This window comes from Dipodomys spectabilis, unplaced genomic scaffold (assembly GCF_019054845.1).
Source record: "Dipodomys spectabilis isolate Male_0828 unplaced genomic scaffold, ASM1905484v1 ptg000228l, whole genome shotgun sequence".
NCBI lineage: Eukaryota > Metazoa > Chordata > Mammalia > Rodentia > Heteromyidae > Dipodomys > Dipodomys spectabilis.
The window spans coordinates 8,349,429-8,421,517 of record NW_024870905.1 but is presented as its reverse complement, the minus strand read 5'-3'; the positions used below and the strand labels follow the sequence as shown (position 1 = coordinate 8,421,517).

General features: G+C 41.7%; 1 pseudogene; it reads left to right on the top strand.

Moving 5' to 3' along the window:
• The first annotated feature begins 32,229 nt into the window (after nucleotides 1-32,229).
• On the top strand, nucleotides 32,230-33,199 carry LOC122123401 (annotated as a pseudogene).
• Nucleotides 33,200-72,089: the final 38,890 nt, after the last annotated feature.

Here is a 72,089-nt window from a genome sequence, read left to right as displayed (position 1 = left end):
GGGTCAATAGACCATGACTAAGGGAGGAAATTAGAGCTGTCATTAAAGGATCAAAAAGAACAAGCCCTGGATATGTCTGGAAACCTATAAAGCATCTGAAGCCTTAAACACTTAGGCCTTTCAGAGAGAAAGCCAAGATGTGCTCTGAGGTCTGTAGATTCCCTTACTCAGAGAACACACAGACCTCCCAATGACAGAATCATCCCTGCCAACAATAGAACTTCCTAGTAATGCTCGGGGAATAAAAGACACATTAAACTTTTCTCACTGCCAGAAGCCAGCACACACTCAGAGGGCACCAGGACAATACGGGAGGGAGGGCTCAGTCCTATTGCAAACAATGGATGAAACTCAGAGGCCCACACCTAATCTCATGATGTACTCAGACCTCCAAAATTTCCAACAGCTTCCAGATGGTGTCCGCAGCCCTTCAAAAATATCCATCTGTGATGCCCAGCTCTAAAGGCCACACTGTGTTTAGGGGCCCCATGAGCTCAGCTTCTGCTCCTAAACCTGCCCATGTATTCTGTAAAGAGCTCAGAGAAACACTTGGCATTTGTTGTGAACCAGAAGTCAGGCCACAGTGAGGGATCTGCAGCACCCACCCTTGCTCCAAGCATAGCCACCAACAAGGGAACACCCCCAGGTTCCACCGCAGACCCCTGATGTGTAATAAAAAGAGGCTGTGCTTGTGCTGGCACAGTCACCAGTCAGTAGTCCAGGCAAAGGGGCATCTGTTAAGGCCACCCCCAAGTAGCTGTGGGGCTCTGACATCAAGACAGAGGCAGGCAGGTGCACCCATACAGGCTGCCTTTGAGAAGCTCCTATTCCAAGTGCAAGCCTGCCTGGTGGCCTTTGAAGCAGAATGACACTGAAAAATTTCACAGCACACTAGAAGAACCCGACAAGCAATGGACCTGTGCTCAGAGACCTAACCAAGGCAGGAAATGAGAGAGAGAGAGAGAGGCTATCTGTTCTTAATATCTATTTCAATATCCTTGGCGAGTAATGCATATTTTTATCAAGAAATAAAGAGGAAAACTTCAAACTGTAAATCTGATGGAGTAGCTAGGATCAATCTAAAGTTCCTACCATAAACAATCACAAAAGTGGAAGCTATGTGAAACCATATATGTATATAAATGTATATGTAATATAAACATGTAGTCATATATATATGTATATTCACATATACAATGTGAATATATAATGTATAATATATATATATGTATAGAGGGAAAAATAGAAATACATAGTATTTGAAGGAATAAAAATCAATACCTTCCCAATTTTGATTGAAAGCTTGAACCTTCCATGCAGGAATCTATCAGCTCAAAAAAGTCAATTAACATAATTACACAGGTCCACATTAAGACACATTCTAATTAAGCAAAAACAGAAAACCTCCCAAAGCACAAAGGCACAATTCATCATACACAAATAATCTTCAATGATATTAAGACTAATTTCTCATCAGAAACTAGAAACATTATTAGACAGCAAGGGCAACAAATTTAAAGTGTTAAAAGTACACATCTAAAACCCACCTTTCTAACAAATATACTTCCTCCAAATGTAAGAGATGAGCTAAGTACCTACCGATGGCTCAGGCATGTAATCCTAACTACTCAGGAAGGTGAATTGTGAGGGTGGTGGCTCAAAGCCACCCTGGAACTTGTCCCCTCAGGAGAAAGTTGTAAGACACAGCTGTCCTTGAGAAGGACGGAGGCCTTTGTGCAGTGATATTGCTGGAAAAAGACATTGGATAAGGTGGCCATCAAGAATGGAGGCTATTAGCTAGTGTCTACAGAGAAGCAATTTATAAGATTCAGTAGTCCTCTAGAAAATCAGAGGATTTTGACCACTGTCCTAGTAGTTTCAGAAATGCCACGAGAATGACCAGAGCAACCTCAAGCAACATGGATTCCTTAGCAAAAGTCTTTGAGGTCTAAGAGCTAGAGTGTCAATGCTGGAAGGCTGTGATTGGTCCGATATTTCTCTGACCTCATTGGCCCAGACTCTGATTGGTCCATTTCTTCTATGACATCACTATGCCAGGATGTGATTGCTCCATTGTGTGACATAATGAAGGATATATAGGAAACCACTGTGCTCAAACCTATGTTAGTTAACAGAGCTTGGAGCTCTTGCTTAATGAACCACTGGACTGAAGCAAAGTTAAATGATTTTTTTGGTAGTGGGGACGGGCTGTTATTTGGGTTTTGGTATTTCTTTTTACTCTTTCTGGGTTTTCATTTATTTTATTTAATTTATTTAGGTAGACTTGCTACCTGCTATTGTAGCAGAAGGATGGAAGCACAGAAACAATCAATCTCAAGCTCCTTGAAGGAGGAGATCATCAAACAATACCAGAAGAAAGAGCTCTTCCACACAGGTACCATGGAAAAGTGAAGCTGGCCCATTCCCTCCTCACAGACAAGGACGTGGCATTTAAAATACTCTGGAAGTGAGAGTCCTCATCATTGGATAAAGAATGAGGTGGACATTTTTAAGAAGATATGGAACAAGCACATCATCAGGTTGTACCAGGTAATGGAGAAGGAAGAGTATGTGTATCTCATCATGGAACTGGCCACTAGGGGATACCTCCTGCGGTGGATCTGAAAATTCGGCCGCCTATATGAGGATGAAGCCAGGAGGCTTGTCACACATGTTGTAAGTGCAGTTCACTACTTACACCAAACAAAATCATACACGAAGACATTAAGTCCAACACTATCCTTTTGCACACCAAAGACAGTATCAAGGTCAGTGGATTTGCTCTGAGCATCTGGCTCACCCTGGGGTAGTTGCTAATGAATGTATGTGGTACAGTGCTATTCCATCCCCCTGAAATGTTCTTGGAAGAAATGATGGCCTGGTGCAGGTGTCTCACACCTGTAATCCTAGCTATTTAGGAGACTGAGATCTGAGGATCATGGTTCAAAGCCAGCCCGTATGACTCTACACTCTGAGCAGACTCAAACTGATACCAAAGACTAATTTGATTAGGAAACGGCAGAGGATAGAGGTGGCTAGCAAAATACCTACCATTCTTCTAAGAACAAGCTGCTTAATGTGGGCCCAGATGAATTGGTTTATAAAATGTGAGGTGTGCATAAATTATGACTCATCCACAAAAGGCTGCAATTAATATATGTCTGTCATGGATGGACACAAAATAATCTATTTATGTGTAATATATTGACTAAAGTTTATAAGGGAAAAAGGGAAGATTAAAAGTTTCTGGGGCTGGTGGACAATGGCTGACACCTGTAAACATAACTACTCAGGAGGCTGAGATCTGAGGATCACAGTTGAAAGCCAGCCTGGGCAGGAAAGTATGTGAGACTATTATCTCCAATAAAACACTAGAAAACCGGAAGTGGCACTGTAGCTCAAGCGGTGGAGAACTCGCCTTGAGCTGAAGAACACAGAGACAGTGCCCAACCCAGAGGTCAAGCCTCATGACAGACCAAAAACAAAACAAAAGAAAACAAAAGTTTCTGGTGCAGGTCATTGTGTGGATTCCATCAGTATTGAAAAGAAAGTTCACAAGCAGAGGTGATGGTTAAAAAGCAGTGTGGATATAATTAATGTCACTGAATTTTATACCTAGCAAGCATGAGGCCCTGTGTTCAAACCCCTGCACTTCCAAAAAAATGCTAAATCTTCCTTCTGTTACCTACCTTAAGTGGTAGGTGCTCTTCTACTGTTATGATTGTATTGCTCAGAGCTTCTCTGGTGGATGTTTATTCATGCTTTTACACATAATCCATTATTTGAATATTGATGTTGAGTTTCAAATACAGGCAAAGCCTGTATTTCTAACTCAAGAGGCTAAAGCAGGAAGATACCTATTCAGTCAAGGCTGCATAGAGAAGTCCTTCCTAAATCCCAATGCTAGTGCTGAAACTGGACGGACAATTGTTTGTAAGCAATTACAAGTGAGAGATAAGTTTCTGATCATATTAGGTTTTGGTCATGTCAGTTTGGATTTAATATTTACATGAATTTTAAAAATTTTCCTTTTCCCCTTACTCTCAGTATGTCACTTTGAAACTTTGTAGTACGTTTTTGTTTGCTGCACTTAAAAAAAAAACAGTTTTCTTTTGTATCATATTAAACATGATTTTTTTCTGTATTAAAATTTATTATTTATTTTTGAAATTTTTTATGTTTTTTTTTCTCCACCTAGGGACTGGCCAATGTCTCAGAGATTTTGCTCAGTTCTGCCAATTGAGCCACAGCTCAACTTCCAGCTTCTTTCTTTTTGAATAGTCTCATGCGAACCCCAGCACTACTAAGGAGGCTGAAATCTGAGGATCTTGGTTTGAAGCCAGTCTGAGCAGCAAAGTCTGAGGGTTTTTTTTTAATATTATTTTGCCATTGGTTATGGGCCTGAAAACTAGGCTTTGGCACTGTCCATCAGCATTCCAGCTTAAGGTTCGTGCTCTATCAACGGAGCTGCAGCAACATTTTCGGCTTTTCCTGCTTATGTGGTTCTGAGGAATCAAACCCAGGTCCTCATGCATGCAAAGCTAGCACCCTACCACTGAGCCAACTTCCCAGATGAAGTCTGAGATTCTTATTTCCAACTAATCACCAAAAAGCTGGGGGTTGTAGTACTCTAGACTTGAGTAAAACAGGGCAAGTTCAACCCCTAGTACTGGTAATTACATACACAAATCTCATGGACTTTCTTGCTAGTGCTGGCTTTGAACTGCGGCCTGGGTAGCTAGAATCTACAGGCATGAGCAACCAGACTCTGACATTTTACTATTTTTACTCAGCTCTTTCTTTCTACAACATCAATGCTTTTTAATTGCGGTCAGTAGACCTGACCTCTGGGCCTCATTGCTGTTTCTTACCTATTTTTAAAGAGGATGGAGTTGAACCCTCTGCCTGAGTTCTGTCTTTGAGCTCTTCAGCTTAAGGCAAATGCTCTACCATTTCAGCCACAGAGCCACTTCAGGTTTTCTGATGGTTAATTGGAGATAAGTTCTCATTAACTTTCCTTCGCAGGTTGGTTTTGAACCATGATTTTCATATCTCAAACCCATGAATATCTAAGATTACAGGCTAGAGTCTCAGCGCCCTTATGTTTATTAATTTTTTGACTCAAGGATTATGTTTTACAACTCAACCATAGCTCCACTCCTAGCTTTTTGCTGGCTTATTGAACATAAGATTTTAATGTGCTTTTCTGGATAGTCTGGCTTCAAACCATGGTCCTCAGATTTCAGCTTCCTGAAGTAATCTGATTATACACAGGAGCCACAAACCGATTGTTCATTTTAAAACGTTAATATGTTATTTTTTCCAATTTTTCTTTCTAAAATTTTCCTTGTTTGTTATTTTTGTTTATGTGCTAGTCCTGGGGCTACAAATCAGGGCCTGGATACAATACCAGAGCTTTTTCTTCAAGACTAGTGGCTTACCACATGAGCCAAAATATAACTTGTGGCTATACTTGTTTTGTCTTGGTGCTTGAAATAAGGCCCTGAGTGCTGTCTTAGAAAGTGATTGCCCAGTGTGCCACTTTAGTCACAGCTCAACTCCAGTTTTTTTTTTTTTAATTCTTGGTAGTTAATAGGAGATGAGAGTCTTATACAAAGCCCAGCATGGATCCGTTTCCTAAAATCTGAGGATCATGGTTCAAAACCAACCAAGGCAGGAAAGTCCATGAGAATCTTAGGTCTCATTAATCAAAGAAAAGATGAGAGTGGTGGAGCTCTATCCTTGAACAAAACAGCACAAGCTCAAGCCATAGGACAGCACACTGATGCACACACAGAGAAAGCCTCCTGGACTTTCTTGCATGGGCTAGCTTTGAACCATGATCCTCAGATTTCAGCCTCTCTTCATCTTCTCTTCTTTGAAAATTTTAATTGTCTTGTGGCTTGGCCTTTAACTCTGGGGCCTATATCTTACCTTTTACACTCAAGGCTGATTCTTTTACAACCTCAGCCACAGCTCAAGGTTTTGTGCTCTGTAGATGAAGATGAGTCTCAAGCACATTCCTGCCCAGGCTGATTTGACATTGCAATCCTCAGAAGTCAGCCTCTTGTATAGTAAGGATGACACACATGACCAGCAACTTTTGGGTCATTTTAAAACTTTAATATGTGCTTGCTTCCACCTTCTTATTTTCTTTATTTTTGCTTTTCCTAGGAGTAGAAATTGTAGCTCAGATGCTGTCTCAGTGCATATATGGGACTAACCATAACATTTGGCTCTTGGGGGAAGTTAATTCGAGACAGGAGACTCACGTAGAAGTAGGCCAGATTCGGGAAGGTGAAAATTGAGGAAAGTCCTTAACACTCTTTTCTCCAATTAATCACTAAAAATCTGAAAGTAAGTAGGTCATTGAAGAAAAGAGTGCAAGTTCAAACACAAGGATTGGCACAGAGAGAGAGAGACAGACACACAAAGAGAGAGATACAGAGAGAGAGATCTTATGAACTCATATAACTGAGCTGAGCTTTAAACAGTATCCTCAAATTTCAGCCTGAGTAGCTAGAATCACAGATATGAGCCACCAATGATTGGTTCATTGAAACCTCTGGTATTGCCTCTTTCTTCTCTTCTTATACCCTTCTTTTCATTTATTTCTTTATTTTTGTGTTTGTTGGTCCTGGAGCTTGAACTCATGCAAGGCCTGGCCTGATACACGAGGCTGAAATATGCCCATCATAGTTTGAAAGCAGCCTGAGCAAAAAAGTCCATGAAACTCTTATTTCCATTCAATCAAAAAAATCCTATCTCCAGTGTGGCTACCACACACAAAACAGTCTCCTGGAATTTCTTTTTTTTCTTTTTTTTATTGTGAAAATACCGTACATAGGGGTTACAATTACATGGGCAAGATAATGTGTATATTTCTTATCAAGAATTGTAGCCTCCTCCTTTGTTTCCTCTTTCCATCGCTTCCCATACTCCCCCTGCTCCCCCACCCAATCGTCCCTCTCCTCCCCCACCAAAGTTGGAAAGTTCGTTTTCGACATAACGACTTGTACATCTCATGGTTGCAATGGGTCCACGTGTATCCCTGTTTAAACAATTTGTTTTTCCCCTTCCCCTCCATAAATTATACCGACATCAAATACAGTGAAAGCAGGGGTTATACTGTGGGGGACGGACATATAAAGCAACAAAGAAAAAAATCTTATAAATGTGTTAGAAACAATTGCATGAAAGAAAAAAAAAACATTTGAATACATATCTTAGGGTTCATTTCCCTAACATCACCTTATCTGACTTTTTCTGCTTGACTCAGTACACAATGGAATTCTATGCCTCCATCAGAAAGAATGACATTGCCCCATTTGCTAGGAAATCGAAAGACAGAAAAAAATATATTCAGTGAAGTAAGCCAGGCCCAAAGAAACATAGGTCCCATGGTTTCCTGGAATTTCTTGACTGGGTTTGCCTTTACATTGGATCTTATATTTCAGCCTCCTGCTTTTCTAGAATTACAGACATGAGCCAACAATCCAAGGTTCTCTACTTCAATCATTTAATTTTCTTATTGTGATCCTGAGGCTGGATCTCTGAGCTAGCGCACTGTTTCATAGGTTTTTCCTCAGGGCTGGTGCTTTCCAACTGCAAGAATATCCTCATTTCTGGCTTTTTTTGATTAGTTGGAGACTTAGGCACTTACCTGTCCAGGTTGGCTATGAACAACAACCTTTAGATTTCAGCCTTCTGAATCACTAGGATTAAACGCACCAACCAAAAATTCATGGATAATTTTGAAACTTTAATTGGATTTTCTCACATCTTTTTTTCCCTAGCCTTGAGGCTTGAAATCAGGGCTTGGGCACTGTTCCTGAGCTTCTGTTACTGAAGATGAGGACTCTATTACTTGAGCCACAATGCCACTTCCAGCCTTTTCTATTCATGAGGTACTGAGGAAACAGACCCAGGAATTCAAACATGCTAGGCAAGCACTCTATCACTAAGCCATATTTCCTGCCATTCTTACACCTTTTTTTGTATTTTTATTTCCTTGTGTATGCTGGTCCTGGGTCTACAAATCAGCGCAGGTGCTATCCCCGAGGGGTTTGCTCAAGACTAGCAAATTAAGACATGAGCCACCGCACAACTTGTGGCTATTTTTTGATGTTGTTTGGTTTAAGTAGCTACTTAGAGTTGAGTATATGAATTCTCTTATCTGGGCTGGCTTTCAGCTGTGAGCCTCAGATTTGAGCCTCCTGAGTAGCTACCATCACAGGTGTTTGCCACCTATGCTTGGCTCATTTTAAACTCTGAAAGTGGCTCTTTCTTCGCCCACCCTCCTCCACATTTATTTTATTCTTTGTTTGTGTGTTGGGTCTGAAGTTAATATCAAGGTCTGGGTGCTGTTTCAGAAATTATTTTCTCATTTCTGCCACTAGAGCCACAGCTCAATCGCCAGGTTTTATTTTTCTTCCTTTTGGAGATGAGTCTCATGTAAAGCCCAGAAAGACTAAGGAAGCTGAAATCTGAGTATCACAGTTTGGAGCCAGCCTGAACAGGAAAGTTCATGAGATTCTTTTCATCAACTACCAAGATGCTGGGAATGGTAGAGCTCCTACACAAATTCAAACACTAGGTTGGCACGAAGAAAAAAAGCCCCATGGCCTTTCCTGTTTGGACTGGCCTTTAAATACTGTCTTCAAACTTCAGCTTCCTGAAAGCTAAAATTATAAGCATAAACCACCAGCACCAGGCTTATTTTTAAATCTCAAATGGTCATTTCTTCTTTTCTTTCATTTTTGTTTTTGGTCTACTTTGGGCTGAATTATTTACCAGGAATCCGTTTCCCAGATTTTTGCCATATTTCAGTACTTTACAACTACTATCACGCCTTCATTTCCAGCTTTTGCTGGGTAGTTGAAGATAAGAATTTCAAACATTGGAAAGGGATGTGAAGGGTAAACAAAGGAGGAGGCTGCAATGCTTGGTAAGAAATGTATGCATTATCCTGCCCATGTAATTGTAAACCCTCTGTACAGTATGTTCACAAATAAAATAAAATTAAATTAAAAAAAAGAATTTCAAACACTTTCCTACCCAGGCTGGCTTTGAGTTGTGATCCTCATATTTCAACTTCCACAGTAGCTAGGAATACACAAATAAACCAACAACCCATGGCTCATTTTGAAATGATAATTTTCTCTTTCTCTCATCTTTCATAATTTGTGCTCTTTTTTCTTTGTTTTTGTATACCACATGAACCAGAGCACAGCTAGTGTCATATTTTTGGTGACGAAGGACACATAAGGGTCTCATGGATTCTCCTACCTGGGCTGGCTTCAATGGTGATCCTCAGATTTCATCCTCCTGAGTAGCTGATAGAACATCGGTGAGCTACCAATGCTTGATTTATTTAAACCTCTGTCATTGGATCTTCCTTCTGCACTTCTAGCCTCTCTTTCTTTAATCCTTCTGTGATTGTCATGGGGCTTGAACTCAGGGCCTGGTTGCTGTCCCAGAAACTGATTGCCCAATCCTGCCACTTGAGCCATAACTCAATTCCCAGGCTTTTTTTTTCTTTTTGACAATTAATTGGAGATAAGAGTCTGAGGAAAGCCTACCATGAATAAAGCCAGGCTGAGAAGGAAAGTCCCTGAGACCATGACCTCCAATTAATCACTGAAAATCTTGGAGTGGTAGAGCTCTGTCCTTGAACAAACCATCACAAGTTCAAGGAGACACACACAAGCTGCAAGATGGCACACAGATGCACATATACCAGAATGTCTCATGGATTTTCTTCCATGCATTAACTTTGAATTGTGCACCCTCAGATTTCAGTCTCTCTTCTTCCGCTCTCCTTTGTATTCATTGTTTGTTATTTGTAATTTTTAGTGGCCCTCCAGGTTGACCTCTGGCTCTGGGGACTGTTTCTTAGCTTTTTAACTGAAGGCTGTTGCTTTTCCACCTCAGCTCCAGCTCAGGGCTTTGTGCTAGGTAGCTGGGATAAGCATCTCAAGCACGTTCCTACCCAGGCTGACTTGATACCACAATCCTCAGATGTCAGGCTCTTGTGTAGTTAGGGTTATCCACACGACCAATAACCCTTGTGTCATTTCAAAACTTTAATATGTGCTTGCCACTTCCTTCTTTTGTTTACTTTTTATTTTTGCATGTCTGTGCTGTTTCTGGGTCTACAAATTGGGGCTCATATTCTGTCCTAAAAGTTTTTATTCAAGGATATCATCTATTACATGAGAAACATCATAACTTTTTGGCACTTTTTTGGGGGGGTTGATTAATTAGAGACAAGAGTCATGGACTCTCCTCCATAGGCTGGCCATGAACCATCATCCTCAGATTTCAGGCTCTTGAATAGATAGTAAAACATGTATGAGTCACTGATGCTTGATTGATTTAAGCCTTTGTCACTCGCTCTTCCTTGGTTACTTGTACTCTTCTTTCTTTCTTCTGTGCATGTGCTGGGGCTTGAACTCAGGGTCTATGTGCAGTTCCAGAAAATATTTGCCCAGTTTGCCACTTAAGCCACAGCTCAACTTCTAGCTAAATAAGGTAGCTGAAATCTGAGGACCATGTTTCAAAGCCAGCCTGGGCAGGAAAGTCCATGACACTCTTATCTCCAATTCACCACCCAAAAGCTGGGAATTCTAGGGCACTAGGCAAAGGATACTACAGAAACACACACACACACACACACACACACACACACAAACATTCACACATACACACACATGCACACACAAAGTCTCTTGGACTTTGCTTTTTGGGTTGGCCTTGAAACTTGATCCCAAGATTTTTGTAGCCAGGAATCAACTACAGCCATGATCAACAAACACCAGGCTTATATTTGAATTTACAATGGCCTTTTTTCACTTCTCCTACAATTTTTAGCACTAAGAATTGAACTCTGGGTCAGCAGTTTTTTTAAATTAGCTTTTGCACCAAATACAGTGCTTTACATCTACAGTCATATCTGCACTTCCAGCTTTTGGCTGGGTAGTTGGGGTTAACAGTTTCATGTACTTTCCTGCCCAGTCTAGCTTTGAACCTAGAATGGATAGGAATGTACACATGAACCAACTTAAACCTTAGTTTTCCTTTTCCCATCATTTTTTAAGTCGTGGGGGTATTGTTTTGTTTGTTTGTTTTGAAATGTATGTCTAGGACTTCAACTCAGGGCCTAAGTTTTGTCCCAAAGTTTCTATTTGAGGCTACCACTCAACCGAATGAGCCAAAATACAAATTGTAGCTTATTTTTGGTGGCAAATTAGATATATGAGTCTCATGGACTCTCCTGCCTGGGCTGACCATGAACAGTGAATCTTAGATTTAATTCTCCTGAGTACCTTGTACAACATGTGTGAGAAACCAATGTTTGATTCATTTCAACCTCTGTCACTGACTCTTTCTTTTGTACCTCTATCCTCTTTTTATTTCTTCTGTGTTTGTCCTCCAGCTTGAACTCAGGGTCTGGGTGTTGTCCCAGAAATTTTCCCAGTTCTGACAGTTGAACCACAGCTAAACTACAGGATTTTTTTCTGTTTTGGTGTTTAATTAGAAATGAATATAATGTAGAGCCAGACCAGATTTATGAGGCTGAAATATGAGAATCAAATTTGGTGCCAGCCTGGGCAGGAAAGTACATGATATCTCCAATTATAACCACTAAAAAGCTGAGATTAGTAGAGCTTTGAGCAAAACAGTACAAGGTCAAGCAACAGGACTCACACAGACATATTTGCACAAACACAAGTCTTATGGACTTTCCTACTTGGTATGGCCTTTAAATATTATCCACGCATTTTAGCCTCTTGAGTAAACAGAATTACAATTATGAGCCACCAGTGATGGGCTGATTGGCTCATTGCAGCCTCAGTTATTGGTTCTTCTTTCTCTTCTAGTCTTCTTTACATTCATTCATTTCATTTTTTGTGAATGTGCTAGTGCTGGAGCCAGAACTCATGCAAGGCCTGGCCTGTTTCAGGATGCTGAAATCTGACCATCATGGTTCAAAGCCAGGCTGAGCAGGAAAGTCCCAGATCCTTACCTCCAATTAACTGCCAAAAATCTGGGAGTACTACAGTTCTAGCCCCAGGATGGCCCACAAGCAACTGTCTTCTGGACTTTCTTGCTAGAATTGGCCTTTACACTGGATACCCATATTTCTGCCTCCTGGAGAATTACACGCATATGTCACCAGCCCCAGGTTCTCTTCTTATTTACATTTTTGTGATCCTGAGGCTGGATCTCTGAGCAAGGGCACTATTTCATAGCTTTCTTACTCAAGCCTGGTGCTTTACAACTCCATCACAGATTCACTACTGTTTTCTTGTTTACTTGTTTTGCTGGTGATTTGAAGATTAGAGACCATAGCCCTCAGATTTAATCTATTTTAGTATTTAGGATTATACACAAAAGGAAGTGGCACTGTAGCTCAAGTGGTAGAGCACTAGCCTTGAATTGAAGAGCTGAGGGACAGCGCTCAGGCCCAGAGTTCAAGCCTTACAACCGACCAAAAAAAAGAGGATTATACACAAAAACCAAAATCTCATGACTCATTTAAAAAAATTAATTGGATTTTCTTATACATTTTTTAATTTCTACTTTTTATTTCCATATGTATGCTGGGCTTGGAGCTATAAATCAGAGCCTAGGTATTGTCCCAGTTCCTTTTTTTTTTTTTTTTGCCTGTCATGGAGCCTGAACTCTGGTCCTGGGCACTGTCCCTCAGCTCTTCAGCTTGAGGCTAGAGCCATACCACTTGTGCTACTGTGCCACTTCTGGTTTTTCCTGCTTATGTGTTGGTGAGGAATTTAACCCAGGGCCTCATGCATGCAAGGCAAGCACTTTCCCACTGAGTCACTTCCAGTCCCCTCCCAGTACATTTTTAATACTAGCCCTCTAATATGTGAGCCACAGCACAATTCGGAGCTTCTAAAAAAAACCTGTTATTGGCTAATTAGAGTAGAGTTCATGGACTTCCCTGCCTCAGCTGGCCTTGAGTACTGATCCTCAGATGTGAGACCCTTGAGTAAGTACAGTAACAAGTGTAAGCTAACACAATTTTGTTCATTTTAACCTCTGAAATCGGCTCTCCCTTTTCTTCTTCCAATTTTCTTTTCATTTTTTTATTTTATTCTTGTGTGTTCTGGTCCAGGAGCTTGATCTCAAGTTGTGGGTACTGTCCCAGAAATCATTGTCTCATTTCTGCCATTGGAGCCACATCTCAACCCCAGGTGATTTTTGTTTTTCTGTTTTTCTTCTTTTTGGTGGCTCATTGGAGATAAGTGTCTCATACAAAGCCCAGAATGTCTCAGGAAGCAGAAATCTGATTATCAGTTTGAAGTCAGCCTGCACAGAGAATTCCATGAGACTCTTTACCTCTAATTAGCTGGTAGTCATCCCACTGATTAGCTGAGATTAATAGAACACCAGCCTTGAATAAAGTAGAACAAATTCAACCCCCATGACTGGCACACACAGACAATAATGTCCCATGTACTTTCCTGCATGGAATTGCCTTTAAATGTTATTTTCTGATGAGTTCTGGGAAGATGGCGGAGGAGAAGCTGGAGGCTAAACAAGCTCTTGCATAGAAAGCAATTTTAGTGTTCCAATAAACAGTCCTAAGCAAGAGAATCACACCAAGTGTGCCATCACAGGACAGAGAGTTAGGCCAGAGAGGGAAAATCCAGGCAAAGATACAGATATGAGCACTTGCCAGTGTCCACGGATGTGGTGGCAGCAGCGGCAGCCATAGCCGCCATACCTGCAACAAAGAGAATCTGGGACTTAAGTGCCAGACGCGGCAAGTGAACTGTTTCTACTCAACACCAGCAAGAACTGACAAGGGGCACACATCGTCATCCTGAAGTTGGCAGACCAGAGATGAGTCAGAAACCAAGACTCTGGCGTGAGTAGAAGCCTGACATCTTCACTCCTTCTCAGGGAGCAGAAGAGGGAAGGCCAACCCTCCCCCACCCCATTACCATAGATCTCCATCTTGGATACTGAAAAAGCCTGGCTGTGCAGCTAGCTCCAACTCAGGCCTTGGAAGAAAACAAGAGTCATTTAGCAGGTCACAGGAACCTGACCTGACCTGCCAGGCTCAGCTCCTCCCTGGGAAAAGTCATCCAGCTTGGGCAGCCAGCCCCAGGAGTGGCTTTCTTAACTGGGTAAACAGAGCCAGAGGCTGCCCCTCCCTACAGGAGCCTTGACAATCAATTGAAATTCAGTAAACATAAACCCTGAGAATGGCTCTAGGCTGGGCTCTGTGAGTTTCTCAGAAGCTAACTACTCAGGGAAAAGCTGCTGTTTGCTGAAAGGCCTCAACTTTACCCAGAATCTAGCCTCATCACAGCATCTCCAAACTAGATGAAACAGCCATCTCCATCTTTTGTGAAACTCAAAGTTGATCTCTGTCCCATTGAACTAGCCTGGGAGTAGGATCACAAAATCCTTGGTAAAGCAGAGCATTTTTCTGCCTGCTCAAACAAATTGACTAAAGAAACCATCCAAACCACAAGAAAATCAAACACCACAAGCAGACCAGATAATCCAACAAGAGACTGGTTATGGACACAAGGGAGATACATGAACGTTCCATCCCCCCAAAAAATCAAAGATCTCTTTTTTTGTACCTTTTATAAATTTTTTTTCTAAACCTTTTTTTAGATTTTTAACTTTAAAAATTTTTGTTTTCTGTTAACCTTTTTTTCTTCCTCTTATAATTTTTATTTTGGGGTTATATGTCTGTGTGTTTTTTTCTTTTTTAACATTATTTTCTTTTGTTCTTTTGTTCTTTTTTTATTCTGAACATACTGTACAGAGGGGTTACAATTACATGGGAAGATAGAGTACATTTACTATCAAGCATAGTAGCCTCCTCCTTTGTTTACCCTTCACATCCCTTCCCAGCCTCCCAATGCCTTCCCACCCAATCCTCCCCCCCACCAAAGTTGTAAAGTTCGTTTTCCACATGACAACTTGCACTTCTCATTGCTTCAATGGGTCCACCTGTATCCTTATTTAAACGACTTATTTTGCCCCTTCCCCTCCACAAATTATACTGACATCAAATAGAATGAAAGCAGGGGTTATACTGTGGGGGAGGGACATACAAAGCAACAAAGAAATAATCTCATAAATGCGTTAGAAACAAATGCATGAAAGAAAATAAAACATTTAAATACATAACTTAGGGTTCCTTTTCTGCTTGACTCATACATGTACTAGATATTCAAATAAGGGCAACCATGGGACCTATGTTTCTTTGGGCTTGGCTTACTAAACTTAATATAATTTTTTCCAAGTATTTGTTGGTTTCAGATCTCTCCAATATGTTGATGTAGGAACTAAGAGCTATAAACTTGCCTGTGCGGACTGCCTTTGCTGTGTCCTAGAGGTGCTGGTAATTTATGTGCTCATTTTTGTTGAATAACATGAATATTTGAATTTCCTTTCTAATCTCTTCCATGACCCACTCGTGATTCAGCAGAGTGTTGTTCAACCTCCATGTGTTACCGGACTTTCTTTGGTGGCTTTTGGTGTTGAGTTCTAATTTTATTCCCTTGTGGTCTGAAAGAATGCAAAGTATAACTTCAATGTTTCTGAATTTGGACAAGTTTGCTTTGTGGCCTAAAATGTGGTTTATTTTAGAAAATGTTCCATATGCTGCTGAGAAAAATGAGTATTCTGATGCTGCTGGGTGAAATGTTCGATAGATGTCTGTTAAATCTAGTTGATCTATGCAGCTGTTTAGATCTGCGGTTTCTCTGTTGAGTTTTTGCCGAGTTGATCTATCTAGTGGGGAGAGTGGTGTGTTAAAATCCCCAACAATGAATGTCTTTGGATCTATGTGGGATTTGAGGGAAAGTAGTGTTTCTTGGAAAAATTTGGGAGCTCCGTTGTTTGGCGAATAATATCTAGAATTGTAATATCCTCCTAAAGGAGAGATCCGTTAATTATATGTAGCGACCTTCTTTATCTCTTCTAACTAATTTTAATTTGAAGTATACTTTATCTGATATTAAGATTGCAACTCCAGCTTGTATATGGAGGCCATTTGCTTAGTAGATTTTGTTTTAATCTTTCATATTGAAAATGTGTTTGTTTTTATGGGCAAAATTCCTCAAGGCAGCAGAAAGTAGGATCGTGGTTTTTAATCCAGCTAGACAGTCTATGTCTCTTAATTGAAGAGCTAAGTCCGTTAATGTTAAGAAATAGGAGAGAGAGCTATTTGGGAGTTCCTGCCATATTATCCACATTCTTGGGGGCTGTGGCAACTGTGTTCTTCCTATGGTTCTTGGATTCTCAGTTTGGGTGCAGTTTCTTGGCCTCTATTCTGGTCTTCTTGGTTTTCTATGTGTAGGCCATCTTTAAGAACCTTCTGTAGGGCTGGTTTGGTGGAGATGTATTGTTTCAATTTTTCTTTGCTATGGAAGGGTTTTATTTGGCTTTCAGTTATGAAGGAGAGTTTAGCTGGGTACAGTATTCTTGGTTGATATTTGTTTGTTTTTAGGGCATGGCATGCGTCATTCCAGGCTCTTCTTGCTTTGATTGAATCTGCTGAAGAATTTGAGGAGATACTAATTGGTTTCCTTTTATAGGTGATTAATCTTTTCTCCTTGACAGCTTTAAGGATCTTTTCTTTGGTCTGAATTGATCCTGTGTGGATTATAATGTGACAGTGAGATGTCCTATTCTGGTCTGGTCTATTTGGAGTTCTAAAAGCTTCTCCTATCTGAATAGGCCTATCTTTTTACATGTTTGGGAAGTTCTCTGCTAGGATCCTGTTAAACAAATTTCCTAGACCATTAACTTCTATTTCTAGGTGCTCCTGTTCACCCATTATCCTTAGATTAGAGCTTCTGATCATGTCTTCCGAGTGTTGGATAGATCTATCATATTTCTTGGACTTGGATAGTTGTATGTACTTCATCTATAATATCTAGGCTGTCTTCAATTCCCAAGATTCGATCTTCTACATGGTCTAACTTGCTGTCAAGACATTCTACTTTGGTTTTTATTTCTTTTCCTTCTAATTGGTCAGCTTTGATGGCTTCAAATTCTTTGTTGAATTTTGTTTTAGATCTTGTATGGACTTCTTTACTTCCTTAATTTGGTGTTCAGTGTTTATTCTCAAATCACTTAGTTGATTGGTTATGGTTTCCTTGGACTCCCATTCCTTCTGTTGGGTTCCATTCAGCATTCCCTTTGTGGTCTCTGTGACTTCCTTCAGCTCTTTGTTAATGGATCCCATGAATGCCTTTGTGTATTCTCATCCTGCTCTCTCAATTCCTGTATTACTTTTTGCTTAGCTTCCTCCCGTTCGTGGGATTCCTGTAGTTCTCTTTGAGTGTTGTCAGTCTGTTCACGCCATTCCTGCCTTTCTCTTTGAGTATTCTCAAGCTGCTCATGCAAATCCTGTATCAGTTTTTGAGTAGCTTCCTCACGCTCATGATATTCCTGTATAAACCTTTGGATTGCCTCGTCTCTCTCCCTCTCACGCTCATACAGAGTCCTTTGTAGGTTTTCAATCTTTTCCTGCCTTAACCTATTGTTTGCCTCCTCTCTCTCCCTATCATGCTCATACAGAGACCTTTGTATGCTTTCAATCTTTTGATTTATCATGTTTGCCAGCAGTGTTTGTAGAGCTATTTGGGAATTCTCCTCTGGATTATTCATTATCTGTTCTGTCCCCTGATTATCGGGATTGGGAATTGAGATACCCGGATTTGACATTTTTCTTGTGTTTTCTGGCTTACTCTGCCCATTTGAGATGAAAATAGCACCAGTTTTGTGTTAGAACACTATCTTAAGGCAAGCATCAACCCAAGTCTGAATTTGCACAGTCAATAGTCTGCAGATACAATCTAGTTCCACAGGTACATCTATTCAACATCAAACAAATATACGTTAATGGGCTACGGACAGCAAAGAAGAATTTGGAAGACCAGAAATTATTAGGGTTAGGGAGAGATGTGGGTAAAAAATAGGAATAGAGTGATGTGGGAAGAGACAGGGAGAGTTAACTAAGTCCTAATCACAAAGCAGGAAATAGGTTGGATAGTATGAAAGTAGAGAAAGAGAAAAAAAGAAGAAAGAAAAAGGGAAAAAAGAGACCAGAAAACATAGAAAAGAAAAATTTTAAATATTATGCAGAATCGAACACAAGCTATTCAGGGAAGAACGTGAATATAATGAGAGAAGGGGAGGGATATAAAGGAGATGTGAAAATCTTAGAAATTATAATACTTAAAATATTATATAGGTATAAAGAGGTAGTACTGATATTAAGGAATTTAAGTCTCAGAGGTTTTGAATTGAGTAATAAATTTGTGGATTAAGTGTGTACACAATGAGGGATAGGATCTAATAGTCAACTACGGGTTTATCTGAGGATGTGCAGAACAAAAATTAAGTCACATAAAGAAGAATGAAAGAGAAGAAAAAGTGAAAAGGAAAAGAGAGAAAGAAAAAAAGATCAGAAGTTCAGTAGAGCTAAACAAAAAACAAAAAGAAATTTTTTAAAAACAAAGAAAAAAAAGGTAAACGCACACACACATGTACTCCTAAAATAAAAATTATAAGAGGAAAAAAAAGTTACTAGAAAACAATTTTTTTCAAAAAAAATTAAAAATTTTTTTTAGAAAAGAAAAAAAATTTTTATGAAAGGTACAAAACAATGAAGAAGAGAAAAAAAAGTTCTTTCATTTTTGGGGGAGGGTTGGGAAAAATCCTGCATCTCCCTTTTGTCCATAACCAGCCTCTTGTTGGAGTCTCTTGTCTGCTTGTGGTTCTGTGGCTTTGTTGGTTTCTTAAGTCAGTTTGTTTGAACAGGCAGAAAAATGCTCTGCTTTACCCAGGATTTTGCGATCTTCCTCCCAGTTTAGTTCAATGGGAGGGAGATCTGCTTTGAGTATCACAAAAGAGGGAGATGGCTTTTTCCTCAAATTTGGAGAAACTGTGATGAGGCTAGGTTCTGGGTAGAGTTGAGGCCTTTCAGCAATCAGTAGCTTTTCCGGGGGGCTAATTTGTGAGAAACTCACAGAGCCCAGCCTGGAGCCATTCTAAGGGTTTATGTTTACTGAATTTCAATTGTCAGGGCTGCTAAAGGGAGGAGCAATCTCTGGCTCTGATTACCCAGCGAAGAAAGCCACTCCTAAGGCTGGCTCCCAAGCATGCTAACTTTTCCCTGGGTGTAGCTGAGTCTGGCAGTTCAGCTTAGGTTCTCGTGACCTGCTAAATGACTCTAGTTTTCTTCCAAGGCCTGAGTTGGAGCTAGCAGCTCCACTGAGCTTTGTCGGTATCCAAGATGGAGATCTCCAGTACTGGGGGGGAGGGGTGGCCTTCCCTCCTCTGCTCCCTGAGAAGGAGTGAGGACATCAGGCTTCTACTCATGCCAAGTCTTGGTTCTTGTGTTGTCTCTGGTCTGGGAACTGCAGGGTGAAGATGTGCATTCCTTGTTGGTTCTTGCTGGTGTTGAGTAGAATCCGCTCGCCCACTGTGTCTGGCTCCTTAGTCCCAGACTCTCTGTGATTCAGGTATGGTGGGTTCCGCCCCCGCCGCCCCCGCTGCTTCAGCAAGAGCTCAGATCTGTCTCCTTGTCTGAATTTTCCCTCTCTGTCCTAACTCTCTGTCCTGTGATGGCACACTTGTTGTGATTCTCTGGCTTAGGACTGTTCAATGGAACTCTAAAACTGCTTTCTATGTGAATGATTGTTTTACCTCCAGATTCTCCTCTGCCATCTTCCCAGAACTCTCTCTTTTTTTGGGGGGGTCCGGTCATGGGGCCTGAACTCTGGGCCTGGGGGCTGTCCCTCAGCTCTTCAGCTCAAGGCTAGCGCTCTACCACTTGAGCCACAGCGCCTCTTCCGGCTTTTTTCTTTTTGCTTATGTGGTGCTGGGAATCGAACCCAGAGCCTCAGGCATGCAAGGCAAGCGCTCTACCACTAACTCTAGTGATCATTTGATCCTTTTTTTCTTTCCTTCTTGTTCTTTACACGTTTTCTTCTCTTTGATGCTTTGCATGACTTAATTGCTGTTCTCATCCTCATATATTCCCGTAGTTGATTATTTGACTTTAGTCACATTGTGTACACACTTAATCCAGAAATTTATTAGTCAGTTTAAAGCTGCTTAGACTTAAATTCCTTAATAGCAGTACTGCCTCTTAATACCTATATAATATTTTTAGCACTTTTATTTTTAACTTTTCCACATTTCCTTTTATCCCTCCTGTTCTCTTATTTTATCCACATTCTTCTCTGAATATTATGTCTTCATTTGCATAATTTTTAAGTGTTGCAGTTCTTAATTTTAATGTTTGTTTTCCTGTTTTTTCTTGTCTTTTTTTCTTTCTCTTTCTTCTTTTTTTCTCTCTCTACTATCATTCTATCCAAGTTATTTCTCGCTTTGAGTTTAGGATTTGTTATGTTAACTCTCCCACTGCCTTTCCACATCTCTTTATGCCTATTTTTACCACATTTCTCCCTAAACCTAATAATTTATGTTTGCCAACTTATTCTTTGAGGTTCGTGGCCCACTAATACTTAGTTGTTTGAAGTTGAATATATATATATATATATATATATATATATAATTATATTGTAGCTGCAGACTTTTGACTGTGCAACTACAGACTTTGGTTGATGCTTGCCTTAAAATAGTGTGCTAGCACAAAGCTGGTTTATTTTCATCCCAAGTGGGCAGAGCAATCTGGAAAAACACAAGAAAAATGGCAAGTTCAGGTATCTCAACTCCCACTCATAATACTCAGGGGACAAAAAAGATAACGAATAATCCATAAACGTGTTCCCAAAAAGGTCTACAAATACTACTGGTAAACATGGTAAATGAAAAGATTGAAAACCTGCAAAGTACTCTGTATGAGCGTGATAGGGAGAGAGAGGAGGCAAAACAAAGAATATCATGAGTGTGAGGAAGCTACTCAAAGATCGATACAGGAATTGCGAGAGTAGCTTGAGAACACTTAAAGAGAAATGAAGGAATTGCATGAGCAGGCTGGGATCAGTCAAAGAGAAAGTCATGAATGGCCTGAGCAGGCTGAAAACACTCAAAGAGAAGTACAGGAATTGCGTGAATATGAATAAGCTAATCAAAGAGTAATAGAGGAATTGAGAGAGCAGGATGAGAATACAGAAAGATCACTAAAGGCATCCAAAAAATCCATAAACAGAGAGCTCAAACAAGTTAGGGAGGCCACAAAAGGGAACGCTGAACGTAACCCAACAAAAGGAATGGGAGTCCTAGGAAACCATAACTAATCAAATAAGTGATTTGAGAATAAATATTGACACCAAATTAAGGAAGCAAAGATGTCCATACAAGATCTAAAACAAAACTACAACAAAGAATCTGAAGCCATCAAAGGCGACCAACTAGAAGGAAAAGAAATAAAAAACAAAGTAGAAAGACTTGATAGTAGATTAGACCATCCTGAAGATTGAATTTCAGGGATTGAAGTCAGCCTAGTTATTATAGAGAAAGAACATACAATCATCCAAGACTAATCCAAGAAATATGATAGAGCTATTCAACAATTGGAAGACAACATGAGAAGACCTAATCTGAGGATAATGGGTGTAGAGATAGAAGTTAATGGTCTAGGAAATTTGTTTAGGATTCTAGCAGAGAACTTTCCAAACGTGCAAAAAGATAGGCCTATTCAGATACAAGAAGCTTTTAGAACACCAAATAGATGAGACCAGGATAGGGCATGCCACCATCACATTATAATCTACACACGTTCAATTCAGACCAAAGAAAATTTCCTTAAAGCTGTCAAGGAGAAAAGGTCAATCACCAGCAAAGTGAAACCAATTAGAATCACCTCAGATTCCTCAGCAGAAACAATTAATGCCAGAAGAGCCTAGAATGATGTATGCCATGCCCTAAAGACAAACAAATGTCAACCAAGAATACTGTACTCAGATAAACTCTCCTTCATAACCAACTAGATCACAAGAAAGGCCAAGCAACCATACCCAAACTGAGAATCCAAGAGCCATAGGCAGAACCAAGTTGCCGCAGCCCCCAAGAAGGTGGATAAAATGGCAGCAACTCCCAAATACATCAGTCGTATCTCTCAACATTAACGGACTTAACTCTTCAATTAAACGACATAGACTGCCTACTTGGATTAAAAAGCAACATCCTTCTATCTGCTTCTTTCAGGAGTCACATCTTGTCTGTAAAAACAAACACATTTTCAATGTGAAAGGTTGAAACAAAATCTACCAAGCAAATGGCCCCCATAACCAGGCAGGAGTTGCAATCCCAATACCAGATAAAATAGACTTCAAATTAAAATAAGTGAGAAAAGATAAAGAAGGTCTCCACATACTCATTAAGGGATCTCTCCTTCAGGAGGATATTACAATAATAAATATCTGTTCACCAAACAACGGAGCTCCCAAATTTATCCAAGAAACACTACTTTCCCTCAAATCCCACATAGATCCAAAGACACAGGCCAACATTTTTTTAATAGAGACCCAGAAGCATAACAAATCTAAGAAGGGTTGAACAAATGGAATTGCATGAAATTGCATAGATTCTGCATGGCAAAGGACATAGATTGGGAGAAGCCCATGGATTGGGAGAAGGTCTTCACTAGCCATACAACAGACAAGGGTCTCATATCAAAAATATACCTGCAACTCAAAAAATTAAACCCCCCAACAGCAAACCTTCAAAGAAAAAACTGCCCAATAAATAAGTAGGCTAAAGACTTAAAGAGAAACTTCTCTGAAGAGGAAAGAAGGATGGCCAATAGACATATGAAGAAATATTCAACCTCCCTAGCAATAAAAGAAATGCAAATCAAAATAGCATTGAAATACCACCTCACCCCAGTCAGAATGGGTAGAATCAAGAACTCTAATAATAACAGATGCTGGAGGGCATGTCGACATAAGGGAACCTTAATGCATTGTTGGTGGGAGTATAAACTTTTACAACCACTTTGGAAAGTAATATGGAGTTTCCTCAAAAAACTCCACATAGAGCTCCCCTATGATCCAGCAATCCCACTTTGGGGCATTTAACCAAATGTTCACAAACAAAACTACAAGAAAGTTACCAGCACAACTATGTTTATTGCAGCCTTATTTACCATAGCTAAGATATGGAACCAACCCAGATGCCCCTCAGTAGATGAATGGATCACGAAAATGTGGTATATATACACAATGGAATTCTATGCCTCCATCAGAAAGAATGACATTGCCTCATTTGTTAGGAAATGGAAAGATTTGGGAAAAACGGTATTAAGTGAAGTAAGGCAGGCCCAAAGAAACATAGGTCCCATAGCTTCCCCTATTTCTAATAACTAGTATCAGTCTGAGTCAAGCAGAAAAGGTCAGATAAGTTGATTTTAGGGAAATGAACCCTAAAATATTTATTCAAATGTTTTTTTTTCTTTCATGCAATTGTTTCTAAAACATTTATAAGATCATTTCTTTGTTGCTTTGTATGTGCCTCCACCACTGAATAACCCCTGCTTTCACTGTATTTGATGTTGTTATCATTTGTGGAGGGGAAAGGAAAAAACAAATCCTTTAAATAGGCATATAGGTGGACCCATTGCAACGAGACGTACAAGTCATTATGTCAAAAACGAACTTTACAACTTTGGTGGGGGAATGAGGGTTGGGTGGTGGGACGGGGGGGAGAATGGGATGGGTAGGGGAAACAAAGGAGGAGGCTACAATGCTTTATGAGAAATGTACTCATTGTCTTGCCCATGTAATTGCAACCCCTCAGTACAGTATTTTCACAATAAAATAAGTGGTCTATTTTGGAAAATGTTCCATGTAGTGGTGAGAAAAAAGTGTATTGTGATGCTGCTGGGTGAAATATTCAGTAGTTGTCTGTTAAATCTAGCTGATCTAGGCAGTTCTTTAGATCTGCATTTTCTCTATTGAGTTTTGTCGAGTTGATCTATCTAGTGTGGATAGTGGTCTGTTAAAGTCCCCAACAATTCCTGTCTTTGGATCAATTTGAGATTTTGGGGAAAGTAGTATTTGTTGGATAAATCTCTGTGATCCATTGTTTGGCGAATATATTTATTATTGTAATATCCTCCTGAAAGGAAGATCCCTTATTTCGTATGTAGCGACCTTCTTTATCTCTTCTCACTAATTTTAATTTGAAGTCTATTTTATCTGATATTATGATTGCAATTCCTGTCTGTTTATGGGGGCCATTTGCTTGGTAGATTTTGTTCCAGAATTTCACGTTCAAAGTGTGTTTGTTTTTATGAGCAAGGTATGATTCCTGAAGGCAGGAGATAAAAGGATGTTGCTTTTTAATCCATCTAGACAGTGTATGTCGCTTAATTGGAGAGTTAAGTCCGTTAATGTTGAGAGAAAGGACTGAGAAGTGTTTGGTAGTTTCTGCCATTTTATCCACCTTCTTGGGTGCTGCGGCAACTTGGTTCTTCCTATGGTTTTTGGATTCTCAGTTTGGGTTCCGTTTCTTTGCCTTTATTGTGGTCTTGTCGGTTCTGTCTGTGTAGAACATCTTTAAGTATCTTTTGTAGGAACGGTTTGGTGGAGATATTTTTTTCTCAGTTTTTCTTTGCTATGGAAGGTTTTTATTTCACCTTTGGTTATGAAGGAGAATTTAGCTGTTTACAGTATTCATGGTTCATACTTCGTCTTTAGGTCATGGCATGCATCATTCCAGGCTCTTCTTGCTTTAATTTTCTCTGCTGAAAAAAATGAAGTTATTCTAATTGTTTTCCCTTCATAGATGATTGATCTTTTTTCCTTGACAGCTTTAAGGATCTTTCCCTTGGTCCGAATTGATCTTGTGCATATTATAATGTGACGGTGGGATGTCTTGCTCTCGTCTGGTCTATTTGGGGTTCTAAACGTTTATTGTATCTGAATAAGCCTATCCTTTTGCATGTTTGGGAATTTCTCTGCTAGGATCCTGTTAAACAAATTTCCTAGACCATTATCTTCTGTTTCTAGGTGCTCCTCTACACCCATTGTTCTAGATTAGGCTTTCTGATGGTGTCTTCCAATTGCTGAATATATCTATCATATTTCTGGATTTGTCTTGGATAGTTGTACATTCTTTCTCTATAATATCTAGCCTGTCTTCATTCACCGAAATTCGATCTTCTGCATGGTCTAACCTACTGTCAAGACTTTCTTCTTTGTTTTTCATTCATTTTCCTTCTAATTGTTTGGTTTTGATGACTTCAAATTCTTTTTGGGAGCTTTGTTTTAGATCTTGTATGGACTTCTTTACTTCCTTAATTTGGTGTTCAGTTCTTATTCTCAAATCACTTAGTTGCTTGGTTATGGTTTCCTTATACTCCCATTCCTTCTGTTGGGTTCAAATCAGCATTCCCTTTGTGGTCTCCCAGAATTCTTTCAGCTGTCTGTTTATGGATTCCATGAATGCCTCTATTGATCTTTGTTTATTCTTGTCCCTCCCTTGCAATTCCTGTATTACTCTTTAATTAGCTTCCTCATGTTCATGCAATTGCTGTAGTTCTCTTTGACTGTTATCAGCCTGTTCACGCAATTCCTGACATTCTCTTTGTCTGTTTTCAGCCTGCTCATGCAATTCCTGTATTTCTCTGATGGTTCTCAGCCTGTTCACACAGTTCCTTTATTTCTCTTTGAGTGTTCTCAACCTGTTCACGCATTACTGTATCAACCTTTGAGTAGCTTCCTCATGCTCATGAGATTACTGTATTGATTTTTGGTTTGCTTCCTCTCTCTCCCTATCATGTTCACACTGAGTCCTTTGCAGGTTTTCTATCTGTTCATTCACCATGTTTCCCAGTAATATTTATTGAGCTTTTGGAGAACTCTCCTCTGGAATACTGGTTATCATGAGTGGGAGTTGAGATACCAGGACTTGGATTTTTCTTGTGTTTCTCTGGCTTGTTCTGCCCATTTGATATGAAAGTAACACCAATTTTCTGCTAGAATACTTTTTCAAGGCATACATCAACCAAAGTCCTGTAGTTGCACAGGCAAAAGGACTCAGATATAATCTAGTTCAACAGATACAATCTATTCAACATCAAACAACTATGGATTAAAGGGCTAACAACAGCAAGGAAGAATTTGGCAAACCAGAAATTATTATATTTAGGGACAAATATGAGGAAATATAAGATTAGAAGAATGTGGAGAGGTAAAAAGAAAGTGAATTTAACCAAGTTCGAATCTCAAAGAGGGAAATGGATTGGACAGAATAGTAGGAGAGAGAAAAACACAGACAAGAAAAAATGGGAAAAACAAATATTAAATTTAATAAATGAATCTTTAAAATTATCTAAGTTTAAGGTGATATTGATTGAAGAAAAAGATACGATGACAGGAGGGGAGGGATAGAAAGAAGACATGAAAAACTAAAAACAAAAAATTCTCAAAAATTATATAGGTCTAAAGAAATAATACTGCTATTACAGAATTTAAGGCTAAGAAGTTTTGAATTGAGTAATAAAATTCTTGATTAAGTCTGTATACAATGGGAGTAAGGTCTAATATTTGACGATGGGCATATATCTGAGGATGAGCAGAACAGCAAATAAGTCACACAAAAAACAAGGAAACAGAAGAAAATATGAAAAGAATGAAAAAAAAGAAAAAAGGACCAAAAGGTCATTAGAGATTTAAACAAAGTACACTCACACACACATACACCTAAAATAAAAATTAGGAGGGGAGAAAAAAAGATTAATAGAAAACAATTTTTTAAACTAAAAATTAAAAAAGGAACAAAAAGAGTTCTTTTGTGTTTTTTTTTGGGGGGGGGGGTGAGAATTAGATGGGAAGATCCTGTATCTTCCTGTGTCTGTAACCAGTCTCCTGGTGCAGTCTCTAGTCTGCTTGTGGTGTTTGGTTTGCCTGTGACTATAGTAGAAGGCTCAGGATGGAGAGAGCAAACTCTCATTTTCCTTGTCACCAATATGCCCACAACATCGATTGTTCCATCTTAACTATTTGGATGGACATATACCCTGATGATTTTTATGAGCACAAGAAACTTGACATCCTGAAAAAACTTACACAGTATGACAGGCTCAACATGCCCTCTTCAGACTTGCTGTTCTGCTTACATATTCTTCTGGACCAGCTGGAGCAACGCATGGCCCGTGAGACCAAGAAAAAGAGTAAATAGTCCTTGTTTAGATGCCTTAGAGCTTGTGAGTAGGGATGGAACCTAGGTCTCAAGGGATGGGCCTGCTTGGCCAAAAGCCCTTTGTACTACCCAGCTTGGCAAAACGTCCTTTTATGGATGTTCTATGCCGGGTAATGTCTGTTCCTTTTTATTAAAAGAACTTGGACATAACCACTCATTAGAAACACCCTACCGTCTCATCAGTGTTCAGTCCAAACTCAAGTTCTACAGCTTCTCCTACTAAATCCTCATAGTTTAGTCACACTTTAACTTCTAGAGTGTACTCTAAGACTCCTGTACCTATTTCCATTCTTATGTTTGTGTCACTGTAGAGAACTTCCTGCTGAACTCCAGATAAAGAACCCATCAGTGATGTCGTGTATGGTGACTGATGGAGATTGGAAGCCAACACAGGACTCCAGAAAGCATGTGAACATAGAGGCTTTTTTCAATGTGTAGAAAGGCCCAACTAGGTTTTGAGCCCTGTGGACATCCCACTGGTTCTGAACTCCACATGTTATGTAGGTGTACCTACCTGCACATACCACCAAGGAAGAAGATGATCCAGAATGTCTTCCATTGATGTCCACAATTCACCTAGATCACATCCAAACCAGTAAAAAAATGTTTTGGTCTTGGAGTGCAGGGTAAATATGTGCTAATGGAAAATGACCCCAGTCTATGTTCAGGAAAACCAATAAGTTAGGTCCAAAGTCTAGATTCAGTTGAGCAAAGGGAATCTGTCCTCACAGAATATCCAGACCAATCTGTCCTTCTGCTGGGGATCCAATTTCCAATTGAGAAATAAGATCTGTCCCTTCCTAGACTCAGGAAGAAAATACTGCCTTTAATGAGGAAGTAGATCCTTTTGAGGACTCTGAGGCAGAATTTGTTTCTGAAGGCAACTTAGAAGACAATCCAGATTTAGAGATTGCTTCCCCCCTTATTTAGAAAATCTTTATATTTCTTTTTGGTCCTGATTGTTGTAAAATGATCATTCTAGTTATTTTCCTAACGTTATTAAAATGTCAATGTTTATGTTATGTTATACAATTCATGAGCCTTAAAATGTGTTTTCAACCTACGATGTAAAGCACCGTGCACATGTGTTCTGTGTGTGGGAAAACAGAGTGACAGGGGGATGAACAAGAGAGCCTACTGGATATAAAGGGAATGGTTAAGTGCAACTCCCTAGTTGCAAGGAAGTCAGGCCATGCCTGAATGTGGTGATAAGGTGGCTACAAAAGATCTAGGACATACCAGATCAGATGACCTAGAAAGCTGTTCTGTCAATTGGGACATATGCTACAATACTTATAGTGGTATGTGGGACTTTCTTCCAACAGTGAGTTCAAGCCTGTATACATATTCATTGTGCTTTGGGAAATACTGAAGAAAAATTTGGCTCCATTAACATAAAAATTCTACTTAGGGCTGAATATATTTGACAAAATACATAAGAAATATCAACACTGGAAAGTATAAGCAATCATCAATAGAAGAAAGAAGGCTTACATAGATGGACAAACAAAATCAGGAAGCAATTAAATCAGTTATATGGAAATACATGTTATATTCATTACATTTTATATAGTATATTATATGATATATAAGATCAAATATGATTTTTCATACTACAAGGGCTTTTAACTTTTTCAATCTTAAGTAATTTTTTCACATAATATTAGTGTAAAACATTATTGGGGAAAGTGGTAATATAACTTTGATTATAATTATATGAATACATATTTTTGTGTTTCTAGGTATAACACTGATTATAAATAGATGAATAAACATAAACATATATTTGTATATCTGTCTATGAGGTGAATATAATTAAACAGGCTACACGATGTATAAAAAGGCAGTTATGAGTTAGTGTATGAGACTCAGGCCTGTAATCCTAGTGATGTGGGAAGCTGAGTTCTGAGTTTTAGTTTCTCTTACTCCCATGCCATTAGATTTTCAGAGGAGACCTGGTCCCTCAAGTGTAGCCAAGCGACACATATGCAGTAGGATCACACTCTGTGACCCCAGAGGAAAGTCAGTAGAAATCAGGACAAGCCTCTTATGCTATGACAGTCTACTCAGTTCCTGTGCCAAGATGGACATCTGTAGAACATCAGATGGAAAGTTGGCATTCCCTCCCAAAATGTTTTTGACTATCCTGAATTAAACCTTTTTTCCCTTCCCAAGCTGCAAACACATAGAAATATGTCAAGGGCTCAAGAGAGATGGACAAAGACATACAAATACATAAAATTATGTACTTTTTTTGGGGGGGGTCCAGTTGTCAGCTTGAACTCTGGGCCTGGGTACTATCCCTCAGCTCTTCAGCTCATGGCTAGCGCTCTACCACTTGAGCCACAGAGCCACTTCTGGCTTATTTTCTTTTTGCTTATGTGGTTCTGAAGAATCGAACCCAGGGCCTCATGCATGCAAGGCAAGCACTCTACCACTGAGCCACCTTCCCAGCCCCCAAATTATATACTTTGTTTCAGTAATTCAATGACAAATTATCAAAGGCATATCTTGATTTTTCTTTTTTTAATGGAAATGGGAATATACACTGAGTGCATTAGGGAGTAGGTGATAGTTTGGATGCTGAGTTGTGGAATGCACTCCTGGGCATGGGAGACACTTGCTTTTGAGAACTTGTGTGGGGAAGCGTCTCCGCACACAGCTTCACAAAACAATGCCCATAACTTGTATGGTGTCATAGCCATCTTTCCATAGCAGCAAATAGGTGTCAGGCACTTATCTTTCTCTGAAGTGGACTCAGCAACACAGAAAGGCACTAAGAATGAGAGGGAATGACTGCTAGCCACCAGATATCAGCTTCAAGAGCTGTCCTGACCAGAATCTAGGATAAATTGAGCTAGAGAAGGCTGATCCCCATGCAAGGCTCCTGAGCACTAAGGACCAGGCACTATTATAGGTGTTGGAGAAACAAGTGAATGTGGCTCTCTCCTCATCAATTTCATGCTGAAAAGAAAACCAGAAATCATGATAATTTTTATAAATCAGAGACATGACATTGGTAGTTTTGTCGCAACAATTTCACAGCGGGTATGTGAGGAGATATCCCTGAGGAGGAGATAGTTAACCTGAGATCCATCATTCATGCAATTAACTAGAAGCAGGTACTCCAGGCAGTAAGAGCAGCAACTACATCCCTCAGTGATGGGAAAGGACGTAACTTGCTTCAGAAAAAGAAAACATCACTGACGTGCTTGCTTGTGAAGTAAGAAAAAAAGGTACAAGGAAGAAAAAAAGATCAGACATGAAGATCAGAATAAATTATATAGATATTGGATGCTGCGAGTTACAAGTAGAAAAATTCTGATGTTATTCTAAATCTGACATGACCCACTGGAACCAAAGTGCTCAAATAGTACCTAGACACATCTGATTCACCTATATACTTTTAAAATGTGATTCTAGCCAGAATCTGGTGGCTCACAACTGGAATGCTAGCTACTTGGGAGGCTAATACCTGAGGATCAGGTTTGAAGCAAGCCCAAAGAGGAAATTTTGAAAGACTCATCTCCAATTAACCAACAAAATTATGGACATGAAGCTGTGTTCAACTGGTAGAGCACTAGCCATGATAAAAAATTAAGGGACAGCACCCAGGCTCTAGGTTCAAATCCCTGGACTTCACAAAACAAAGAAGTCAACAAATAAAATTTGGTGCTCAGTCGATCAGCACTTAGCATTCTACTTCAATGTATTTAGTATGAGCCTAGGAAGTTACATCCTTAGCAAATGCTCTCCCCTCATATTCTGCTTCATTACCAGTATTCAAACCCCTGGCATTACCAAAGTCTCCTCCCAGTTAGCATAGCAGTCTACCACTGGAAATTAATAGATATATTTTGATTAATCATAATCTATCCACACACATCAAATGAGTAGTAGCCACATTCCACTATTCTGAATGTTTTTGCTCCCCCTTTGAGTTAATAAGCCTTACCATTAAAAACTATAGAATACTTATCAAATTAAGTCAACAGTCATCATTCTTCCACCCAATCTTGTAACCTATGTTATGCGGTTTTTTTTTTGTTGTTTCTTTGATGTTGGTGCCCTGTATCTTGTATAAACATTTCTCTAGCTTGGGGGGTGAAGGAAAAAAACCAAATGCTTAACTAGGGATACAGTTTGACCCATTTTAACAATGAAATCAAGACACTATGTTCCAAAACGAACTTTACAATTTATGCAGGGAGTGGGGAGGTGGGATGGAAAGGAGTAGTTGTGGAGGTGGAAGGGTAGGGATGGTAGGGGAAAAACAAGGGAGGAAGTAACAATGCTTGAGAGGAAATGAACTCATTACCTACCTTATGTAACTGTAATCTCTTTGTACATTATTTTTACAATAAAAATATATTAAAAAGGATGAAAAGACCCAGAAATAAAACTACATACTTACAATCATCTGATATTCGACAAAAGAGCAAAAGATGTAATGTGGAAAAAACATAGCCTTGCTGGGTGCCTGTGGCTCATGCGTTTAACGTAGCTACTCAGAAGGCTGAGATCTGAGGATGGTTGTTGAAAGCCAGCAGGGCCAGGCAAGTCCATGAGACTCTTAGCTCCAATAAACCACAAGAAAATGGGAAGTAGAACTGCGGTTCAAGTACTAGCCTGGAGATGAAATGCAAGGGGGTAGCTCCGAGGCCCAGAGTTCAAGCCCCATGACCAACACACACAGACACACACACACACACACACACACACACACACACACACACACACACACACACCCCACATACACACACATCATAGCCTCTTCAACTATTGGTGTTGGGAAAACTGGACATCCATAGGCAGAAAACTAGAAGTGGATCTCTGCTTGCACTAACATCAACTCAAAATGGATTAACTACATTAAAATCAGCCAGACTACTATAAGACAGAAAAAGGGTGATATTAGAACTTATCGCTATTGAGGTGTGAGCTGGGCAGCTGCATGCCGAGCAATAGTAGTTGCGCTCCAGATCCTGCAATCTCACACCGCGTGCCTCACCCGGTAACCACTTACTCCAGTTGGCCCCTGCGACAGGTGCCATGCATCGAGCGGCGCCCCGCGCTCTGGGCAGCTCTGCTCACTGCCCAGACCCTGTTCCTCGGGCTGCCGGTTACGAGGGTCCCATTGTACGCTGCGAGCCCTGTGATGCAAACGCGCTGGCCCAGTGCAAGGGTGTGCCGAGCTGGTGCGCGAGCCAGGCTATGGCTGCTGCCTGACATGTGCTCTGCGCGAGGGCCTACCGTGCGGTGTCTACACAGAACGCTGCAGCTAGGGGCTCATCTGCCAGCTGCCACTGGGTGAGCCATGCCCACTGCAGGCGCTGCTGGATGGCCGCTGGTTCTCTGCCAACGCCAGCATCCCGGCCGACTGAGGCCTACCTGCTGCTGGCGCCCTCCGCCTCAGAAAATGCTAGTGAGTCGGAGAAGGACCGAGGCACAGGGAGCGTGAAGAGCCATGCCACACATAGGGTGCCTGACTCCAAGTTCCATTCCATTCACGCAAAGCTGGATACCATCAAGAAAGGTCATGCGAAGGACAACCAGCGCTACAAAGTTGACTATGAGTCCCAGAGCATGGACACCCAGACCTTCTCCTCGGAGTCCAAACGGGAGACAGAATATGGTCCCTGCCTTAGAGAGGTGGAAAACACCCTGACTCACCTGAAGTTCCTCAGTGTGCTGAGTCCCAGGGGTGTGCACATCCCCAGCTGGAACAAGAAAGGATTTTATAAGAAGAAGCAGTGTAGCCCCTCCAAAGGCAGAAAGCGGGGCTTCTGCTGGTGTGTGGACAAGTATGGTCAGCCCCTCCCAGGCTTCGACAGCAAGGGCACAGATGACATGCACTGCCTCGGCATGCAGAGGCAGTAAACCCCACTGCATCAGTTAAATTGGAGCTCCAACACGCCTTACTTTGCACAAAAGACTGCCACGGACAGAACAGCACCTGCCTACAGCCTCAACTTATATTTCTTTTTGTGATGACCTGTTTTTTTGTGTGTGTTTTTTTTTTAAGAAAACCAAAGTTAAGACAGAGATTTTTGAAATGTCTGTTGTTCCTTTAAATGGTAAACTTGAGCATCTTTCCACTTTTCAGTGGTCAGAAAAGTAAATTAATTTCTCTGTTGCTTTCTGTAAAAATAACTGATACTCCTGTCCAAAGCAGTGGATTTGATCCCCTTCTAGAATCCTCTCCACATCTGCCAATTGGAACAGCTGACCTTCTGCCTCGCTCACTTCAGTGGCTATTGTAGAAGACACCTCCTCGTTGCCCTCCGCCCTGCTCAGGCCTCATGGAGAACAGGAATGTCAGAAACTCCAGTCACCTGAACATCTCTACCATACATGAGACCCGTGGCCCTCCTGGAACTATCTTTGATTCCAAGCCATGGACCCCTGGGCCACAAAGCTTCTTCATTATCTGCAAGTGACTTGATCTGCTTGGAAAATACTGGAGAGATTGAGGTGGAATATAACAGACCAAGAAAGTTCTATAAAACTGACCAAAAAAGTTCTAGCACATTCTGGGAAACTTGTAAATGCAGATCTTTCTGACTTCCCTCCATTAGGCAGCTTTTCAAGGATGGACCCCAAAGGAAGGCCCAGGGTGGCCTTGGCTGTGGTCCAGCAGGGCATGGGGGAGGCTGGGAGTGTGCCCCACACCTCACCAGTAAGGGAGTAATCGCTCTGGAGACAACAACAAAATGTTTTCTAATTTAACTCCTAGTTTGGGGTTGAGGATAATAAACTATTTAAAGGCAAAAGTTTATTTTCACCCCTCACTTTATTCTTGACCTAACAAAACAATGGTGTTTAATGTTATCTAAACAGGAAAGATGAACAGCTTGTTGAGAGAGCCTCATAGGGACACTGGGAACACATAGAGAATAACGTGTTTGTTGAACTTGGAGTCCAACTTATACTTTATAATTCACACATATATGCAGAGAGAGAGATACGTTCTCAATAGTTAATATTGTATACAGCATAGCCCAACTATAATAGGATCCATACTAGATAATCCTAGATAGTGTTAGATACTAGAAGGCGTAACTATGGCCGTGACCAGGAGAGGACACTCAGTCCAGGTTGGGCTTTTCTCTCCCCAAGGCCAAACCCATGGCAGTGCTAAGTGTGTGCCTATTGTCCTGCCCTACTCTGCAGAGAACTCTCCTTAAGAAAACAAAGAGGCCTCAAGACAGTCTGCCTACTTATTACAAGCTTTCCTTTATTTTTTTTAATTTTTTGGGGGGGAAAGTATTTTTTGAAAAGTTTTGTCTTGCGATGTATTTATAAAAGTAAATAAAGTTTTTACCATTAAAATAATCATTAAAAAAAAGAACTTATAGGTACTGGCAGGAACTTCCTGAATAGAATCCCAGGGGCATAACAGATAGGAAAGAGACCCAACAAATGGGACTACATCAAAGGAAAAAACCTACACAGGCTAGAGACATAGCCACTAAACTAAAAAGACAGCCAACAAATTGGGAAAAGATATTCACCTGCAATACATCAGATAAAGGGCTAATTCTCAATGTATACATAAATCTCAAGAAACAACCCCTCCGGAAACTAATAAACCAATCACCAAATGGGCAGAGGAGCTAAAGGGAGACTTCTCATAAGAAGAGGTAAGAATAGCAAAGAAACGTATCAGGAAGGTTCATCATCCCTGGCCATAAAGAAAATATAAATCAAAGTAATCCTGAGATACCATCTTATCCAAATATCTTGAATTAGACAACAAATGTTGGTGGGGAAGTGGAGAAATTAGAAAATGGCAAGGACATATATACAACCATGTTCCTTGCTGCTCAATTCACAGTGACAAGAAATGTACACAACCCAGAAGCCCCACAATAAATGAATGGAACCAATAATTATTCCATCTATATACAATGAAATTTTACAGAGCCATTAGAAAGGCTGTCATTTGCAGGGAAATGGATGACACTAGAATAAATCATGTTAAGAAAGTTAAGTGAACATCAAATTGACAAATGGTACCTGTTCCCCTGATATGTAGAAGAAAGGTTTAAAACACAATGGGATATGACATACTGTACAGGACTCTAGGCATCATTTACAATAAGAACAGAAGAGGAAGCATTTGGCGAAAATCACAAAGTTGTAATACCCAAGCACCTTTTCTATATATTATATATATATATATATATATATATATATATATATAGAGAGAGAGAGAGAGAGAGAGAGAGAGAGAATTGAATTGCAATGATAAGGAAACAAAGGAACTTTTCTTAATTTGTCTTTTCATTTTCTGATGAGTCTGTATTCTTCACCTAATATACAAGGAAGATGGGGGAAGGGCACAGAATTAGTGGGAAGTGGGTGAAAAAAATGCAGCACCAGAGCCCTCTGGCTTTACTGGACATTGATGAAAATGAACCATGCAAGTTGAGGGTCAAGATGGGAGGGAGGGTATGGAAGAGAATGTGGGAACAGATGAGATTATGTAAAAGGAAGGAAATGTACTAGTTAGCTGACATACAGAAAGGTAACCCTGCTCTATATCACCGCTAAAACAATTTTTTTTTTAAAGAAGAGTGTTCCCAAATAAGAACATATGAGAATAGGAAAATACAGAGCAGATAATTCTTTTTTTATGTCTTTGGTATCTGATAGTTTCAATCAATAGCTATTGTCCTACCAACTGAGTCATACCTCTAAACCCAAAAGTCCTTACAATATTCAAATTTGTCATTGATTTCTTCATATTTTCTATTTACTTTTTGGTTTGTGTGTGTGTGTGTGTTTAAGGAATGGAGTTTGATTGCAGGATCTAGGTGCTATCCCTGAGCTTCTTTTTTATTCAAGAGTACACTCTACAACTTGAGCCAAAGCTTCACTTCGGGATTTTCTTGAACATTTTATGGGAGATAAAAGATTCACAGAGACGTTTTTGCACTGCTAGATTCAAATCATCATCTTCAGATCTCAGCCTCTGGAGTAGGTAGTATTATAGGCATGAGTCAAGGCTTCTGGCTTATGAATTGTTGTCCCTTTTTTAAAAAGCTGGTGCCAGTGGCTCATGCCTGTAATCGTAGCACCACAGGAGGCTGAGATCTGATAATTGAGGTTTAAAGACAACCTGGGTAAGAAAGTCTGTGAGACCATTATCTCATAATCTGGTTAGCAAGAAACCAGAAGGGGCACTGGCTCAAACTGGTAGAGTGATAGCCTTGAGCACAAAAGAACAGGGACTGCCCCCAGGCCCTGAGTTCAAGCCCCACATATAAAAAAATGTAAAAAAATTGCAATCACTTGTAATCTCAACATCCTCAATTGGTGGTGTATTTAAAGTTAATTTGCATCTCACTTCATATGTATTTGAGGGGGAACTAAACATATAACATTTTTAAAAAAATGAGCAGTTGGGTTCAGGGAGCTCATGCCTGTAATCCTACCTTTTCAGGAAGCTGAGAAATGAATATGGTATTTTAAAGACAACCTGGGCAGAAAAGTTCCCATGAGACTGCTATTTCCAATTAACCACTAAAAAACAAGAAATGACACTGTGGCTTAAACTGGTATGGTAGAGTACTAGCATTGAGCAAAGGAGTTCTGGGACAATACCCATGCCCTGTGTTCAAGTCCCATGTCTGAAGGAAAAATAGAAATCAGGTCTGGGAAGTTGGCTCAGTGCTAGAGTGCTTGCCTTGCATGTTGAAACTTTGGATTCAATTCCTCAGTACCACATAAGCAGAAAAAGCCAGAAGTGGCATTGTTCCTCAAGTGGTAGATGCTAGCCTTGAGGTGAAGAGCTAAGGGACATTGCCCAGGCCAGAGTTTAAGATCCATGATGGATAAAAAACAAACAAACAAAAATAGTTCAAACATTTAAATGATGTGCACAATAGACTATATACTAAAGATGAAAGATTAAATTAATGAATTAATAATTAAAGTGATCAACATTGTTTCGATTTTGTAAGTGGTGAATATAGCAGAAAAAGTGATAAGAAATAATGATTCAGTTCTAACCACTCATATTGTTTTAAACTTATTTCTACTTTTAAACTAAAGGGGCACATAAGTATCATTTTACAAAAAAACAAAAATTGTACATGGATTTCAGCCTGAATTCCACATTTTATAATTTTCCTTTTAGTAAACAATCAGTATATTTTCATATAAAATACTTGTAATCCCTTTATTTAATACATATCATTCTAGTATTTGATTATATAATAATTCCTCCCTTACTTCTTTTCTTCATATCCTTTCCTCCTTTCTATACTAGCAGTTAAATTAAGGGCTTCATGCACTTAAGGTAGGTCCTCTAAAATTGAGCCACACGCCTGCTCTTTTTGCTTTAGTCACTTTTGTTTTTGTTGGTCATGTGGCTTGAACTCTGGGCCTGGAGACTGTCTTTGCACTCTTCAGCTCAGGGCAAGTGATCTACTGTTTGAGCCACAGTGCCACTTCTGATTTTCTTGTGGTTTAATGGAAAAAAGAGTCTCACAGACTTTCCTGCCTAGACTGGCTTTGAACTGTGATCTTCAGATCTCAACCTCCTAAGTAGCTAAGATTACAGGCATGAGCCACCTGCACCCAGCTCTGCTTTAGCCTTATTTTTTGGGGGGGGGGCTCAACTCTGGGCCTGGCCACTGTCCCTCAGCTCTTCAGCTCAAGTCTAGCACTCTACCACTTGAGCCACAGTTCCACTTCCAGCATTTTTTTATTCTGCTTATGTGGTGCTGAGGAATGGAACACAGGGCTTCATGCATGCAAGGCAAGTGCTCTACCACTGAGCCACCTTCCCAGCCCTGCTTTATCCATTTTTATGGCAGGGTTTTCTGTTTATGACCAGGCCAGCTTGGTCCACAATCCTTCTTTTTACCTTTTCTGAGTAGATGAAATATGAAGCACAACGCATTGGGTTCAGATATTGATTGAGATCCAATATTGTGAATGTTTCCCTGGGCTAGCCTCAAATCATAATCCTCTCTGTATCAGTCAAGAACTAATAGCTAACATTACAACTATGAGCTCTCATGCGTGGCTCAAATATCTGACAACTAAAACATATGAACAAAGTTTTAATAATTTTAAATGTTGAATTTGAGGACAATGAGTGCTTTTAATTGCCTAGTTTCAAATTTCACCAAAAAACACGAATATTAACTTTTGATTAACTAGATTAAATAAGCAGATAAAGTTTAAAAAGCAATTAACTATTTAAAGAAAAAAACTAGCGCTGGAAAACTGGCTCAGTGGTAGGGCGCTTGCCTTGCATGCCTGAGGCCCTGGGTTGGATTCCTTAGCACCACATAATCAAAAAGAAAAAAGCCAGAAGTGGCGCTGTGGTTAAAGTGGTAGAGTGCTAGCCTTAAGCTGAAGAGCTGAGGGACAGCACCCAGGCCCAGAGTTCAGGCCCCACAACTGGATCCCCCCCCCCCAAAAAAAAGCTAAACCACTGTAACTTTGGACTTAACACCTTGTCAAACATTGTTTACATCATAGTTGGTTTTGATGGGCAGTATATTCGATAAACAGATCATGCCACCCCTAATGTTGATGGCCAAACAGCCTATATGCACAGGAGTGAAAGCCAGGCTGTGGCCATCACACCATCCATGTTCTTATATCTGACTTGCTTTGGAAACAGGATTATTCTTCCATTCTACTTTCTACAAAGTTGCATGATTAGCAAGCATGACTTAGAATGAGAATGGCCTCATACTTCATTTTCCACGTAGGAGTCTTCCTTTCTGTATATCACCCCATAAATCTACATACTGGACTTGGCTTTATTGTTTCAATGTTGTCTTATTTGTAGTCTTCTGTACTGTATTGAACCCTTATACTTAAACTCAGAACTTCTCTTTCTCCTATTATTGCTATTGTTTCCCTTACTGTTAGCACATGTACACTTGGGAAATAATGAACAGCACGTACACTCACAAAAAGAATGTTCTGAAAGCCTTCTTCCCATTTAAAATTCCCTTAATTCACAGAGAACTTACGAAGTTTGAGCTCAATGTACTCATGTATAATGTACGTATAAGCAAAATAAATTTCATATTTTCTCTTTATTAAGTTGTCTCTGAAACATGTGTTACCTCAGGTCCAAAGTGTCCTAGTGTTATTTCAGTGAAGCCAGAAAACATTCATTATACCTCAAGCAGCACAATCAATTGTTACTGGAAGTAACTGTTCCTGGATGTGGAAACTGACCCCAGGAGAAGAATTGATCATAGAGGAATAACAAAGTTCAAATTACCTTGTGCTTTCCTTTTTACTGTACAAGAAAAGTATCCCAAGGCTTGAAGGAAATTCTATCCCTGGCTTTTCAGAGTGTGTTCTTTACTCATATAAAAGTTTTCTGTAGGGGCTGGGAAGGTGGCTCAGTGGTAGAGTGCTTGCCTTGCATGCCTGAGGCCCTGGGTTCGATTCCCCAGCACCACATAAGCAAAAAGAAAAAAACCGGAAGTGGCGCTGTGGCTCAAGTGGTAGAGCACTAGCCTTGAGCTGAAGAGCTGAGGGACAGTGCCCAGGCCCAGAGTTCAGGCCCCACGACCGGACCAAAAAAAAAAAAGTTTTCTGTAAACTTCTAGTTGAGAGTATTACAAAAGGAAATAATGTACCATTTGAAGGCCAGCATAGAACAAAAGGAAATAATGTTGTTTTAAAAGTGTTCTCCTTGGGGCTGGGAAGGTGGCTCAGTGGTAGAGTGCTTGCCTTGCATGCATGAGGCCCTGGGTTCGATTCCTCAGCACCACATAAGCAAAAAGAAAAAAGCCGGAAGTGGCGCTGTGGCTCAAGTGGTAGAGTGCTAGCCTTGAGCTGAAGAGCTGAGGGACAGCACCCAGGCCCAGAATTCAGGCCCCACGACAGGACCAAAAAAAAAAAAAAGTGTTCTCATTCAAAGGAACAAAAACATGGAGGTTTTAAAGTGTCTTATGGATGGGTATTTCACCCCTGAGATGATTCTCTTGATGCAGAAGTCAGTTATCAATTCTTTTGTCTGGTCCTGAGTTCTCCAGAGCAATGAGGATTCCAAAAAAGCAGGATCCAGTGGGTATGATCAACAAAAGGAGCCTCTTCTCTGACCAGTACACCTTTAAGATATTTCCCAAGGAAATATCTGGGATTTTTGTTTGCTTGTTTGTTTAGTTTGTGCTGGTTCTGAACAGGCTGGACCCTGTCCCTGAACAGTTGTCTTTCCTGCCCACCTTCCCCCAAAGCTAGTACTCTATTGAGCCAAAACTCCACTTCTGGTTTTTTGGTGTTCAATTTGTGATAAGAGTTTGACAGACTCTACTGCCTGGTTTGGCTTTGAATTAAGATAGTAAGAAAGCTAAGTGACATCAATTGCCTACACTTCTCTATTGAAACAAGAAATATTAGATGAAGTTTATTGTAAAGCTAATATTTGACAATTTTCAAAGGAAGAGAATATGTCTAGCAAAGAAGCCATAGAATAAATAATCAGCAAAGGTAGGTGCACTGAATCATTTTGAAATTATTTTTTTCTGCTTGAGAAGATTATTGATCTTGTCCTTCCTTTTGGGGAAACTTAAGGTAATATTTGCACTTTTTGTTCTTGTGAGGCTTGATCTCTTATCCTGGGTGCATTCCCTCAGCTCTTCAGCTCAAGTTGAGTGCTCTACCGCTTAAGCTAGAGCACCACTTCCGGGTTTTTGGTGGATAATTGAAGATAAGGGTCTCATGAACATTCCTGACCAGGCTGGCTTTGTACCACAATCCTCTGGTCTCAACCTCCTGATTAGCTAGGATTACAGGCATGAACCACTAGCACCCACCTCATATTTGCGCTTATGTGCACTGAATGACACTAGGTAGACAAATATTGGAAATTTGAATCAAATGATGGCATTGCAGCTTTTCAGAAAATTTGAGGTAGCAATAAATATGTCCTCCTTTCCATGTTGTTTTATTAATGACTCATGAGCTATGGGACCCTTACATTTGCATCCTCTGCCATCTGTGTAGGTGTATTTAGTATCAGGAAATGTTCATAGCGAAATATAGAAAGACACATTTTTAGAAAGCAAAGAAGATAAAGTATGAAAGAACAGCACAGAAGGAGATACATTTATTACACAGAAATTAAGATGTAGCCTAAGAAATTTAGAATGCTGAAGGCATTGAGGAATAAGACTAGTTGATAACTATTTGTTTAATAACCAAAAACAGTTCTCTAAAACAATTTCTGGTATACCTTAGTTACTGTCCTTTATTCATTAACTCTGGAATTATGCCTTCTCTTCTGTCACAACTGTTAATTTGCCTCTGCCATTTTGATGCCATAAATGACCCAAAATATTTCCAAATCTCACTTAGACTACCCTTCTCATTGTGATTAGCAGTGACCATTCAAAAACCTGGAATCTTTGGGCTGGGAAGGTGGCTCAGTGGTAAAGTGCTTGCCTTGCATGCATGAGGCCCTGGGTTTGATTCCTCAACACCACATAAGCAAAAAGAAAAAAGCCGGAAGTGGTGCTGTGGCTCAGGTGGTAGAGCGCTAGCCTTGAGCTGAAGAGCTGAGGGACAGTGCCCAGGCCCAGAGTTCAGGCAACACAATCAGACCCCCCCCCAAAAAAAAAAAAAACCTGGAATCTTTGAATTTCCAGAATTAATCTTCACCTGACATCTAAGCACATTCAAGCCATTAATTGCTGTGACCTAATGAACAAAACTTTTTTTTTTCAACGCAGTATCCTAATATAAGTAAAGTACATGAATTAGGGACTATTGTGAGGAGTCAGTATGGCAGTAGCAATTATATTTTCCGAGTATGGGTTCCTTATTTTGTGTTTACTAACTAAATGTTTTTTTGGTTTGGTTTTGTTTTTTATTTTTGTTAGTCAAGGGGCTTAAACTCAAGGCTAGGGAATAATTCCTGAATTTATTTATTTTTTTGCTCAAGTTTATCACTCTACCACTTGAGGCACAACACAACTTCCAGTGTTTTTCTGTTTATCTGGTACAGAGGAATTGAACTCAGGGTTTCATGCATGCTAGGCAATCACCGTATCATGAAGCAACATTCCCAGAACCCTAAATGACTTTCTTAAGTTGATATTATATTTTCATTCCATAAATATGTACCATAATATTGGCCAGGTGCTAGAAAATGATGTAGAAAAGAATACAATAAAATAAATCCAGTAAGGCTACTTGGACAATGAATAACCCTCACAGTCTAACAAGGGCACAGAGGGCTTACCTCATGGAGATGTATCAACACGCTGAGTGAGACCATACCTGACCCACAGCCCAACTCCAGAACCAGAATGAGTAGGCCATCTTGGGTTCCAGCCACCTGGGGATGTTTGACCACCTCCCACAGCACCCATTCAACCAGTTCCAGAGAGAGAGAGAGAGAGAGAGAGAGAGAGAGAGAGAGAGAGAGAGAGAGAGAGAGAGAGAGAACCAGAATTACAGTTAAATCCGGTGCCAGTGGCTTAGAATTCTAATCCTAAGCAGGAGACTGAGATATGAGGATCATGTTTCATAGACAGCCCAGGCAGGAACATCTGTGAGAATCTTATCTCCAAAGAACCACCAGAAAACTGGAAGTGGCACTGTGGGCTCAAGTGATAAAGCGCTAGCCTTGAGCTGAGGAGCTCAGGAACAGTGCCCAATCCTAGAGTTCCAGACCCAAGACTGAAAAGAAGTGGACTTCCCACCACAAGAAGTGGACTGAATAGCACCCATTGTCCTAGGGAGCATGGTAGAGAAGAAAGGGCCGAGCTTCCTTTGAAGTTGAGGTCATAAGTAGGTCACCTGGCTTCTCTGTGCCTCGGTTTCTTCAGCTGCAAAACTGAACAAAGTGAAGGATCCCTTTCCTCATTGAGATAGGGTAATAATGAAAGAGAGCCATGTTTCGGTTCATAATCCCAAACCTGTGGTACGATTAATAACAGGCCCCACTTGAAACCTTTCTGTTATCTTCCTTTCATATGCTCACAGAACTGCCAAAAACATATCTGAAGGCCCCTCCCTCTCTGTCTAGCCATTCTCCAGAGTTCTCTCTGTATAAATCCCTTGTTTCCTCACTACTGTCCTGTGAGTAGAATGAGGTCCATTGGTTGAGGCCATACCAAGAGCTTCACATGTGGTCAAGAATCGGCTGCTGTTCACTGAGTTTGGGATAATCCATCTAAACCAACGACTGAGCATGGTGCCACATGTCTACCATCCCAACTACAGAGGACCAGGCCTGGTGGAGCATATCTTTCACAGGAGGACTGCCATCCAGCCCAGACTGAGCATATATTTAGTTTCTATCTCAGAAATGCTCAAGACAGAAAGGTGGCTCATCAGAGCCGGAAGAGGAAAAAATCAGGGGAGTCATGGTGCCCCCATTGGGGTGTTTGACCCCGGTTGAGTTGGTGTTGGGGCGGCCACTCACCTGTGCTGCTGAGAGAATCTATTGGCAGCTGCTCCAAGTGGGGCAGCAGCGATGGCAGCAGCTTTGGGGACACATGGGCCCAGAGCACATGACTAGGGGCAGAGACCAGGTCGGAGATTTAGGCCTGCTGGCAGTATGCCATTACCTGAGGTTTGAAACCTGGTACTGCATGAAGGGAGGGCAAGGGCCGGGTGGAGGTGTGAGCATCAAATGCCTACTATACTCCAACGTCACCTCGAGTCTCTTCCTCACCACTCAGCCACCTCTACCTTCCTCAACTACTGGTAGTGGTGTAAACTAACAGAGGGAATCCCAGTGCTACCTGGCAGCATGGAATGTGTGCGTGGCCAGCATTCTTGTATCCCATTGGTCAGAAAGAAGCATGAAAGAATGGGGGTGTGGCCAGAATCCTGTGAAGCAAGCAGAATGGGTGAGTGTCAACAGGCTATCCTGGGGCAATTTGAGCTGCCAGGATGTTCCCAGGACTTGAGAACGAGCCCCGTGGGTTAACAAAATAAAAACAGATGGACGTGCAGATGGCAGTATGCTAATAAATACATATCTTTATAGAGTGCCAGAGATGTCTAAACATTATTCAGTTATTTAGACTATATTCCTACCAATTCCTGAGTATTGATTATGCATCCATGTAATTAATGTTACTGTTTAAATCCTTAAACTATTAATGAAAGCACAGTGTCCTGAAATTATTGTGTTCCTGTAAGTAATAATATTCTTTTAATGCTTCATAAATATTAAATAAAATCAACCAGCTTTCTGAAATGATGCTGTTTAATTTTATAGGATTATCATGCACCATGAACTCATTCAACTGTGACATTGAGTAAATTCCAGTGTTATTCCTTTGGATGGGAACTAGTTTCTTAGTATCTCCTGACATTGGTTAGTGTCAGGACGGGGATTCGAAATGAGGGCCTGGGTTGCCACGTGGGCCTATGGCTTCCCTGATAGTCTGTCAGCCTTCAGGAATGCAAGGTGAAGTACCCTTTGCAACAGTGTCATTCAGACCTTGAAGGGTCACTGCAAAGGAAGAAAACATAAAACGCCACATTTTTTCTGTGCATTGTTTTACCTGAAAGACTTGGGGTTCTAGGATCACAGGAGCAACTGTGTGTCCAATGGCTTCACCCCATCATAGGGTGATCGAAGCTGAGGCAGACTTGCCAAGACCTGAGTTCAAGCCCCATGCTGAGAAGAAAAATTAGCTCCCTGGCTTGCAATTCACACAGTTTATTCTTACAGGCTTTGGATTTTAACTCAGGATCTGGGTAAATCTGCAGCAATGTGGATAAAGGGGAAGATCATCTTACATGAAGATAATAAAGGCAGGCCTGTTCACTAGTCCTGAATTCAAGACCCAGCCCTGGAAAACATGCTATTTATATATATTGTAAATATAAGATTTATCCTTACTTATGATGTTCAGTCCATACATGTTTGGTGTGGTTGTTCCTTGTATCTTTTGTTTTATTCATTTATTTATCACTGATTTTACTATGATGAAACCCATTGTGTTTATTACATTGATGACAACCTATCATAGAGTATCTAGATTTGTAGAAATGTTCTCTATCATGCCTGACCCCCAGGATTCTCAGAGAAAAGGAAAAAAGTTTCACACTCTCCTTCTTACTGCACGATCCACTTGTTGGTAGTGCTGGGATCTGAACTCAGGGCAGAGCAAAACCAATTGGCCAATCAGTCAAGGTGATCATACAAATCTGTGAGCAAATAAGGAGTGTGGCCATCCCCAGAATATGACATTGATCCCCAGGGTGGTCCACTATAGTCAGAAATTCATAATTAAACATAGGATCTATATTGAAATACATGTGTGGACAGCATCTTGTGTTCAGTGCAATAATTCTCGTTATTTTGTCTCTAATTCATGGAGGTATTGTGTATTTTAATAAGCATAGTCACAGGTATAACTGTGCTGACATGGATGACAACCTGTTCCCATGGTTACAGGGTTGCCTATGCATTCTCCATCGTATTTGAGACCCAGGACTTTCACAGGAGAGGATAAAAGGCACAACGACTGGCTTCTGACATCAGGATGAATCTTTTGTCAGTGCTGGGATTTTAGCACACATCTGGGTAACTCTGTTGCACTGTGGGAGAAGGGGAAGCTCACCATCTTTGAAGAGTAGAATGTCAAGCCTGATGGAGAGCCTGATTTGAAGCCCCAGCACTGGACAAAATAGCAAGCCCACCTTTTTTAAACATAAGATTTCCCTTACCTGGAGGTGTAATATGCAGCTTGCATTTAGTGTATTCTTTCTATTTTGTGTCTTTTTCAAGGATGTATTGTGTATATTATTGCATATGAGGTGACAGATATAACTGTGCTGACATGGATGACAACCTATTCCCATGGCCAAGTGTTGCCTATATAACATTCTCCATCCTCAATGAGACCCAGGACATTCACAGGACAGGAAAACCTGTGCCACCATAGGCTTCTCACATCAGAATGAATCTTTTGGTAGTGCAGGAATTTGAACTCAAAGCCTAGCAGGCCCAATTGGTGAATGGGTCATGGTGAGCACACCAGGCTAAGAGCCACTAAAGAACTAGGCCATTCCTGGGACCTGAGATGGAGCCCTGGGGGGCCAATATAGTCATAAATTCATAATTAAATAGAGGATCTATATTTCCAAACATGGGTGGGCGGCATCTTGCGTTTGGTGTAGTCATTCACTTTGTTTTGTGTTTTATTCATTGATGTATTGTGTATTTCCTTGAGTAGAGGTGACAGATATAACTGTGGTGAACTGGATGACAACCTATTCCCATGAGTATAGAGTTGTGTATATTCTCCCACACCACTACCAGCCTCCTGGGAGTGGGAAATGCAGCCAGGGGCCCAGCCAGAAGAAGACAGGACACAGCATGAGTCACCCTGGATACCAGAGGCAGTAGAGAACATATGCCAGCCGGCCCTGAGGACCCAGAATCCCCTGGATGAAGACAAAGATATGGACAGCCAGACTTGGGTCCCAAGCAAAAGCTGGAATATGCAGGTCTCTGGCAATTTAGGATTCATTGTAGACCATGATAGGAGACTAAAGACAACGTTTCTATTGAGGAAGGGCACCATCCAATGTCAGGAAGAGGCAGACAAGCACCCAGGAAGTGGGCAGAGAATGATGAGGTAAAAATACACACACACACACACACACACACACACACACACACACACACACACACACACACACACGGGTAGCCCAAGGCCTTAGCAGTCCCTGAGCAACTGAACATCCCAAACTCAAAGAATATGGCACTTCCATCCTCAGACAAAATCTAACTCAGAGCCTCTCATACATCTGGAATGGCTCATAAAACAGCATAGCATTTCCTACTGTACACACCGATATGATGAAAACTCAGTCACAGCATTTTGGTTGTCAGTCATGGGGTTTGAACTTTGGGCCTGCGTGCTATCCCTCAGCTATTCAGCTGAAGGTGTGCGCTCTACCACTAGAGCCACAGCAGAACTTCCAGTTTTCTGTTGTTTCCCTTGAGTTACCATCTCACAGACTTTCCTACCCAAGATGGCTTTGATCCGTGATCCTCAGATCTCAGCCTCCTGAGTAGCTAGGATGATAGTTGTGAGACACTGGCATTGCCCGGTTTCAGCCACCTTCTTACAATCAGGGGAAATCCAAATTGTCAGGCCATAAAGCACATGCAACCCTTCACTTTCAGACTTTGACACCAGTATCCAAAGCCATTCTTCCTTGGTTGGATTGAATATAATCGACACTACCTTCTAACCCTACTCCCATGCGCCCACTCCCTGCCTAAAATAAGCCACAACCTCTGGAGTTCTTGGTAAGACAACGTCCAGCCTGCTGTAACTTTACACTCAGGAAAACTTGAGGAGTTCTTAGAAATGGCTGTACACTGAGGCCAGAACCTGGTCTCCCAACCAAGCAACCACACTCCTTCACCATCTCTGGCAAGCAAGGGGTGTCTTTTTGTCTTGTTTTTTTGGATGAGGGGCTTGAACTCAGGGCTTGGGTTCTGTCCCTGATGATGAATTTTCTCAAGGCCAGTGCTCTACCACTTGAGCCATGGCAACACTTCCGGTTGGAGAAGGAGATGAGAATCTCATCAGAATTTCTTCCTTGTGCTGGGAAACAAGACCCTCTGGATGTCAGCCTCCCAGTAGCCAGGATGACAGGCGTGAGCCAACAGCGCATGGCCAATGGTGTCTCATTCTTTACAATTTCCAACTAGTCTTCCTCTAGACACTACCACGTAGACCCTCCTCTACCTGCCTCAGGGACAGCAAAGGGAGGCTCAGAATCTGGGGAGGGCCATGGGCATTAAAGGGCCCCCTTCACATCACTACCCCTTTCTAAGCTCCCATCCGCTTCCTCTGGATGGCCTAGTTTTCTGGGGTATATCAGACCCACTTGGACTTCTTAGGCCTCCCTTGTATCCCCCCCGCCACATCCAACTTGTACCTGAGAATTTCTGGGGCCAGCTGCTCCATGTCCCAGTGGAAAAGGTTGGAAGGTTGCTGATAACCGGGTGCAGGGGTGCCCAGGGCAGAAAGACTGTCCAGATCCCCTCTGTCAAAGAAGGAGACACAAAGCATGGATGGATCTACTAAGTGCTACAGGGCACACCATCCACCTGTCACCCAGGTGCCTTGGAGTGAAGTTTTACCTTGACAGAGCTGGGGCTTGAACTCAGGGTACAGGCGCTGTCCCTGAGCTTCTTTTGCTTGATGTGAGCACTCTTCCACCTGAGCCACAGTACCACTTCTGGCTTTTTCTGTGTATGTGGGACCTAGCAATCGAACCCACGGTTTCCTGTGTGCTAGGTGAGCCCACTACTGCTGAGACAAAATCCCAACATTGGATAGCTGTTCTTCTGTGACCCCTTGGGCCTGTGTCGGGACAGTCTTGCACATCTTTACCGAGTACCTAACCAGCAGCCTTGGCTGGAAAAGAACACGGTCTGCTATGTTGTCCTTTTTCTATGGCATCTTTTCTTTCTGTGCTTCCTGTCCCATCCTCCTTCTTAAGCAAGACCCCCTTTCAAGTGCTGCCTCTATGAAGCTTGCTCTAATAACCCTGGCAGAGGGGGATCTTCTCCACTCTGCAGGCTGCTGACCTCGTCATGCTCTGCCTCAATCTGGTGTGGTTGAGAGCGCACAAAGGCGAAGGCTTGCCTTTCACCACCCAATTTCTGAAGGCTCTGATACACTACCCAGGGACCAATGCGGTATCACACTCTGTGAGAGGGCACTTGAGGCCCAGGCAGTCTGGGGGCAACAAATGGGGCCATTTCTTGTGTGGGCTAGAACTGAGGATCTGGGAGCTGTCTTTCTGAGTTTTCATGCTCAAGGCTGCTACTCTACCACTTGAGCCACAGCTCCAGGTCTGGATGTTTGGTGGTTCTATGCATAGAAGTGTCTTATCAGCTTTCCAGCTTATGGCTGGCTTCAATCTTTGATCCTCACATCTCTGCCTACCGAGGAGCCAGGATGTCAAGTGTGAGCCAGGCTCCAGAACCTTTCCTTTGAGCTTCTGTTTATCTAGTGTCAACTAGCAAGCCCTAATTAAAATAGTCATTTATAGGGGATCATGTTCCTCTCCTAGGTCAGTTAACCCAAGGAGATAAAGTATCATTGGAAAAGGCTAGTCAGAATTGGCCTAGGTGAGTGTGTGTGTGTCTGTGTGTGTGTGTCTGTGTGTGTGCGTGTGAGTATGAGTTTCAGGGATACCTACCCCCATCTCTCTGGTGCTCTTTCACCCAGTGGTGAGTACATCTAGGATCCCCACCCCAAGAAAGGCGGGTAGGGGAGGGTACTTAAGGTCACATCAAGTGGGATTATCTGAATTCTATCCTGCAACTGAAGCCAGGAGAGATAATAGAGAGAAGGAGATGTTTAGAGGAACATCAAGGGAAGCCCCTTACCTTTGGCTACAAGTACCAGAGAGAAGAATGTATCCATCCATTTTGGTAGTAAGATAACAAGTGCCCACTTTTCATTTCTTCTATTTTTTGTGAGTCCCAGGTCTTCGATTCAGGGACTCGGTTTCATCCCTGAGCTTCTTTTACTCAAGGCTGAGGCTCTATAACTTGAGCCATAGCACCAAAACTGGCTTTTTTCAGGGCGGGGAAGGAGGTAGTTTATGGGAGATACGAATCTCACAGACCTACCTGCCTGGGCTGGCTCTGAGTAATGACCATCAGAACTCAGCCTCCCGAATAGCCAGGATGACAGGCGAGAGCCACTGGCACCTGACCGCCACCATCCATTTATAGTCCCCTAGGGCCAGTGCTGGGCTAACTGCACTGCATCCTCCTTTTCGTGAGTGGGAAGGAGACCTGTGTGGGTTTGATACTTCAACAGCCTACCTACTTTTGAGCGTTGTTCTGGTTCAGTCTGATGCCAGCTTCCTCCTTATCAACAGCAATGACTTTGCGCTGTTACAGAACAAATGTCCCACAGGAGGTGTCGGACCTGGGGTCTTCCTCTGCACACTGACTCTACTCCCCGAAATGACACACTGCAGCAATGTGAAGTAGACACAGAGTGAATTCAGTTTCTTATAATCAGGGTCAGGCCAGATAGGTGGCAGTGAGGATCAGAGGCTCGGGATATTGCTGTGCAGTTGGACAATGCGATGCCTCCTCATCCACTTTCCTTTAACTGTCTTAACAGAGGGTAGTGGGGAAGGACTCACCAGACAGACTGACAATGAATAACCATCACGGTCTACCCCGGGCACAGAGGGGCTTACCTAAGGGAGCTAGTTCCACAGTCCAAGCGAGAATGACCCTGACACACAGCCTACCTCCAGAATAAGGGGGTCACCTTGGGTCCCAGCCACATGGGGACGCTGAGCCAACTCCTCCAGGACAAATTCAACAAGTTACTGAGAGAGAGACAGAGACAGAGACAGAGAGACAGAGAGACAGAGAGAGAGAGAGAGAGAGAGAGAGAGAGAGAGAGAGAGAGAGAGGGAGAGGATTACACTTAAGCAGGCTGCCGGTGGCACAAGCCTACAATGGTAACTACACATTGAGATATGAGGATCATGGTTAATAGCCAGCCCAGGCAGGAATGTCTGTAAGACGCTTATCTCCAAAGGACCACCAGATATCCAGAAGTGGTGTTATGGCTCAAATGATTGAGCCCTAAACTTGATCTTAGCATTTGTGGACAGTGCCCAGTCTCAGAGTTCAAGCTCCACGACTGACAATAAGTGGACGTCCCACCACAAGAAATGGACTGAATAGCACCCATTGTCCTAGGAAGCATGGCAGAGAAGTCAGGCCAAGCTTCCTGTCACCTGGGGGTCATGAGTAGGTCACCCAGCTTTTCCATGCCTCGTTTTCCCCAGCTGCAAAGCTGAACAATGAAGGATCCCCTTCCTTGTGGGATAGGGTAAGGATGAAAGAGAGCCATGTTTTGTTTCATAATCCCATACCTGTGGCATGATAAATAACAGGCCCCTTCTGAGTCCTTTCCAGGTATCTTCTTGTTATATACTCACAGAATTCCCAAGAAACTTATCTGATGACTGTTGCCTCTATGCCAGGCCCTGCCCCAGAGTTCCCCTTGTATTGATCCCTTGTTTCCTCAAAACTGTCCTATGAGGAGACTGAGGACCAATGGTTCCAGGCCGAACGCAGAGGTTCAACTGTGGTCAAAAATCGGCTGCTGTGGACTAAGAGTTTGGGACAGTCATCTACACCAATGACTGAGCATGGAGCTACATATCTACCATCCCGACTACAGAGGACCAGGCATGGTGACACCTGCCTGTCACAGGAGGACCATGATCCAGCCAAGCCTGAGAACATATGGAGTCTCTAGCTCAGAAATGCCCAAGACAGAAAGGCTTGGCTCCCATGGAAGAAGACCTGATTGGAAAGCCTAAGCTCTTGAGTTCAAACCCTAATATACCAAAAAGAATCTGAGGCCCAGTGCCAGAGGCTCATGCCTATAACCCTACCTACTCAGGAGGCTGAGATCTGTAGATCACAGGTCAAGATTTAAAGTAGGGCTGGCCTTGCCCATCAGACGTCATGATGAGATGACCCAGAGTCTGACCCATGCCAATAAGGTGCATACTAACAGGGCTCAAAGCCTTAATAGGTGCTGACCACGCTCTTTGTCCCCCTGGGGAGCCAACACCTACGGGCCCCACCCACAGGTCCTCCTGTGCTCCCTCTGCCACCAACCAGGCCCAAGGGAGTAGACAATTCGGGGTCACAAATATCCCTTGCTCTTATAATTTGAAGGGCTAAGTCCCCTTCAAACGTCTCACCCTTCCAAGCCCCCAGACCTAAGACACAAAGTCCATGCACCTCCCAAAGACAGCGGTTAGAAGTTACCAAAGGGTCCAGCACTCCTTGTAACAACCAACTTCTACACACACACACACACACACACACACACACACACACACACACACACACACACACAGAGCCATCACGGGTGGCTCCTGTCTGTCATCCTAGTAATTCAGGAGGCTGAGATCTGAGGATCACTGTTCAAAGCCAGCCACTCAGGAAAGTTTGTGAGGCTCCTATCTACACTGAACCACCAAATAGACACAAGTGGTGCTGTAGCTCAAGTGTCAGAGCTCTAGCTTTGAGCCAGATATTTAAGGGACAGCACCTAGGCCTTGAGTTCAAGGCCCAGTTCTTTTACCTCCAAACACACACAGACACAGACACAGACACAGACAGTCAGACAGACAGACAGATAGACAGACAGACAGACAGACACACACACACACACACACACACACACACACACACACAGGATAGCTCAAGGATTCAGCAGTCCCTGAGAACAGAAACATGAACTCCCTCAATTAGGATCAGATCACACCCCCTAGAAGGTGGCAGTACAGACATCAGACCCACTGTAGACAAAACATCGAGCCTCACACATATCTGGAATGTCTCATAGACCAGCAAAGCATTTCCTATCATACACACTGCTATATGGAAAACTTAGTCACCTCTTTTCTTGTTGTTGGTCAAGGGGTTTGAACTCTGGGCCAAGGTGCTGTCCCTCAGCAATTCAGCTGAAGGTGAGCACTCATCCACTTGAGCCAAAGCAACACTTCCTGTTCTCTAGTGGTCTATCATCAAGTCTCCCACTCTATTATGCTCAAGCTGACTTGTAACCACGGTCCTCACATCTCAGCCTTCTGAGTAGCTAGGATGAGAGATGTGAGCCACGGGTGGCTTCTGGCTTCAGCCACTTTCATATACAAAGAGGAAACCCATTTTGTCAGGCCACAAACTGTTTGCAACCCTTCACTTCAGATTTTGATACCCAGCACCCAAATCTATCCTTCAATACAGAAAATAAAGTCACAACTATCTCACACCTGCATCACTCCGCCCACTCACTGCCTGTCACTGGACACGTCTTCTTGAAGCTGTGGCTTCAAACTGGGGCAAACTTGGGGAGTTCTTACAAATATCTGTACAGTGAGGCAAGAACTTGGTCTCCCAAACAGCACCCTCCCCACACCCCCACACCTCCACCATCATTTGCAGGCAAAGATGTCTTACTTTCTTTCTTTCTTTTTTATGTTGTGGGGCTTGAACTCTGGGCCTGGGTGCTGTTCCTGATCTCTTCAGCATAAGGCAAGCACTCAATTGCTTGAGCCACAGCACAGCTTCTGGGTTCCTGGCAATTCCTTTTAGGTAAGAGTCCCAGGGTCTTTCCTGATCAGGATAGCTTTAACCCGTGATCCTCAAATCTCACCTCCTGAGTACCTAGGATAACAGCCATGAGCTAGTGGCACCCAGGCAAACAAACTTTTCCATTCCTGTCATGCTCTCCCCCAGGAGACTGAAATCTGAGGACTGCATTGGATGTCACTTAGCAGCAAAGCCGGTGATAACTCTTTATCTCCAATTAAACACCCCAAAAAGCTGGAAGTGGAGCTGGGATTCAAATGGTAGAGTGCAATCTTGGAGCATAAAAGACAAGATCCACGCCCTAGTTTCAAGGTTTTTCTAGAATAGACCCACTCAAGAAAGGGAAGCAAGTGGGCACATGGGAGCTCAAAGCTAACACATAATACTCAGGACTCCCAGAATAGACCCCATCCAGCTCTGATTCTCTAGATTCTATGTCCTACATCATGGCAGTCTTAGATGGGACTGACCATGCACCAAGTTGGGACATTCAAGTACAATCTCATACTGAAGATCCCCTGACCTTATCAAAGACTCAGGATCTCTCGCTGTCCTGCCTGAACACTGGGCAGTGAGTTAAGGTCTAGTTATCCACTGGATGATATGGGAACCAAAGGGATTCCTGGTCAAGGGACGGAGACTGGTGGGATCTAGGTCTCTTTTGGGGAAGTAAAAAGGGCTGTTCTATCCCAGAAATGTTCCTATGTTGTGAGTATTATCAAAGAAACCACCCTGCTCAGAGCGCAGTGCCTCTGATTTTCCCACCAGCCTCTACCCAGCTCTGCCCCACCTTCAGCCTGCCCTCTCTGAATCCCAGATCTGCCATCTATACTAAAGAGTGAGCCAGCCAAGAGACCCACTTCCTGCCCTCGTTCCCAGGCTGTCCTGTGGCAGTGGCATGCTTACCTCAGTCTTTGGTGAAGGAATGAACACCGGGAGTGGTATCGTCAGATTGAGCCCTGGAAAGTCCTAGTCCCTAAGGATGTACTGCACAGGCATCCTGCAGTGAACGGCACCAGGGTTGTCAATGATGAACCCAAGGTGCCAGGACTTTTAATAGCAGTGTGGCTGGATCAAAGGCTGGTAGTCTATGTTGTCAGGCGAGGTCATGGCTCCAATGGCCTGACACACGTGACCTAGGATCATTCTCCCTCTTCAAATTCCTACTTGTATTTTGACCCACCCCTGAAACTCTCTCACCCCAATACTTCACTAGCCCTTGGAAACTTTCTTCTTATCTGACCAGAAAATAAACTCGATGAGGCTGGGCATAATTGAAACCTGGTTACTCACTCTGAGCCCTAGGCTCTACCCGAGGCTGATTCCCTCTATAGTCGGTGACCACACAGCTCCTGGATGTCATGAAGTTTTTGAGGGGTCAGTGGCTTGGTCCTACATACTGGCTTTAGGCTCTGAAACTGTCCCCACATAGATTGTGAATACTTGGCTCCCTTTAACTAGGGACTCCAAACCAAGGCTTTCATGTTCTCCCTTCTTCCTTACTTTCCTCTTTTTCTCCCTCTGTCCTTCCCTCCTCTCTCTCTCTTTACTTACTTTGTGCCAGTTCTGTGCCTTGTACTCGGATCTTAGGTGCTGTCCCTAAGCCTTTTTATTCAAGGCTAGCAGTCTATGGCTTGAGCCATACATCCACTTCTGGCATTTAGTTTTTGGTAGTTAATTCAAGACAAGAGTCTTACAGGCTTTCCTGCCCGGGGCAAAAACCTCAATCCTCTGATCTCAGCCTCCTAAGTAACTAGGATGACAAGCTAGAAGCACTGGCATCCAGATCAATCCAAGGTTTCTTCATGGGCTGTGGAACCATTCCTGGAACTTTTCGTTGTCTATGACCCCCCAGAGCCTGGTGCACACTGTAATGGTTTGTTGGTTAAATAAATGAACATCTGTTTATGAAAATAATACAGAAAATTCCCATCTGATTCAGGTAAGAATCCTCTGTGGGGGAGTGGTGACAAAGCCTGATGTAGCTCTCCCACAGCTGTCCCTCCTCCCTCTTACCCACTCCTGGTGCCACAACACTTAACTGTTTTGGCTCTGAGGGTGTGAGCCACTATGTACTCGCTACATTCCAGGGCCTCTGGGATGCCTATCTTCTCAAAGATCTCTGTCCAGCAGTTGACCAGCTCTGTGGCACTCAATTCCCCATGGAGGTGTGAATTATTTTGCTGTGAGCTGAATGCCTGGCTAAAGGGGACTCCTGTCCTCCCTCTGGGGCCAGCCAGGATCATCCACCACATCTGGCCCCTAAATTTCATGTTGCAGATGAAGGATTCTTGAGGCAGCCTGGGTTCTCTGAATCTCCTAAAGTCCAGAACAGGTGCTGGGAATCATCTCTGCTCATTGCTGGCAGGCTGTGGATGGCGAGGTCACAATCTCTGCTTCCCACAATGTCCTCAAGTGGGGTCATCACGCTAGAGAGATACAACAGCTGCCAGAGAAAGGCAGTCAAGGCACAACGTTTAAAGCAGGAGACAATCTGGCTTGGGAACTCTGCCTGTGCTGCTTTGAACATCATTGTTTGATGGCTGAAATCATCCATCTAATTTGATCCATAATCCCAGGCATTAGTGAAAATTGCTAGCTTAAATTAAAAAAAAAAAACCTGGAAAATGTGGTATTTAATTTGTCCCAATCAAACTTAAAGGTTTCCAAAGTCAGTGGCCCCCTTTTCCTTCATGACAGCCTATAGCAGGTTACAGAAACTGGCATTCAGCAAGCCTTAGCTAACTGCCACCTCCTGATACCGAGCAGGCTCCAGCAGAGGGAATGGACTTGTTTACCACTGCCCAGCTGGAAACAGCCCAGGCAGGACACAGATTGGATTGTGCAGGACTCCAGGGAGAGTTTACACTGGGCACTGTCCCAGGAGGGTATCCTCACCACCAGTGGGGGCCAGCAGCCCTGTGCCAGGATGCCCACAGAGACCGTTAATGCCCTAGATATGGTTCCCCTCTCATCCACTGTCATGGTGAACCATCTGCCATGTCACACCATACGCCAGTCCCCAAAAACCTCATAGCTTCACATCCAATGCCTTATCATTTCCCTCATCTCGTTCCCTAATTATGTTTTGCAAACACATTCCAAACCCTTGAATTACCTCCAACTAAACACACAAGAGCAGAGTGTCTGGCTGGAAGAATGTGGCTGTTTTCTCATTCACCTCACCAAAATTCTGGCTGGGAATAGAAGGACAGGAGTCCACTCCAGTCCAGGGTTCACACAGTTCTTCTGGGGAAGGCCCACTGAGGCCCAGCAGCTACCATGGGCTACAGGAAAGGGGGAAGAGAGAGATCGAAAGGGGAGGAAAGTAATGTCTACTGAAATCTTCCATAAAGTAGCCATGAAACTGTGAAGGAGAAAACAAAAATTGTGGCTGGACTTGTACTTGGTATTGATGAAGAAAAACAACAACAAATACACACACAGAAAGAGAAATAAAATGCTTTTGCTGTTTTTAGACATGGTGACTTAAATATATTTTCATTGTTCTCATCTCCCTGCTCTCCCAACACACACACACACACACACACACACACACAGAACTCCAGAATTGTGACAAATGACTCTTCCATGCAGCACCTGCAATTTGCCAACTGATCACTCACCTGAGGACAGTCAGGCTGTACAAGGAGAAAGATTCTCTCTCTCTCTCTCTCTCTCTCTCTCTCTCTCTCTCTCACACACACACACACACACACACACACACACACACATACAGACTCAGAATAGTACCTCTCCTAAGTTTGTTGGTTCCTCATTGGAGCACGTGGGTTCCCATTTTCCGTTCCCTTGTCAGAAACAAGCGCTTCCACACAAGGGGAGCACCACTCTAATGACACAGCATGACCCCGGCTCTCCCCTTCTCCAGGGCCAGACTCTTCCCCTTGGGAACAACCAGCCTTAACTCCCCATTCACCAAAACCCTAGGCCAGGACGCTGGGTGAAGGAATCCCCAGACAGGTGGCTCCTCAGAGCAGGACTGAAACAAGCAGTGGGTCATGGGGTCCCAAGGGGGGTGTTTGACCCAGGGTGGGGGCGGTGTTGAGGAAATGGACGGGGTCCTAAAGGCTACATACATGGACAGACCCCTACTTCCAGCCTAGATGCTTCTGGGCAACTGGGCAGATTCTTCGGCAGGACAAGGAGACCAGATGGACAGGGAGCACCAGCAAATGCTGGCAGAGCTGGGAAATGTGATCACCCTGTGAGTACTTTTGACAGCTGGGGTGGGGGGGATAGGCCGGGTATATGTGTGTGTATCTGAGGGCGTGTGTTCCTTCCATACATTCACCTACTATCTGACCCCCAGTGCCCTCACCTCCCTAGTGGGCTTTTCTGGGACCCTCCTCAAATGAAAGGGTGACTGAGCACAGAGGACAAGTGCTCACACAGCAAGGGAATCCTATCTTCTGCATCCAACATCCCCCACTCCCAGAAAAAAAGGAAAAGACCCAATAAGGCAGGTGCAGAGGTGACTCTGACTAAAGCCACCAGGTTCCCACCAGGGAGAGGAAGGGTACAGATGTGGGACTGTGTGGCTCCCACTGCTTCAGGCAGGGGCTCAGTGGTGACACCTTCTCACCCATTCCTGCATCTCCCCATTTCCAGGGATACTGGCCACTAGTGTGGGGGTGAGTTCCCAGAGTCAACACCCACTCCCCAACCCCCCAATCCTGGGTCGCATTTGTGGCAGAGTCAGGGCTGTCCTGCCTGGTGCTGGGGAGGCATGGTTGGGACACAAGAGGAAAGGCGAGATTTGCAGGGGGAGGGAGTTAGAGTGATAGGGGGAGGTCTCAAGGTGCCGACCTGTGGGTGGCCACTCACTTGTGCTGCTGGGAGAATCTGTAGGCTGTGGTTCTGTGTGCAGCATGCAGCGATTGTGCGAAGAATGTGCCTGATGAGCTGGTTTTCTGTGCCCTGTGCTCCTGGCCCAGACCAATGCTCCTACCCAGCAGAGGCTTTGAGGCCACCATTCCTGGTGCATATGCCTGCTCTTCTCTCTGCTCTCTCTCTGCCCCCACTTCTCTCTGGGGCCTCCCCGCCCCCGCTGCACAAGTGCTCCAGCCCCTGTGTGCCCCTGGATGCAGCAGATATGGGCCCCCTCAGCCACGCACTGTCTTCCCCTGGGTCACGCCTCCTCCCTCCCTCAGCCACGCCCCATCCCTGGCTTTGTGCTGTCCTGACTCTGCCCTAAGGCTACCAGACCATGGCAGAAGCAGCCTCACCTCAGATCAGAGCTTCCCCCCAACCCCAGCTGCTGCCCGGGGGGGGGGCGGGATTGAATCTCCCCTCAGCCCAACCGCTGGGGCACTCTTCTCCATCCACCCTACACACCAAGCAGGTGCACAGTGTCCCTCTATGTGTGTGTGTGTGTGTGTGTGTGTGTGTGTGTGTGTGTGATTGTTGGGGATACCTACTCGCAAGGACTCAGAACGATTTTAAAAAATAGCACAAAGAACCCTGTGTAATGGACTTAGCACAATGAGCCTTTTGAAGGACTCAGCACATAGCAACCTTTGGGATCCTCATGGTAATCTAATTACTAATAAGATAAGACATGCCATTTTAACATAACTAAACTTACATATCATAGTATTATGACATCATATGTCAAGTGACGTTATAGACATATTGTGAATGCCTATTCTGTGATTTCATTCTATTTCAAGTGAGCAATATTGGTGGATATCAGAAATCCATTGTGACCTCAAAGCCATTGTGACATGAAAAATCCCTTTGTGACATCACAATGCCATTGTGATAGTAACCTGTTGTGACATCACAAACTGGTCCTGTCCATTGTGACCTCATCACCAAGGTGACATCACAAAGCCATTATGATATCACATCACTGTTGTGACATTACAATCACCTTGAGACCTCCCAAACCCATTATGACATCTTATAGCAGCTTTGAAAGAAAACACATGGCCTTTGTGACATGACAGTCCCTTTGTGTATCCATATCCTCATTGTGAAATGTCAATTAAGATCATATATGCCAAAGAAATATCACAAAGTATTTACAATATAATCATTGGTGTGACATCACATTGTCATTGTGACAATATCAGCTCATTGTGACATCACAAATCTGTAATGACATCATACCACTATGACATCACATTGTCATTGTGACATCATATATACATTATGAATGACTATTATGTGATTTCATTACATTTCAAATGTGGTATGTGGGTTCATATCAAAAACACATTTTGACTTCATAACCATTGTGACATCACAATCCCTTTGTGATGTGAAATTGAAATTGTGATATCTCTAAACAACTGTGACAACTCAAACATATCCTGTCCTCAAAAGTTTTGTGACATGTTGCCACTGTGTTATGTTAGGCCCACTGATAGCTCAATCTATTTTCAACCTCATATTATTTCAAGAATGACATGAAATATTAGAAATATACTTTGACATCATGAACATAGTGACATCACACTGATAGATGTAATGACCATTGTGTCATATTGTCACATCACAAATCTTTTCTGACTTCATCGCACTTATGCCAACAAATGCTTTGGAATCCTCACAAGCCCGTTCTAAATTTATATACTCATTGTGAGTTAATGACAATTGAGGTCTGGAATGCCATTGTCACATCATCAGTCTACTGCGACATCACAAAACAATTTTGAACTCATCACTATTATGGCATCACCAATTAATTAGAATTTGACATCATATTGCAATTGTGATATTACTGTACCATCATGCTTTCACAAACCTATTAGGACCTAATCACATCTTAGAAAATGCATGGCCTTTGGGACATCAAGCTCCTTCTCTGAACTTGTATCATTGTGAACTTGTAGCAATTGAAATTTGAAATAATATGTGATATTACAAACTAGTTTTGACATCATTAACCCATTTTTACATCATTAACATTTTGACAACCAAAACCTATTAGGAACTTTAGCACTTTTGACAAAAAAAAAAAAACATGGCATTTGTGTCATCACAGTTCATTTGTATATGTCATGGTGATTTCATTCTCATGTCCTCAATGTAAACTAATAGCAATTAAGATCTGACATACCATTGTGACATCACAAACCATATGTGCCATAATCACCAGTGTGATATCAATCATTATGACACCATCAGCACAATGTGACATCAACAAGCTACAGTGACCACATAGCATTATGACACCGCATTGCCATTTTGCTGTCTTAGACACATTGTTAATGTATATCCTGTGATTTCATTCTATTTAAAATATGGCAAGTCAGTTGATATCAGAAACACCTTGTGACCTCATAACCATTGTAACATTATAAACCCTGTGTGAGGTCATAACTGGTGTAACATCACATTGTTGTTATGACATCTTTAGCTTATGGTGACATCACAAAATGGCAATGACATTATAACATTTGCCATTATATAATTGTGATATCATAGTCACGTTATGAATGCCTAATCTGTGATTTCATTGTATTTGAAATGTGGCATGTGAGTTGATATCAGAAACTCATTTTGATTTCACAAACATTGTCACATCAATATCCCTTTGTGACATCAATTTGGTAACGTGACATCACAATGGCAATGTGATGGAACTAAGGCATCATGATATCAAAATGGTCATGAACACACAATGGGTTTCTGATATCAAACAACATGCCACATTAGAAATAGAATCAATAACATAATAGGCAAACACAACGTGTCTATGACATCAGAATAACAATGTGATGTTGCAATGCTATGATGTCATTGTAGTTTTACATCTCAAAATGAGCTGATGGTGTCATAATGGCAACATGATGTCACAATTATAATGTCAGAAAGGATTTGTTATGTTTCCTTTGTATGTCTGACGTCAGTTGTCATTAGTTCCCCATGAGGTTATGGATAAAAAAAAGGTTCTGTGATGTCACAGAGGCCATGTGTGTTTTCAAAGGTGGTTATAAGTCATAATAGTTTTGGAATGGCACAATATGATCCATAATGTCACAATAGAATGAGATGTCCCTTTGGGTTTTTGATGTCACAGTGGTGATGAGGTCACAATGGCTTTGTGATGTCACAGTTTGTTTGTAATATCAGAATGATATATCCAATTTCAATTACTCATAATTCAATATGAGGATACCATTTGATAGAAGAAGCTTCATAGTGTGAGGTCATACTATGTGAAAACCCAACGGGACAGTGATTTCACAATGACAATGTGATGTCCAAACATCATGTTATAATAATGTTCTGATGTCACAATTGGTGATGCCATACTGATGAGGAGGTCATAACTTAGTCATAACTTTTGTGATATGCTGTCATTAGGATATTTTAGGCTTTTAGTAAGCTTATAATCTTTTGAAACATAATAATTCAGGTATGACATATGATATCAGAAATTGACTCTGACATCATGAGCATTGTGACATCATGATCATTGTGACATCACATTGATAGACATAAAGACCATGGTGGCACAGTATGTACTCACAAATCTGTTAGGACTTCATCATATTTGTGAAACACATGATTTTAGAGACAACACAGTCCCTTTGTGTACTCATATCTTCATTGTGAATTAATGACATTTGAGATCTGGCATGCCATTGTGACATTTCCAACCAATTGTGACAGCACAAACCTATTATAGTAGAAACACATTGTGATCTAATAGCGATTGTGATAGCACAAACCCTTTGTGACCCCACATTTCCATAGTGATAACACTAACCCACTGTGAAATTCCAGTCCTCTCAAACCCAATCCATGTATGAAATGTGATACTTGAATCCAGTGTGACATCTAGATTATGGTGACATCACACTGATAGATGTTATGAGCATTTTGTCATTCCGACAACACACACCTGTTAGGACTTCATCACTTTTGTGAAAATACATGCGTTTGGAGACATCAGAGTCCCTTTGTGAACTCATGTACTCATTGTGAGTTAATGAAAATTGAAATCACATGTGTCATTTTGATATCACCAACCTATTGTGACATCACACACTTCTTGTGAACTCATCAGTGTGGCATCACAAATTATGATATCAAAATATTATTAAGTCATCATATTGCAACATCACATTGCCATCATGATATCACTGTCCCATTGTGTTTTCAAAAACCTAGTATGTCTTCATAGTATTTTAGAAAATTCATGGCCATTTATACTTGTCTTCTTCTGTGAACTCATATCCTCATTGGACATGTGAAACTGGACATGTGATTATGAGATGTGACTTCACAATTCTATTTGATATCATCACCAATGTGTCATCACAAAACCATTGTGAGCTTTCATTGCCATTTGACATCACTATCACATTGTGACATCGCAAACCTATTAGGACTTCTTATCACCTTTGAAAAGCCACATGCCCTTTGTGACAACACAGTCCCTTTGTGGAACTATACACTCATTATGAACTGACAATTGATATCAGACATGCCAATTTAACATCATGAACCCTTTGTGACATCACCAGAGTGACATAACGTTGTCATTATGACAGCATCAACTACTTTTGACATGACAAAACTACAATGACAAGATAGCATTATGAGATCACATTGTCATTGTGATGTTATAAAGATCGTGAATGCCTGTTTTTAATATATTTTTTTTGTTGGTCGTGGGGTTTGAACTCTGGGATTGGGTACTGTCCCTGCTCTTCAGCTCTAGGCGAGCGCTCTATCGCTTGAGTCAGAGCCACTTCCGGTTTTCAAATGGTTTTAATTGGTAATAAGATATGCATAGACTTTCCAGCCTGAGCTGGCTTTCAACCGCGATCCTCAGATCTCAGTGTCTAGAATAGCAAGGATTACAGGCATGAGGCACAGGCGCCCAGCTTTTCCATTCTATTTCAAATTTGACATGCGTGTTAGTATCAGAAACATAATGTGACCTCATAACCATTGTAACATCATAAATCAGCAATGACATCAAATTGTCATTATGACACCATCAGCTCATTGTGACATAACCAAATGACAATGGCATCATAGCAATATAAATCACAGTGACATTGTTACATCATAAACTTAACAGTGTGAAGGACTATTCTGTGAATTCATTCTATATCAGAAACCCATTTTGACCATATAACCATTGTGATATCACAATCCTTTGTAACATCACATTGCCATTGTGATATAATTAACCTGCTGTGCCATCAGAAACCAGTCCTGATCTTATAAATTTTGTGACATACTGCCATTGCCATATATTAGGCCCTTTGTGAGCTCATAATCTGTTTTCAATCTGATATTTCTGGTATGACAAGTGATATCAGAAATCCCCAGTGACATCAAACTGCCAGATGTCATGACCATTTTGTTACAATGGGACCTCACATTTCTAACAAAACATGCCTTTGGAGACATTACGGTCCCTTTTTGAACTCATATATTCATTGCCAATTAATGACAGTTGAGATCTCCCTTGCCACTCTGACAGTGTGAACCCATTGTGACATCACAAACTTATTGTGACCTCATCACAAGAATGGCATCAACAACTAATTGTTGTATCAAATCATTATTTTGACATGATATTGTGGTATTGCTGTTGTGATATCACTCTCCCATTATGTTTTTACAAACCTGTTATGGCCTCATCAGATCTTAGAAAATTCATGGACTTTGAGACTTCAAGCTCTCTAAGGCAAGTAAACAAACCATCGAATCACATTTAATATAATAAAACATTTTTCACTAGAAAGGGGACTGTGATTACCTTATCCTGGACTGGATACCCAGGTTCAAGAGCAGCCATGACCACCTAACCTCAGACCTCCAATGGGCAGCCCAACCCTTTCTTAATTGGTCTGGAAACCACCAACCACAAAATTATGATCTCCAAATCTCCAAACCTCAATGGGCAAGGCTTTTTTCTTTTCCATTCTTCCCTCCTTCTCTACAGACCTGTCATTCCTTCCTGGTCTTTCCCTTTTTCCCTTCCACCATTTCTTTCTTCTCTTCACGAGGCCTCTCCACTCCCCACAGGCCTGCCTTACTCTGCCCCAGTGACCACTTGCCGACCTTCTGCACTCCCTCAGCTTCCTCTCTTCTCAGGTTTTTCCTTTCCTGCTGTCTCACCACTTTCTTCCTTCCAGGTAACTCCCATTTTTATCTCCCCTTACAATGCTCTGAAAATGCAACTTATATATAGGTTGTACCCCTCCTCCCTCCAACGGATCTCCTGCCTAACAGTTTTCAACCATCACTTCCAAAACTGCCCAATGCTCAATCACTTCTTGACAGCTCACTGAGGCTTGACACCTCCACCTTTGGCGGCATCCCCACACTCTCTGGTGGGCCAAGCCAAGAATTTACAATGAATATCGGCTCCCACAGATAATTCTGGCCCCACTGGTTATTATACTATCCTCATAGTGAATTAGAAGAGATTGAAATTGTATATATCATTGTTATATTACAAATTTGATGAGATATCATTACCTCTTTGTAACTTCATCACCTCGGAGACATCACAAACTCATTGTGTTATCACATTGCCTTGTACCAACATGATCGCATTGTGAAATCCCCAAACTATTGTGACCTCAGAAGCTTTGAAAGAAAGCATGGCTTTTGTGACATGATAGGCCTTTTGTGTACTCATATCCTCATGTTGAGCTAATGACAATTGAGATCAGGCATGCCATTTTAACATCACAAAACCTTTGTGACATCATCACCAGTGTAATATCACATTGTCATTATGATAACATCATCCCATCATGACATCATAAAACAACAATGATATCAAATCACATGTAATTGTGATGTCACAGATACATTAGAATGCTATTCTGTGATCTCATTCTATTGCAAATATTGCTGGTGGGTTGATATCAGAAATACATTGTGACCACATAAGCATTATAATATCACAATACCTTGATGACACCACATTGCCATTATGATATCACTAACCCACTATGACATCACAAAACAGTTTTATCCTCATAAATTTTTTGACATGCTGCCAGTGTGATCTCTTTGGCCTTTCTGAGTTCATAAATTGTTTAACTCATAATACCTCAGGCATGACATGTGATATCAAAAATCCACTCTGATATCATGACCACTGTGATATCACACTGCCAGATTTCTTGACCACTGAGTCACATGAGGACAACACAAACATGTTAAGACTCATTACACCTGTGCCAACATATGCCTTTGGATGGATACATAATTATCCCTTGTGAACTTATATATTCATTGTCAATTAGAGACTGGCAGGAGATTGTGACATCACAAACCTATGTGACCTCATCACCTGTATGGCATCACCATTTGTTACTTCAAAACAATACTATCTCATGTAATGGTAGCATCACATTGCCAGTGGGATATCTCTGTCTCATTGCATTTTCACCAGCCTATTATGTCCTCATAATATTTTACAAAATCCATGGCCTTTCTGACTTCTAGCTCCTTACGTGAACTCGTATCTTCATTGTGATCTAGTAGAATGAAATTGGACATTTAATGGTGATATTACACATTCATTGCGACATAACTATCCAAGTGTGATCTTATCACCACTTGACATCACAAAAACATTGTGACATCATATTGCCACAGTGATATCATAATCACCGTGTGACATCCCAAAACTGTTGTGACCGCTTAGTACCTTTGAAAAAGCACATGGTGTTTGTGATATCATGGTCCCTTTGGGTAACCATGTTGTCATTATGAACAAAGATAACTGGCATCAGACATGTAAGTGTACCATTACAAATGCATTGTGACATCATCTCCAGATTGAGATCACATTGTTGTTATAATACCATCAGCCCATTGTTTCATCCCAAAATGACAATGACATCATGGCATTATGACATCACATTTTCATTGTGAGGTCCTAGAGACAATGCGATTGCCTATTCTGTGATTTCATTCTATCAAAAATGTGGCATATAGGTTGATTTCAGAAACCCATTGTGACCACACCATCATTGTGACATTACAATCCCTTTGTGACTTCATATTGACATTGTGATATCAATAAAATGTAACATCACAAACCTGTCTTGTCCTCATAAATTTTGTAACAAGCGACTACCTTGGCCGGGCTGGATGCGGAGAGCTAAATTCAGTCTCAACCATGAACCCTCAGACCTCTAAAGAGCAGTTCAGCCATTTGTTAACTGGTCTGCAAACAACCAACCACCAAAATAATGATCTCCAAAGCTCCACACTTCAAAGGACAAGGCTTTTTCCTTTCTCTTCATTCTTCTTCTCTACAGATCTGTCCTAACTTTCAGGTCTTTTCATTTTTTCCTTCCATCATTCCATTCTTCTCTTCAGGTTGCTCTGCTCTTGACAGGCCTGCCCTGCCTTGTCCAGGTGGCCAGTTGCCGTCCTTCACCTCCTGCTCTCTCTCAATTTCCTCTCCTCCCAGGTCTTTGCCCTTCAGCAGTCTCATCACTTCTTTCCATCCAGGCCTTTAACCTTTTTCTCTCCCCTTCTCTTGCTCTGAAAATGCAGCTTATATATAGGCTGTACCCTTCCCCAACTGCAATAATTTCTTGCCTTCGTTTTCAATTATCACTTACCAAATGTCCATGCTCAAATCAATTCTTGGCAGCTCACCATGTAGGGCTTTACATCCTATCTCCTTCAGCAGCATGTCGTGCCCCCTCCAGTGTCATGCACCCCCCCCCCCCCGCTTTCAATTGGTCCAGACTAGGAGGCCATGATGACTATCTGTTTTCATGGATTATAGGGGCACTGCTGGTTATTACAGTGTCCTCATGGTCAACTAGTAGCAATTGAAATTGGACAAATAATTGTGATATTACAAACTCATGACATAACAAACCCATTGTGACCTCATCACCACTGTGACATCACAAACCCATTGTGACTTCACATTGTTGTTTTTGATACCAAAATCACATGGTGACATTTCAAATCTATTATAACCTCTTATAACATTTGAAAAATACATAGCTTTTTGATATCAGAGTCCCTTTGTGTACCCAAAGCCCCACTGTGAAATATTGACAATTGAGAATCAGACATGACATTTTGACATCCAAAACATTTTGTGAGATCATCATAATTGTGACATCAATTATCATTTTATACCATCTACTCATTGTGAAATCACAAAACTAAAATGATATGATAGAATTATAACTTTACATTGTCATGGTGACATCATAGACACATTATGAATGCCTTTTCTGTGATTTCATTCTATTTCAAATGTGGCATGTAGGTTAATATCATAAAGAAATCAGGAACTCATAATCATTGTGACATCACAATCCCTTTGTATATCATGTTGCCGTTGTGATATTACTAACCTATTCTCTCATTTGTGACATGCTGCAATTCTGATACCTTAGGCCTTATTGTCCTCATAATCTGTTGTTGACCTCATTAGATTTCACATATGACATTTGATATCACAAATTTCCAGTGACATCATGACCATGGTGGCATCATACTGCCAGATGTCATATCCTTGTGTCAAATTCTGACATCACAAACCTTTTAGGATTTCAATATATGTGTGACAACACATACTTTTGGAAAAACTACAGTCCCTTTGGGAACTCATATACTCATTGTAAGTTAGGACAATTGAGAATCATCATATCATTGTGACATGCCCAACACATCACCAATATTTTGTGACCTCACCACCAATGTGGAATCATCAACTAATTGTGACACCAAAACAATATTTTGACATGATGTAATGAGTTGACATTGTCATGGTGATATCACTGTCCCATTGTTCATTCACAAACCTAAAATGACCTCCTAACATTTTTAATAATTCATGTCCATTAGTACTTCCAGCTCATTCTGTGAATTTGTATTCACATTGTGAAATAGTAACAATTGAAAATGGACTTGTGTTTGAGATATTACAAAATCATTAGGACATCAAAATCCCATTGTGACCTCATCACAACTGTGTATCATAAAGCTATAATGACCCCTAAGTACCTTTGAAAACACACATGGCATATGTGACATCATAGCTCCTTTGTGTACCCATATCCTCATTGTGAATACATGACAAATGAATTCATATATGCCATCGTAACATCACAAACCCTTTGTGACCTCATCATCAGTGGGACAACACATATTCATTATTACACAATTACCTCCTTGCAACATCACCAATTTACAATGACCTCATAGCATTATGACATTTATTGTCATTGTGATGTCATAGACACATTGTAAATGTGGCATGTGGGTTGATGTGAGAAATATATTGTGACCTCAAAAATATATGGCATCCCAATCACTTTGTGACATCACAGTGCTATGGTGATATCACTAACACACTGTGATATCACAAACCTGCCCTGTCCTTATAAGACTTTGATGTGCAGCAATTGTGATGTCTTAGGCCTTTTATGAGCTTGTAATCTGTTTTCAACCTTATAATATTGCAGTTATGATATATGATGTCAGTGTGACATCACACTGACAGACATCATAAACATTGTGTCACATTGTGACATCACAATCCTCCTAGGACTTCATAACATTTGTGAAAACACATGACTTTGGAGATACCACAGTCTGTTGTGAACTCATATTATCTGTGATTTCATGACAAATGAGATCCGTTATGCCATTTGGATATCACTAATCAATTGTGAAATCATAGACCCCTTACCGTATAGCATCACCAATTAATTGTGACATCAAAACATTTTGTGATGTCACAATGTGACATGATGATCATGACATCTGTCAGTGTGATGTCACAATGGTCATGATGTCACAGTTGATTTCTGTTATCTCAAGTCATACATGAAATTTGATATCACAATATCACAATATCAGCATGTCACAAAAGTTATGAGGACAGGAGAGCTTTGTGATGTCACATTGTGGTAGTGATATCACAATGGTACTGTGATGTCACAAAGTGATTATGATGTTAAAATGGATTGTAGGCACAAATTGCGTTTCTGGTATCAACTCTCATGCCACATTTGAAATACAATGAAATCACAGAATAGTCATTCACAATGTGTCTATGATGTCACAACTAGAATTGTTGTCATAATGCGATTCTGTCATTGAGTTTGGTGATGTCACAATGAGCTGATGCTCTCATAATGAAAATGTGATGTCACACTGTTGAGGATGTCACAAACACTTTTGGATGTTATAATGGCATGTCTGATCTCAATTGTCATTACATAACAACAAGGATATGGATACACAAAGGGACTGTGATGATGAAAAGGGCATGTGATTTTCAAAGGAGCTAAGGGGTCATAATAGATTTGAGATGTCACAATGGAATCATGATGTAACAATGACAATGTTGTCACAATGGGTTTGTGATGTCGTGGTGGTGATGATTTCAAAGTGGGTTTGGGATGTCACAACGAGTTTGTAGTACCACAATCAAATTTCCAATTTCAATTGCTACTAGTTCACAAGGAGAATACTGTAATAATCAGCAGGGCCCAATAATCTATAGGGTCTGATAATCAGTATGGGCCCATCTCCTGGCCAGCTGGAGAGGACAAAGAATGCCACCAGAGAAGGTGAGGCATCCTGTGGGAGGGACTGGTGCATTAATCACCACGTGTTGAGCTGTTAAGAAGTGATTGGGCAGTTTGGGATGTGGTAGTTGAAAACAGGCAGTTGGAGTGGAGAAGGGGTACAGACTTTATATAGGCTGCTTGTTCAGAGCAATAGAAGGTGAGAGAAAAAGGAAAAAGTGCTGGAAGGAAAGATGTGGGGTGATAGCATAAGAGGAAAACCTGGGTGGAGAGGAAGTTGGAGGGCAGAAGGTGAAGGATGGCAACTGACGAGCCTTGCAAAGCAGTTCAAGTCTGTGGAGAGTGGAGAGTCCTAAAGAGAAGAAGGAACTGGAAGAAGGGAAAAAGGAAAAGACCTCAAAAGAAGTATAGGTCTGTAGCAAAGGAGAGATAAAGAGAAAAGGAAAAGAGGCTTTCCCTTTGATGGTTGGAACTTTGGATATCATAATTTTGGGGGTTGGTGGTTTGGAGATCATTTATTATATAAAACGTGTCTCGATGGATTTTCTTGAATTATAGAGGTCCTTATTTTTGCAGACTCCATCGAGATAATCCATTTGGATTGCATCAGGCCTTGGCCCCAGGAAAAAATCCCCATAGGTGAGAGTGTCAGCCTTCAGGGTTGAGAGTCTACCTCGAGTGTTTGTCTCCGGAGGTCCAACATGGACAAAAGTCATTTATGTACCTCTAGAGATGCATCTTGGCAGGCTTGCCAGCTGGTTTTGGACCCCTCTGGAAGCTATTTGTGGCTTCCTTGGGACGCCATCTGGAACCTACTTGAGAGATAATGTAGGGCTTCCATGGGAAGCCATCTGGAACCTCACCAAGAGTACATCTGCGACTTTCTTGAGAAGCCATCTGAGACCTACGCTGGAGGTCATCTGGGGCCTTCTCCAGGGGCCATCTTGGACTTTTTCCAGAGGTTATCTGGGGCTTCCTCAGGAGGCCACCTGAGACCTCTTCAAAAGTAGTCATTGGGGCTTTCTTAAGAGGCAATCTAGGACCATCTCCTGAGGTCATCTGGAGCTTCTTTGGGAGGTCATCTCAGGCTACCATGATGAGAAATCTATGACCCTCTTTGGACATCATCTGGGACTTCCCTGAGAAGCTATATAGGACCTTTTCTGGAGGTCATCTGTTGCTTTCTCAAGAGGGTTATCTGGAACTTCCTCTGGAGTTCATATGTGGCCTCCTTGAGTGGCTATCTGGGAGCTACTTGAGAGGTAATCTCAGCCTCATTGAAAAAACATCTGGAAACTCCTTTGGAGATCATCTGAAACTTCCTTGGAAATCCGTTTAGAACATCCATGAGAGGTCATCTAGGGCCTCCTAGGGAGGACATATGTGATATCCTCCAGAGGTCATCTGTAGCCTCCTCAAGAAGCAATCTGGGACATTCTCTTTGTCATCTGGGACCTCCTGTAGAGGTCAACATTGAGAGGTATGGGACATGTAGGTTAAGTGTCTGTGGCTCTTGGTCTTTTTATGTATGCTGATAGTTCTATCTGTGTCCTGTATGCACCTGTTTACTCCTTTCCTCAGGATGGGAGAACAAGGCCTTAGGTTGTCATATCCAAAAAATATTCTCCCCCTGGTTTACAGAATCCCTCAGAGGAAGATGCACTGATGTACTCTCTCTCCTATTCTTTGTCATCAGCAACTCTAATAAGTCCTCCCATACCAAAAGTGGTTACTTGTACTAGACTGCCGTGGTACAATGTGGTATTTTACACTTATTACCCTTGAGAGAGGAACATGGAGGAGATGGTGGGCAGGACCCCTTTCTAATATATGTTCCCTTTACAAGTAGTGACCTGTATAACTGGAAACAGAAAAATCCATCCTTTTCAGAAAAAAAAACAGGGCTCATTACTTCATTAGAGACAGTAATTTTCACACTCAAGCACATCTGGGATGACTGTCAGCAAATTTTACAGGTTCTTTTCATCTGGTAGAAAAGGGAGTGAATACTGTCGGTGATTGATGGTGGTCCTTGGACCAGACAGTATCCCACAATTGAACCAGACTATTTGGAACAAGTCTTTCCCCAGTCTTACCCAAGCTGAGACTAACAGCAGTTGAGGTACGGAGGTGCTTACCAATTATTTCCAGGTTCAGCTAGCAGGGATACCGCAGTGCCTAGAAAGCCAAGTCTTCAATCTAAGGTGAGTGAGATGGTACTGTTCCCCAGTGAATACCCTAATGCTTTATCT